Below are 72,089 nucleotides of genomic sequence, written 5' to 3'. Positions count from 1 at the left end.
AAACGGCGAATACCCAGAACAAACCATTCTGCTAGGACAAGCCATGTCACCAACAATACGAATACAGCTGAAAAGGTTGTTGTCTAACAACAAAGATATATTTGCCTGGTGCCCAGCAGACATGACTGGAGTTCCACGCGATATCGCGCAACATTGTTTAAATATCAAACCATCAGTCGATCCGGTTGTTCAGGGGAGGCGTAGCTTCAGTGAAGAAAAAGCAAAAGCGATGGACGAGCAAGTAACAGAGTTACTCAATGCGGGAATCTTGCGCAAAGTAAAATACCACACATGGGTTGCCAATCCAGTCATGGTACAAAAACAGAACGGCGGGTGGAGAATGTGTGTCGACTTCAAAGACCTCAACAAAGCATGCCCCAGAGACTGCTACGCGCTCCCAGCGATAGACAAGAAAGTCGATTCTTTAGCATCATTCAGATGGAAATGTTTTCTTGACTGTTATAAGGGTTATCACCAGGTCTAGATGAAAGAAGACGAGGAAAAAACCGCATTCCGCACAGACAAAGGCATCTACTGCTACACAAAAATGCCGTTTGGGTTACGCAACGCAGGCGCAACGTATCAACGCCTAATGGACACAATCTTTAGCGAGGATATTGGCAAAACTGTCGAAGTATACATGGATGACCTCGTCATCATGAGCCATGAGGAGGAGACAATGCTCAACAATATCCAGCGCACATTCGATTCCTTACGAAGCGTAAACTTAAAGTTGAACCCGACAAAATGCTCCTTCGGCATGGAAGAAGGAAAGTTTTTGGGTTTCATAGTTACAAAAGACGGTTTTAAGGTTAATCCAGAGAAGGTGCAGACCATTCAGCTAATGCCATCACCGGCAACAGTCAAGGAAATGCAAAGGCTCGCCGGGCGACTAGCAGCTCTGAATAGATTTTTGGCTAATCATGCGGCAAAATCTTATCCATTTATCAGTACGCTGCGAAACTGCGGAAAGAAAACTCCTTTTCAATGGACACCTGAAGCAGAAGCAACATTCAAGCAAATGAAAGAATATTTAATCCAGTTACCAACACTGACTGCGCCAAAAGAAAAAGAACCATTAATCTTATATCTGTCAGCCGCGGAGGTAGCAGTAGGCGCAGTATTAATGGTAGAGCGGGAAAATATCCAGACTCCAATCTACTACATCAGCAAAATGCTCACCGGCCCTGAAACTCGTTACTCAATGAAAGAAAAACTGGTTCTAGCGCTAGTACACGCATCCAGACGTTTGCGCAGGTATTTTTCAGGCCATGTCATCACAGTACTGACAAATTATCATTTGGGCCAAATCTTGTCAAAACCCGACATAGCGGGGAGATTAGCTAAATGGGCCATCGAGCTAGGAGGCTACAACATTTTTTACAAACCAAGACCAGCAATCAAAGGGCAAGTTCTAGCAGACTTCGCCACTGAAGTTCCCGTTGATAAAGTACAAGAATGTGAGGCAATCCAGAACCCGACGCCTGTTTTTGACGACAGAGTCTGGACCTTACACACCGATGGTGCTTCCAATGACGACGGAGCAGGAGCAGGTCTCCGATTAGTCAGCCCGGATAATCACGAACTCACATATGCTATCCGCTTAGATTTCCAAAGTACCAACAATGAAGCAGAATACGAAGCATTTTTAGCAGGTCTTCGTCTAGCACTCAAGATGGGGGCAAAAAACCTTGAAGCTAACGTCGACTCAAAACTAGTAGCTGAACAAGTTAACGGTCGTTATGACGCAAAGGGCGAAGCTATGGCGTTGTACCTTGAACAAGCATGGATGTTAATCAATCAATTTCAGACATTCAAAGTCAATCACATAAACAGAAGCGAGAACAAACATGCTGACGCGCTAAGAAAGTTAGCTGCTACTAGCTTTAAACACTTAGCAAAGGAAGTGCGCATAGAGGTACTATCCAATCCTTCCATTCACCTGAAACAAGTAAGTGTCATAGAGATGGGAAATCCGTCCTGGATATCTCCAATTATTTTGTACCTTCAACACGGAAAACTCCCGGAAGGAAAGGCAGAAGCCCGAAAAATACAACACAAAGCAATAAACTACGAGATGGCGGATGGCATCCTTTATCGGAAATCATTCATGGGTCCATTACTACGTTGTGTTGATAAAACAGACGCTCAGTATCTGGTCATAGAAATCCACGAGGGATTATGCGGGATACACGCAGGACCGCGCATGGTCGTGGCAAAAATAATGAGCGCCGGATACTACTGGCCAGGAATGCACATGGACGCAGTTGATCTATTACGAAGATGCGAGGCATGTCAACGCCATGCACCAAAGACACTTCGACCCAAAAATCCGCTAATTCCCGTTACTTCTGCCTGGCCATTCCAACAGTGGGGCATCGATCTTGTTGGCCCATTTCCCGATGCGCCAGGTGCAGTAAAATTCATCATCGTTGCGGTGGATTACTTCACAAAATGGGTGGAAGCTAAAGCTTTGGCCTCAACAACAGCAATGGTAATCCGCAAATTTATATGGGAACATATCATTTGCAGATTCGGGTTACCATTGCGCATTATTTCTGACAATGGTACAAACTTTGCCGCGGAAGACCTTCAAAAATGGTTCAAAGAAATGAACATTGAGCACAGCTTCGCCTCCGTCGCGCATCCTCAAGCGAATGGCCAGGTAGAAAGCATAAACAAACAAATCGTTGACGGTATAAAAGCGCGACTTGGGACAGCGCGCAGAGGGTGGGTTGACGAACTTCCCAGCATCCTCTGGGCGCATCGAACAATGCCAAAGACTAGCACCGGAGAAACTCCGTTCAGTCTAGTCTATGGGTCAGAGGCCATCATTCCAGCTGAAATAGGCCTACCTTCACCGCGCATGTTGGCTATGGAGAAACAGAACAATGAACAAGAACGAAGGCTGGATTTGGATCTTCTGGAAGAAAGGCGCGAGAACGCGGCCATAGCAGAAGCAAGGTACAAATCCAAGCTAGAGAAATATTACAACGCGCGTGTGCGTATTTGCACCTTTGTCCCCGGAGATTTTGTCTTGACCGACAACGAGGCTTCAAACGCCGAAAAACCCGGCAAATTAGCGCCAAGGTGGTAAGGACCGTACGTCATTAACGAAGTCTTAGGCAAGGGGGCATATACCCTAAAAAGGGTCGATGGGTCTCTAGTTCCCCGCACCTGGAAAGCGCAACAGTTGCGCAGGTGTTACATGTGAACCAAGCCTACAAAGCGAAAAGAACATACAGGCAATGTATTTCCTTATCTTATCTTGTATCACGAGCCTTGCGCTCTTATCAATACAAATATCACTTTTGCTTACATCACTGTTTATTACAAATTGCATGAATTTTCTTCGGTTCGCGCGAAAACGATATGGTCAAACATTGTGCACCTCATGAACAGTCTAAAAACAGACAAGCTGTTGACAAACGTTCACACATGAGCACAATACCATCCCTCATTCGCCTTACCTATTCAAAAGTAATTATACACATGCAACATATTGTAATCCACATATATACGAATCATAGCAATGATCTTCAAAAAAGTATATCATAATATACATTATCAAAAAAGTGTAACATGAACACTTAACAAGATCATAACAATGATCTTCAAAAATCCTGTCCAGTACCCAAAGCTTACAACAAAAAAGCATTAACAAAGGACAGAGACAGGCCCTAGGCTTGAATATCTAATCAGCACCAGAACCATCATCAACAGTGGACACCTGCCTACTCCGACGAATCCTCCGACGTCGATACACCAACCGACATCCCCCTCTCTAAAGCATCGGAAACCGGGTCGTCAACCCATCAACATCCAATACAATATCAGCACCAGCAGTGACGTTAGTGTGATGAGGGACCTTGCAGTCAGAATCAGCAATTGCAGGGGAAGCAGGCTCGATCAGTTTCTTCACTGGTGCAATGATGAGAGGTGGTGAACGAGAAAGAAGAACGAGACCTTCGGCAGCATCGTACACTCTAAGAGCATCTAGCAGGAGACGAGTGTGGTACGAACGTTTCATCTTCTTTGACAAAAATCAACTAAGAAGATCAAGTGTCTCAAACATACATATATATAAAGAGAACTCAAAACTTCGAGAAAGGAGAAATCCATCATTAACTGTCAGAATTGTGTCACATCCAAACGGCGCTACAGGAACTTGGGTCACTTCTTCATTAATGAAGCCTGACAAAGCGCCATTACAAATCTCAAGACCAATGAGGAAAATACCCACCCTTACTGACAGGTGACGTCATTACATGACAGAGCATGATTACAAGTCACATTTTTTCCCTTTTTATAAAAAAAAAATCATTACAAAATTCAATCTTCTCACAGCAGATTTCTCATTTTTTCGCGCCCAAAAAAGGCATTTCCCTCTCCTAAGTCCAGTGCTCCACTTATTCACATAAGTACAACACTAGACTGGGGGGACTTGGAGGGGTAAGGTCCCAAAAACCTCATAAAAAGGATATGAGACCATACCACCAACTGGCCTTTCAACCTGTTAACCTTGCGCGGCCGCGCATTGGTCTTACAAAGGGAAGGAAGAGATCAGCAAGCGATAGTCGCGCGCCTAAAGGAAAGCATAAAATCCTCGCGCCACCTTCCATTGGCAAAGGGTTAAAAACCCTAAGAACAATACTTCCGCCCAAATATCCAAACTTGGATACCATTTTACCCAGACTTGGGATTTATTCAGCTGTGTGCACACTGTAAGGTGTCACACCAGATTACAGCAGTAACCTTCTAGAAGGAATATGATCGTGCACCACCCAGACGGTTATAACCGTCTGGACACGTGTCATTACCACATACGTCCTGAAATCACAACGATAGCATGTAATTGGAGAATGATCTCCACTTGAACCACTTTCCACGTGGCAATTCCCTAGCCATAGATCAAGTCATGATCCGTGTGCATTCACGTCAGGATCAAAGTAACTTAACGAAGATTAAAAGAACTTAACGGAAGGGAATGTAACCGCTACGGCGTTAGCATCTTCCGTTATCTTTTTAATAGCAGATTTTCCCTCCCAAACTCCCGGTTATAAATAGGAGAACTCTTCAGGTATAAACGCAGATCACATTCACTACTCAAATACTTTATCTTCTCCATTACAAATACTTATTCTCACACCGGAGTCGGGTCAAGGAGAGAACCCTCTTCTCCCCTTGACGAGGCTAACAGTGCTCTGTTTTGCAGAATCACCGGAGAAGGAACTCGGCTGCAACTGAATCAATTGAGAGAGAACTAACCTTTTATGCGGATTCAAACCCCCTAGATATCTCGGTTCCGACCATTTATCTAGTGTTTCTTCAGGTGGCTACCGTAATTTACGGTAGCCACTGAATGTTGATTCTTCCCACCGTAAAGCAGGGGGTTTATGGCGTAAAGACTTATAGGCTACCGTAACTTACGGTGGCCTCTGCAGGATTTTCCAAGTTTGCCGTTTTCTAAAACGGAAACCTTCATAACTTTTAATCCGCTTGTCCGTTTAACCTACCGTTTCTTCCTACGTGTTTGTAATTTGATTCTCCATCATATGGAGTTAAAATCCGACATCCGGCTTAATAAATTTTTAGACTTTTATGCTTTCGGCTTATAACCTTTTTACAAAATTTCGACCCGTTAAGGGTATTTAAGCACTTAAAAGCTTGAAATCATTTTCATTCATTTCTAGCATCTTATTCCTACATTTCTTATCAATTATTCTCCCACCACAACTATATATGCATTGGATTAAATGTGGATATCTATATATTCCGAGTTTTACCCCTCGGATTATCATTTTGCGGCAAAAACTCATATAAAGTCATTTGACCCAAAATTTACATCTTTCACTATCTATACTTATTCTAAGCATTTATTTAATCCTAAAACTCGTTTCCGAACCATCTTTAAGGGTCGTTCGTTCGAATTAGCTTACAAGGGTGATTTGGTCAATTTTTTTATCCCTCTTTACTACAAAGGACCTTTAAATACTTGTTTGACCCAAAAATCCGACCTTTTTAACTATAATCTTGTTTATAAACCCATGTGCTTCTAAAACACTATAATCATAACTCAATTTATTTGGTTTACCTAAAAGATAACCGAATATCTATATTTTAACCTTGTCTGACTCTTATAGAACTCCAAATTCTACATGATGAGTTGTGTGATTATACATACCTGGCTCGGATCAATATATTGACCCGTTTCAATACCTTACCTTAGTGGCTGCCAAGTGATAGCGCGGTAAACATCCATGTGCTATTTATTTCCCTAAAATCATATAACTCGACAACCCATTAGTCGATATTGTCAAAGGATGATAATTTCACCTTTTGACCTGTTTGGTCTAAATAACCAATTTTATATTAGCGAGGTGACATTTATTACCACCTCGTAAGTATGACTCGCTCCGATTTACACCGTGTGGTCACTTTACTTATAATTCCGTTCCTTAACACATTTTGGCCTATTATGGGTTACATCATAATTGTCTGTCAAAACTAACGGTTATGGTCACCGTGTGACCAAATTACCATTTTGCCCTTATTGGTTATTACGATTTACCTTATATGGTAACCTTTAAAAGTTCATGTTTCATTCGTCATAACATGATCGAATTACCGATTTAACTCATTTTTAACCATCAATACGGTTTCTTATCCTATTTGGTTATCTCGTTTTGTACACTACACGCCGGAACACCTTATCTCAATTAGGCATTTGTCTTATTCGTAATCAACATGACAAAAGAACATTCTAAAATATATGACTAGTGTAAGCTATACTTACCTCGTATCCGAGCTACGCTTTTCTTTTGCTTCTTGATTCGTTTGACCCGCTTCCTTCCCCAAGCTTTCACCTAGCTTGCCAAGCGTCAAACTATCATTTATAATTCATAAGATGGTTAGATCAATCATCGTCTAACACGATTATCCCACCTTACGTATTTTCTATCACTTTACAAATTCAAGTGATTATCAATATCGAGTTAATTTAACTTTCGATTATCAAAGCTAATTATTCGTTCGTTAAGCAAGAACTAAAGGTTTCCATCTATATGTAAACCCGCCTCCTCATAACATTAGACATTCATCCGATCACCTAATATAATCAAGTTCTACATATCAACTAGTAGACATCATGATTTGAAACATCTATTTACTTGAATCAAAATCACCAATTCCATTATAATATACAAAACCCAATTCAAGTCATGTATGAACATATACTCAAACTCATAAATTGTTCAAGTATCTTCCTAATACTACCATTCGTGATGGTTTTAAACATAGTTATATCATATTATCAAAACCCACTTAATAATCTACTTGTAAATCACTTAGATGTAACCTTACACCAAGTACTTCATAATTTCTTCATAACTAACGAAATTAAGCATACATAAACACCTAATTTCATCTTTGGATCATAATCCATCAATTTATTTGCAAGTAACCTACTTGTCTCGAATTTCAACTTCAACCAATCTAGGTTTTGTGACATACCTTGTGATCCCCATGACTTGGTGATCGTTTATGCGCATCCATGCATCGATTTGGGTCTTGGATTGACCTTCAATTTGGTAGTTTTGATGAAACTAGGGTTTTGCTCCATGGGAGCTCCCTGATGTCGATCAACAGAACACACACTTAGTGTGTGTTTTGTTACAATTTTCTTTTTATAATTTAACTTTCATATTATCCAACTTTGGCCCCTCATGTTAGGCCACAACCTACTTATTTCTAACAATATTCCTTTTAATTAACTAGGTTAAACATTCCTAGTTAACTTAGTGAGTTCTAGGGATTTATAACCCGTTTTATTTTGAGTCCCATTAACTCGGGCTTTCTATATACTTTGTTTTCCTCAAAAGGATTTGCTCAACTTTTATTTAATATTAGGTTTATTTATTTAGATCCTAATATTTACCGGGTTAATAATTTTTTTTTCTACTAACGGTACTTTACCCGTCCTTTAGTATTAACGGGGTTTGATTACCAAACCTGTTTTTGGGGTGTTACACGTTAAAATAAAGTCAATACATAAAATGTAAAGGTGAACATACAAGTTTGATAATAGCAAATAGAGTTCGAAATAGTTTACGCATAACCAGCACGTACACAGAGGAAAACGAAGCATGTTAATTATCGACATGGATCTATCGATACCAATAACTGCGGGTTGACTGCCCGTGGCAGTTTGCAATACATGATTACCACCGTAATCCATGCAAGTAATTGTCCTTAACAACCCCCGTGTGAACGGGTGCTGAGTCTAAACTATAGGACTATCGTCGTTAAGGCAGGTAGAGAGCGTTCCATGTGTAAACATAACAACAGGCATTCATTTAGTCACGTAATACATGCGGTAACGGTTAGCGTTTAAAGTAATTGCGTAGTGTGTTCGATTGTGATTTAGAATAAGTAACGTATGTAACACCCAAAAGTGCTAAAGCAAAAAGGGTTCGAGTATACTCACAGCGGTTGATGGATTGAAGGGAACGCTTGAGAGTAGGGTTAGCCTGAATAGTTTGATAGCATAATGATAAGCAACGCGTAAAATGGAAACAAGTGTTGGAGGGTCGGACAACTGGTCGATCGGACGGCTGACCGTTCGGTTGACTGTCCGCTCGGACAGCTGTCCGGTCGGCTGGTAGGTCGATCAGATGGCTGTTCGAGTGGATTGTTTCTTCCTCTAAGTAGGATGTGTTTGTGTATGATGGTTTGACCTTTTGAGGTTTTTGTTGCAGTATTTGAAAACATGGAAGTATCTTTACTTTTCAGGTCGATCGCTCGAACGGTCGTTCGATCGGTCGGCTACCCGATCGGTTAGGTACTTCAGCAAATAAGTTCTTAGCAGGGTGTCACCTGATCGGACGGCTGTTCGATCGGGTGGCACTCCAAAACGCGTCAGACATGTTGAAAATCGATTAAGTGTTGAAGCATAGTATCTCATGATCCGAAGAGTAATCCAATCGGACGGTAGTCCGATCGAACAACAGTTTGTTCCATACTCCACTTCATTAAATTGTTCAAGTGTGGGGCCATGTGCTAGCCGATCGGCTGGCTGGTCAATCGGCTGACTGTCCGATCGGCTGGCTGTCCGTTCGGACAGCAGTCCGATCAGTCAGTATCCTGACCTGGTCGGCCTGTTCGTCTAACACCTGGCTGTTCTGATTTGTTTATCGTTATATTGAGGTATTTTGACAACAAGTCGAACCATAGACCCCTCGTTCTTACTTGTTCCTCCTGGTCGGACAGGAATCACCCAAATCCGGCCGGTGAACTGTTCGGAACGGAGTTTAACGTTTAACCCAAAATCGGTGATCCTCGTGGATAGAACCCGAATCTTGAACCGCACAACTACTAGAATGATTAGTAAGTCGGCACAAGCTCCATTTCTATCGGTTTTGAAGACATTGAGTGTAAAAGAGTTGAAAGAAAGTTGGAAATCCATCTTTCACTCCTTTTCACCGTGTATATATTTAGATCTATAACAGATCTTTGTTTGTTTATGTGGAAATCGGCTAGGCCCAAGTTATTCTAGGTGGATTGAGGCCAAAGCATGAAGTTCTTCAAGAACACCATGATGACATCATCCTAGAACACTTGAATCTTGATGATTTCATGGTTACAAGTATAGATTTGAAAGATAGAAAGGTGTAGGAGTGCGTGTAGATCAAGAAAGTACAAGATTTAGGATGAAATCTTACCGGAATCGAGAGAAATATGAGAAAAAGGATGAGAGCACGAGCTGGTCGGTCAGAGGTTTCCAAAAGTGGTTAGGGTGACAATGACAGGGGTATTTATAAGATGCCAAATGAGGAAAGGGCTGGCCGATCGGCCAGGCAGCTTGATCGGACAGCCTATCCGATCGGACAGCAGTCCGATCGGCTGGCTGTTCGATCAGCTGGGAGCCTGATCGTTCAGCTGCCTGATTCGAGTATTCGGTGCGACGATTTTTGATATTTCGATTTCGATTGAGGACGATGCGAGTACGATAGAGTTTCCTATTCAAATTACTTTTAATCCTAACTACTATATCTAACATACAAGCATCTATATCTCGCACTATCTCTTCTCCACCAATTATCATGATTCAGTTTCGATTGAGTCGATTGAGTTTCGAGCTTCGATTCGATTGATTACCACACATAACATAAAGTAGACACGCACAAGTAACACATAAGGCACACACACACGTATTATAACACCAAAGTTGCATAATTCGAGTTTCGAGTTCGATGGTGATTAGATTAGCTCGATTACTGATTAATTGACTTTATCGCATTGTTACTTCCTATTATTCACAGTCGTAAAGCGTTTCGCAGCGATAAACATTCGATTACTTCGATTTTATTAAGTACTCCACATAATACAACCAACGAAAACATAAAATAGACTAACTACAGTCAAAGAAGTCAAAACAGTAGTTGAACAAGGAGTGACAGATCGCAATTAGCGATCTTTTCCTCCTTTGACTTCAATCTTGACTTTGACTTTGAAAAACACGGGGTGTTACACGTGTGCCAACTACCCTCTCTCCTAGAAGCACCAACGGTCGTGGCAGAGGGGACAAAACGGATATTCCTTGTTGTCGACTACAGGCCCAAGGCCCATCAGCCCATCTCCTTCCCTAACCACTCCGGCTATAAATAGTGAGTTTCACCTCTAGGTTTAAGGATCGCTCTCCTGCTCTTTCACTTTAATCCAATGTTGCATAAGCGCCTAGGCGCTAGTCGGTGGGTTACTGCCTAAATTTAAGCTAGTCGGTCAAAAAAATCGGTTATGGTCAAAATCGGTCAAAGTCGGTAAAAGTCGGACAAAATCGGTTAAAATCGGTAAAAATCGGTCAAAGTCGGACTAATCGGGCCCATGTTTTTTGACCCAGAAAACTCAATTTTTGAAACCTGGCCCATGGTTTAAAGCCCAAATTTTAGTTATAAACCTATTTTAACATTTAAGTTTAGGTATCTTAACATTTAACCCCCTCTATCTTTCACTAGTTTACATATGGTTACTAAACTTTTAAATTTATTAATAAAAAGTATAAAGTTATATCCTAAACTTGTAAATTTATTAATATAAAGTATAAAGTTATCTCCTAAACTTGTAAATTTCTTAAGGGTTATTGGATTATATCACCCCCAACTATCGGCCTTTGGCCGTTGCCACCCGCAACTAACACTTTGTAACCCGGCACCCCCAACTTGACTTTTTGTTTGCAATGGCACCACTCAGTTAAATCTCCACTAACTGGGTTTGTTTTTTAGGTTGACATGGCATATTTTGATGACGTGTCTGATGAGGTGTCATTATAAGGTATGAGGTGGCCACTTATATATATATAACAATATGTATAGGTAATCTCCCAAATCAAAAACCCTGCTCAATATAAAAAATCAAATCATCATCATTATCTTCATCGTTCTTCATCTTCACCCCAAAATCAAATCATCATCATCTTCATCTTCAACGGTTCATCATCATCTTCAACGGTTCACCATACAAAATCGAATCATCATCATCTTCATCAGTTTATCATTATATACAACCACCGATTTACAGCCACCACCCTCGAATCATCATCATCTTCATCGGTTCACCAACAACCACCTCCTACCACCACCCTCCAAACCCACAACCACCGATTTACAGCCTCACAAATAAAACCTAAATTAACCTCCGATTCAAGCCTTCAAATAGATCTGCAAATCGGAAAAAAACCCACTAGTCGTTTCCGTTTCGAAGAACCCAAAACTGAATATAATGGTGGTCGGAGATAATGGTTTTAGGGTTTCATGTTCTGTTTCTGTTTCTATATTGGCGTATTTGTGATTTAGGGTTTCGTGTTTTGTTGTTGTTCGCCGGAGATGATGGTGGTTAATGGGTCTATTTCGATGGCGGAAGGTGGGGCAGTGGTAGTTGGTGGAGTGGTTTTTGATGGTTGACGGTGGTGGTGTAGAGGGGTAGAGAGAGATGTAGAGAAAGGGGCGGTGGTGGTTGGTGGAGACAATGGTGGTTCTTGATGGTTGAAGGTGTCGGTTCTTGGTGGTGGTGGTGGAGAGGGGTTTAGAGAGAGATGTAGAAAGGGGGTTGTGGTGGTGGCGGCTGGTTGTATATGAAGGTGTCTGTACATATACATACACATATTGTTATATATATTATATTAATTATAGTAATTAAAGTATACACACAAGCCCCCTATAGTAATTAAAATTTACACATAAGCCCCCAAATATTCACCTCATCTTGCCACATAGGAAATAAAGTGCCACGTCGGACAAAAAACAAACCTAGTTAGTGGAGATTTAACCGAGTGGTGCCATTGCAAACAAAAAGTCAAGTTGGGGGTGCCGGGTTACAAAGTGTTAGTTCCGGGTGGCAACGGCCAAAGGCCGATAGTTGGGGGTGATATAATCCAATAATTCATTTATTAATAAAAAGTATAAAGTTATATATATATATATATAATGCTAGATAAAAAACCCTAAAATTCTTAGAAAACTCTGGAAACCCAAATGGGAAGCCATTTTTACCCAACCTCCCGACATTTTTTTTTTTTGAAAAAAATTACACATGTAATATACATGTTTTAGAGTGTTTTGGGCAAAAAAAAAAACAAAAAAGCGCCGAAGGGATTTTTTTAAAAAAAATAAACAAATTTCAGCTCCTAACACGTGTTAAGCAAAAAAGACATAATTTCGCTGAAAATTGCTGAAACTTGTTTTTTTTTTTTAAATATCCCTTCGGCGCTTTTTTGATTTTTTTGGCCCAAAAGTCTTAAAAACATGTATATTACATGTGTTATTTTTTTCAAAAAAAAAAAATGTCGGGAGCTTGGGTTTTCTCGGGTTTTTTATATATATAGGGTTTTCTATCTAGCCCTACCCTATATATATATATATATATATATATATATATATATAAATAAATTTGTAAAATTATACTTAAAAAGTCCAATCCGATTAACCCCGATTAATCCCTAGGCGGTACCTCACCGCCCGACTAGCGCCTTCTACAACATTGCTTTAATCACACACTTTTATCCTCAAACGGATACTTATTCTCACGCCGGAGGGTGGTTACGAGGAGAACCTCCTATTCCCCTCCTCGTAACGAGCTTAACGGTGTGTTTAGTGTTTTGCAGGATCATCATCACCACAGCTTGGACGAGACAAAGAAGATTAACCTTATTTGACGAGGCACATACCACGAACTAATCACCAGATTAGTCAGATCCTGAAAGTGATTTTGTTGAACGGTTGTGTTTTAGAGGTTGTTTATTTGAGATGTAGGAAAGTGAATGTGAAGATGTGAGAATCTGGATTTTGTTGCAGGTTTGAATTCGAAGGTAATGGAGTGATAAGGAGGTTTGTGTGGATCTGGGAAAGTATTGAGCTAGCTTTTAAATGTGTAAAATAATTTTTAAAAAGTGTTTTTTTATATAACTAACTATAGTAAATAGGTAAAAAGACTAAGATACCTTTGTGTGACCAGACTCAACAAGAAAAATTAACTGAGTTAGGCTCAAAGGACGTACCGGATACAGTGTAAGATTTTGAAACATTAAATACAAAACTCGTAAAGTTTTGCGCTAAAGAAAATCACCTGAAATTTGATACAACATAAAAGATAAAACTTGTAATTTACTCTCTAAAATATATTTGATTCTAAGGCTACTGGGTATGGGGACCGTCCCCCATGCCGTCGAGGACCGGCCCCGCCAACACACCATCCCCCCCCCCCTATCCCCGTCCTCTCCGTTTGGCTCTTGACGTTTGAGGCGATCCTCCAGTGGTGGGGCCCCCTTGAATTGTTACCGTTAAATAAAAAAATTTAATTTACCAAATTTAATTCAAAATGCAATGGTCATTTCCCCCAAATATATAAATTTCAAACCTTTTTTCACCTCCATTCACCATTTTAACCCCTTTTCCTCATCTCTCTCCCTTTATTTTTTATAAAACATATTCCACTTTTATAAATTTATATTCTACCATGGATCCCTTCAACAACCCGAACAATCCCAACAACCCGACCCAACCGAATGTTTTCTCGGTTCCAGGATATTATCCGACGATCGAACCGAACCAATTCTCTCAATATTCGTCAAACGCCTTTGCCACATTCCAACACTCACCGAACCAATTCTCTCAAAATCAAGCCCTTCAACAATTGATGATGCGGGGTGCTTTTAATCTCCAACCGAACCCGACGCAACCCGTTCAACCCCAACCAATCCCGATGCAACCCGTTCAACAATCCAAACCCGACGAGGATGTGGAAGTTGTTCCCGAAACCCAACCGCAAAAAGAAAAAGGCAAATGAAGAAAAGGCAAGCAAGTGGTGGGTGAGCAACCGTCCAAACCAAAGGCGAAACCGTGGACGCCAATCGAAGAAGAAGCCTTAGCTAAGGCTTACATAGGCACGTCTACACACCCGACAAAAGGTTGGTAAAACTAACTTTTTTTTTTAAGTTTATATTTTTTAGAATTAGTTTTTTATTTTTTGTAACATATTTTTTTGTAACATATTTTTTGTAATATATTTTATAGGTAATAATCAAACGGGTGACGGGTTTTGGAAAGCGGTTTTGGCGAAGTTCCTTGACCTAATGGACCAAGGCCCGTATCGAGATATCGACTCGGTGTCATCAAAGTGGCGAAAAATGAACGGGTTCGTCAATAAGTTTTGCGATGAATATAATAAAATATATTCAAGTGGTCGTCGTAACGGCAAGAGCGACGAAGATGTGTTTAAAAAGGCGTTGGAGATGTACAAGGCGAACAATGGTAATACCAACTTCGCACACGTTCGCGCGAGGGAAGTTTTGCGAACGCACAAAAAATGGGCGTCGATTCCCAACGAGGTGGAGATGGCGAAGCAGGAAAGGACATCGGAATCAGGTAGTTTTAGCGCCGGTGGATCGGACGCAAGGTGTCACATAAACTTAAACGATGACTCCGAGTTCGACGAAGAAGAATACGCCGCACATGAAGCGGAGCGTCCACCGGGCCGAGACAAATCAAAGAAGGAACGGACGAAGGGGAAAGAAAAGGAAAAGGTGGACCTGAAGATGGACGAGTTTATGGAACAATTTAAAACGTACACGGACGTCTCGGCCCAAAAGGCGAAGGCGAAGGAGCGGGCCATCAAAGAAAAGTCTCGTGTGGCGGAAGAAAAGTTACGCGAAAAGGTCCGATTGTCCAATGAAAAAATCCGATTCTCCGATAAATAGATTCGGCTCAAGGAATGAGAAATAATAACGATGGATGTCGATAATTATCCCGAGCCTAAACGTTCGATGTTGAAAAAACTACAAACCGACATCATGAAGAAGCATCAAATTATTTAAGTCCATGTTTTTTTTAGTTTATGTTTTTTTTTAAGTTTATGTAATGGTTTTTAATATTAATGAAAATATTTTGTTAATTTATTTGTTAAATGTTAAAAAAAAGTAGAAGATTAAAAAAATAAAAACATAAAAGTGGTGGGGTAGGATCATTTAGGACCATCCTCCCATTTTCACTAGTTTTGTGGGATGGACCATCCTTGAGAGAACTATGATGTGGCGCCTACGTGGCGGATCATCCTCCAAGGGAGGATAGACACCATACCCTCTAACGTAAAGAGAAAGTGGTCGCCTGGTCTTTAATAAATAGTTTTCATGGACGTTGACTTTACTTAACTTCTATGAGTAATTCACTCCCTAAAATACATTGGATTCTGTTGAACAACGTGAACTAGGGAGTATGTTGGGTCTGTTGGGTTCGACGGCTTTGACAGCGGGCCATGATGGTTGGGTTTGGGCCTTAACGGATGATGGCCTTTTCAATGTTAGGAGCATCAAGGAGTTATTTAGCTCTCATAATCAAACGCAACCGATCTTTAACTTCGTCTGGAATAAATGGGTTCCAAGAAAGGTTTGTATTTTCGCTTGGCGAGCGGAGCGGAACAAGTTACCTACGAAGGTGGAGTTGGCTCGAAGGAACATCGTTTTAAATTCGGTGGACTGTGTTTTTTGCGGAGACCATCCAGAATCAGCCGAACACATTTTCGTTTCATGCAATTTTGCCCAAGCGGTGTGGCAATTAGTATCTCAGTGGTGCAAGATCCAACCCATCTACGCCTTTAGCATACGAGATCTCCTTCGTTTCCATGAGTTCTGCCCAGGTTCAGAAAAGAAAAGGAAAGCCATTTATGCAATTAGCCTGATTGTTATGTGGTATATTTGGAAGGCACGAAACGAAAGCATCTTCAATGCAAAAGAAGTGAATCTAGCAAATGTGGTGGAAGGTGCCAAGAGTATGGGTTTCCTTTGGGTGAAACATCGGGCAAAGGAGAGGAACATGACTTGGAATCAATGGCGAAGTTTTAATGTTTTCATGTAATTTTGTTATGTACTTGGTGTAAAATCTGGAGGGTATACCACAATGGTGCCTTCTAACAACTTGTTAGTTGTTTTATATAAATAAAAGTTTTTGTTGGCCGTTCAAAAAAAATATATATATTCGATTCTAAAGAGAAAGTGGTCGCCTCGTCTTTAATAAATAGTTTTCATGGACGTTGACTTTAGTTAACTTCTATGAATGCAGGCCCTGAGAAACAACACATTTGATCAGAGTACGTTGAAATTAACACCGATAATCACAGGTATTTTCAAATTCATTTAACAGCTCGTTAGATGCTCTTGTGAATGGATTTGACATTCATTCCAGCCAAAAAGATGAACAACCACCCAAGTACAGGCTCTGGTCCAGTCATTCCCTTACACCAGCAGCATAACCATACGATCGTTCAGATTCCTCAGCAGCCAGTGCTACCACCACTAAACCTGCCTTGTTCGGATCTATTTCGAGGTACTCTCTTGATTAATCTTGATTAAGTCATAGCCGGGTCATCGAAACCCGGGTTTAGCATGAATGGGTCAGAAGGTTGTTGAAGAATTGGTCTTGGTTGACCGCAAAAGAAGGGGTTGAACGTGGGAATATGAACGTTAGTGGTGGCTGATTTTATGGGATTTAATTAGTAGTTGTTTTTTATTATAAATAGGGGATAGTATTAGTTTATTTAATGTTACTCTCGATTTTTCTAATGGGTTTCTTTTGATAGATTATCATTATTTTTTACAAATCATACAATGCTTTCACTAATTCTCATTATTTTTTTTCCAAACTGAGTGTTCCTAGGAACCACAAAATGTGCCTAAATCCGCCACTGGTTACGGGTCGGCATAAAATCAATATAGTGACATGTTATTTATGGATTCGTTTGAGTCAAAGTAGGTAGTGGATTAGTGTTTGCTTATTTTTACAAGTTATATACGTTACATAGGTTAGTGCCTACTGGTTATATATGTACTCAAGTTTGAATGAAAAGTGCGTGAGAGTTTTAAAGCAGTAAACATTACTATACGTCTATACGTGTGTGTGCGCGCGCATGTGTGTGTTTGTGTGATTGAGGCCTGAAACCAACAGTTAGTTGCTTAAGGTAACCCGGGGCGGTTACGTTATAAAATAACGGAAATTTCCATCACGCGTTATATTATCATTTTACCACCCCGCCAACACAAGTTCCACGCGTTATAATTTCAACGCAATCCATTTTCGTGATATTTTCAACGCGTGATAGTTTTGTTTTGTGAGTGTAATTGTTGGTTGGGGGGAAATTATTGGGTGTGGTGGTGAGTGATGACCACCCCTACTAAAAAAGGTTGTGAGTGATGGAAAAATGGTTGATGACATGGCATGATTTGATTGGATAGTGGGAGTGATAGAAACTATCACTAGTGAACCACCCCTCCTCCCCTAATAGTGATACTAAATATGTGATGAGTTGCAAGTGAAGTACAAAATCGTTTTTACATCCTCTCTCAATAGATTAGTTTAGGATAGTATAGTTTAGAAATGAAACTATAATCTATTAACCTGGTTATTGTTTGACGAAATTGTTTAAATTGAAGGAAATAGAGGAGACTACATCGATGTTGGTGTTCCACTTTATGAAGCAGCAATCAAAGGGGATTGGAAAGCTGTGAAACCGATTCTTGACAAACAACTAGATCTGATCCGTTTTGCTATCACCGAAAATTATGATACACTGCTTCATGTTGCAGCATCAGCAGAAAGCACCAAGGCTGTGGAGGAATTTGTGATGAATGTAGTAAACTTGATGGAGGAAAAGGACTTGGAGCTACAAAATAGAAATTACGATACCGCCTTCAGTTTAGCAGCTGCAGCGGGAAATAAAGAAATAGCAATGACAATGGTGAAAAAGAATCCAAAACTGATTGTAATCCCTGGTAGAAATACAATGATGCCACTCTATATGGCTGCTTTGTTTGCAAGACCTGTTATGGTGAGGTATCTGTATGGTATCTCAAATAATATGACCGGCGAACATTGGGAAGATGATAATCGTGGTCAGGTCTTACAAAAATGTGTTGAAGCTGGCATCTTTGGTAAGTAGTTCTTAGTTCTTACTTGGTTTATTTTTTCCATATGTTTATCTTGGGCATTTTCACAAGTTTCTTTTCCATTTATGCATCAACCAACGCAACTTCTCTCATAAAGTGACCATAAATTCTTTTGTAGATGTTGCTCTAAAAATAGTGAATGATCACCCCAAACTTATTCTCAAGAAGGAATTAGTTGCTGATATTCTATTAGCTTTGGCTAAGCAGACTGATGCATTTAAAGGGAGACAACCACATGTTGTCTTGAGAATCATTAAGTCAAGTAAGTATACCTTTGTTAATCTTTTTTCTTTGCTTTATTCTACCTTGGACACATAAACACTTAATGAGCTAGTTATTTGTAGTTTTGAAATATGTAATCTCAAAGATTTTTTATCCTTGATGTCATTATGCTTGAATTTATTAAGAATGATTATTGTGTAGTTTAAACTCATTCCACCTAACAATTCTAAATTCTAACATCCTAATAGCTCAGTAGTCGGTCCAAAATCTATTAACAACACAAATGATTGTGAATATATCACGCGCGCGCACAGATACATATATAAAATTTGATTCTGGCCCATGGTAAGAACCGCCACTACACTACAAGAAAAACATTCTATAGGGACGACATTTTTTTGGCCTGTAGGGAGGACATGTCCTCTCTATAAGGCTTTTTCACCTGTATTGTCTCTACAGCCTCGTCCCTATAGGTCACCCAAGTCGTTTCTATAAGTGTCGTTGCTATAGATGAGTTTGTAGAGGCGACATGTCGTCTCTATAAGTCTTTGCTGAAAAATATTAAAAAATAAATTAATATTTACCAAATAAAAAAAAAAACTTTTCTTAAAATATTTTTAAGTCCTTTAGAGACGACATGTCCTTTCTATAGGTTAGTTTATTTATTTTTTTAAAATTTTTATTTCAAACGTTTTAGAGACGATATGTCCTTTCTATATGTTAGTTTATTTTTTTTTTTAATTTTTATTTCAAACGTTTTAGAGACGATATGTCATTTCTATATGTTAGTTTATTTATTTTTTAAAGTTTTTATTTCAAACATTTTAGAGACGACATGACGTCTCTATATGTTTAAATACATATTTTTTTAGTTAAAAAACAAGAATAAATTAATAAACTTAATTGGGTTTATAGGGACCACATATCGTCTCTATATGCGAATAACATTTTTTTTATTTTTAATTATTTATTAACCAAAACTAAAAAACAAAACAAATTTATGTTTCCCTATAGAGACGATATGTCCTTTCTATAGGTTAGTTTATTTATTTTTTAAAATTTTTATTTCAAACGTTTTAGAGACGATATGTCTTTTCTGTAGGTTAGTTTATTTATTTTTATTTCAAATTTTTTTTTGACTAGTCAAACGTTTTAGAGATGACATGTCGTCTCTATAAGTTAAACTTTATTTTTTAGTTTTATTTTAATTTTCATACCAATTGATTATTAATAAAATTAAATTGAAAGAAAAATATTTAAAGTTATAGAGACAACATGTCGTTTCTACAAGTTAAAACGTTTTAAGTTTCCAATTCAACAAACTAGAAAATAAAAAAAAAATTATTTTCACCTTATAAAGAGGATATTTTGTCCCTATGTTAAAAGGCACGAAAACCCTATAGAAACGACATGTCGTCTCTATAGGGTGATCTATAGAGAGGACATGTGTTGTCCCTATAGGGGTTTTTCCTTGTAGTGACATGTACTGTGTATGGATGAGTATTCAACTATTCATATGCCAATTTTTACTTTTTTTTTTTTGATATGGTCTTCTTGGTTGTTTTCCTTTTCAGCTTTTGCAGTGTTTCATGTGAAGAAGGTAAAGCCCAGTGAAATAGATAGTGAAGCTCTGCAATTATTAAGAATTATTTGGAAGAAAATTGCTAGAATGCCTAAGGACGAGATTGATGACATACTTACAGGGCCACCTGAACAGGTGGGAGAAAGAATTAATGCCTACCCTTTTCGGGTACTTTTTTTTGCTACTAAAAAGGGCAATACACGTTTTATAATTGAGCTCATTCGATTATATCCTGATCTAATATGGAAACAAGATGACCATAAAAGAACAATATTTCACAAAGCCGTCAATCGTCGTCAAATAGAGATCTACAAGCTGTTATATGAGATTGGGGCAATGAAAGATCTAATAACTCCTATTACAGACGAAAAAGGCAACAACATGTTGCATATGGTTGCAAAGAGCGCAAAGCAGAAACGATATCAAAACGTGTCCGGAGTTGCTTTCCAAATGCAATCAGAGTTATTATGGTTCAAGGTACTTGTTGATGTTCAAGCTTATGCATCATACTGATCTGATCTGTATGTCAAACATATAATAAAACTCGTCAAAAAGCAGAATTTAACCTCAAAATAAATGGTAAAATTGTCAATCGGGTTAATCATGTCTAAAGTTGGCAACTGTATGTACAATGCATATAACGTTTTCATAAATTTGGTGAATATTGTAATATGACAGTTTTCGTGATCATACTTAATCGATCTTATATATGTTTATGTACTTTTCAATGGAAGAAAAGTTTTTTTAATCGTTAAAATGACTTGATATATGTTGTAGGAGATAGAGCAAATGATCCCACCTCAATATAGAGAACAAAAAAACAAAGATCAAGAAACACCACAAGATGTGTTCACAAAGAAACATGCATACCTAGTAACCAAAGGCGAGGAATGGATGAAAGATACAGCATCTCATTGTCTAGTGGCAGCAACCCTCATAGCCACCATTGCATTTGCAGCAGCTTTTACACTTCCTGGAGGATACAACCAAAACATCGGTATCCCTTTCTTTCGCAAAGAACCATCCCTAATTATTTTTGTTATCTCAGATGCAATTTCTTTAATATCCTCATCAACTTCAGTCCTCATTTTCTTATCTATTCTCACTTCGCGTTATGCGGAACGCGATTTCTTGGAGTCCTTACCCAAAAAACTAGTAAATGGTCTTGGAACACTCTTCCTCTCTATTGTAACCATGATGGTTGCATTTAGTGCGAGTTTCTTTCTACTTTACAACAAAAAGCTCGAATGGGTGCCAATCACCATCACCGTTTTGGCTGGCATTCCGGTCATTCTATATGTTTTACTACAATATCGTCTTTTCAAAGACGTTTTCAAGTCTGCGTATCAATCTAGATCTCTCTTTAAGCGCAAAAAACGTGTTCTTTACTATTAAAAGCATTGTAACTTTGTTTTCTTCCAAGCTTCATATACTATACCACTAGTTTTGTATTATTCTTTGTCTATCAGTTTCGTTTGTAGTTTGTTGTGCTCATGTAACCGGTCAACCTTCAATTGTTATTTCATTAAGCTATTGTGAATAGAGTTTCTTCTACCTTTTGAGTAAATTTTCCTTTCACTTTTAATGATAATTAATAATTCTGTACCCGCCCCAATCTGGTTAGGGCTAACTTTTCACATATACAAAAATAACAAACCAAACGTCATTCCATTGATTATGCCTCCATGTATTCCCCAATTGTCCTGGTAAACAAAAACCAAAAATACAAAAGCACGTGTGAGATATTTCTATGTTATGTAAGTTACAAGGTTATATGCTTACGAAATACCAGTTTATGTGTTTACAAGCCGTTATAAGGATGCCTAATACCGAGGTGGAGATGATCCATACATATACATTACGTAATTTACGTTGCATACCTAGATCCATACCTTAGCTAGTGGGTTTCCGTTGGTCATTCTTGCAACCCAACCTTCCAGCGACCAATATTGCCGCCGAACCCAACCTATTAGTTAGGGATCGATTTTGCAAACGGTTACGATGGTCTTTTTTGTGACGCAACCTTTCCGCTCTGTTCCCGAGTTAAGTTAATGAGGGATAAGAAAAGAAAGCAAAAGTGAGAAAAGAAAGGACTAGAAAGAAAAAAAAAAGATGTCTTTCTCACCGTTTCCTCCCAAATCGGAAGGAAATAAAAATTAAAGAATTTAGTCTAGTTTTCCTGTCATTTCCTTTCTTTTCCTTCCTTAAATGAAACTCGGGAACACGACATGTGTTATTTTCCTTTCTTTTCCTTCCTTAAATGAAACTCTGGAACACAAAATATTTTTACTTTCTTTTTGTTTCCTTTCCTTCGGTTAGTAAACTCTGGAACACAGTGTTCATGATAGATTTTGCAAAGAGTAAATTACAAGTTTCTTTATGTTTGTACCAAATTTTAGGCGGTGTCCTCTAGTGCAAAACTTGATGAGTTTTGTACTTAGGGTGTGTTCCCGAGTTAAAAATCCCTCCCCATCCCTCCCCTCCCCTCCATGTCTTTCCAAATTGGAAAGACTATTATCAGGCAAAAAAACCCCATTTTCCCTCCCCTCCCCTTGCCTCCCCCTGTTAAGTAGATCTCTGGAACACAGCATTAATGTTTTAAAATCTTGAACGGTATGTCCTTTGAGCCTAACACAGTTAATTTTTCTTGTTGAGTCTGGTCACACAAGGGTATCTTAGTCCTTTTCCCTATTTATTATAGTTAGTGATACAAAAAACACTTTTTAAAAATTATTTTACAAGAAAAGTGCCCGGATAGTCCCTGTGGTTTGCCCATTTTTCACCTTTAGTCCCTACCTTTCTAAAATTATAGCTATAGTCCTCAACTTTTGTAATTTCGTTCCCGGATAATCCCTGGCGCAGATGGGAGTTAGTTTTTGGTGTTAAGTGAATGTGAAATGACCAGAATACCCCTACTGTTAAACTAATACCTAAAAGTTAAAAAGAAATATAATTAATATTAAATAATTGATGCGGGACACACAACCTACCTCCACTCGCTTCATCTTCCCCACTTTTCACCACCATCTCCACCTTCTCGAACGACCACATGTCCTCGTAAAAATCAAGCATCCTTTGCAACATACCTTTTTTTTCTTCTCGGCCAGAAACGTCCATATTGAATTATTGATATGAAGATAAGCCATGAATTAAAAAAAATAAAACAAAAAATAAAAAAAAAGCCACCGCCTCCCAGTTCCCAGTATCACTCGTTAACCCTAATCATCATGAAACTCATTCTCATCTTCTCCATCTTCATAATCACTAAATCCATATCATCCACCCCTGCAACCACAATAATATTCACCACTTTAGGCCGATCAAGATATGCCTTCGATATATTCTAACTCCCACTCAACACCACCGGCCATGAACTTTAACTCACCGACGGCACCTCCGTCAACTTTAACAGCCACCAGTGTTGTATTTGAATCTATTTTTATTGAAATTTTGCTTCTAGTCGGGAAGTTTATTCAGGATTTCGGAAAACGCTAAGTGAAACGTTTTGCGTTACGTCAGAGATCGGAATTCCGTCAACTCCGGTGAGTCTGTAATCGACAGAATTAGCTTCATTTAGATATAGTTTGTGTGGTGTATTTTGTGATGATTTATGGTAGAGGTGGTGAAAGGTGGAGGTGGTGGTGGTGGTGAAAGGTGGATGGTGGTGGTAGTGAAAAGTGGAGATGGTGGTGGTAAAGGGTGGGGAAGATGAAGTAGTGGGGTGGGTGGTGGGTCCCACATAAATCTTTAAATATTAATTATATTTATTTTAGTTTTTAGTTATAATTTAATAGTAAGGGCATGTTAGTAATTTCACACCCACTTACAACAAAAATTAACTCACATCCACGTTAGGGACTATCCGGGAATGAAATTGGAAAAGTTGGGGACTATAGGTGTAAGTTTTACACATTTAAAAGCTAGCTCAATACTTCCCTAGATCCACACAAAACTCCTTATCACTCCATTACCTTCGCATTCAAACCTGCAACATCCAGATTCTCACATCTTCACCTTCACTTTCCTACATCTCACCTAAACAAGCCTAAAACACAATCGTTCAACAAAATCACTTTCAGGATCTCAAAAGTCTAAGCTAATTCACTGTACCCACCATTGAAAGAAATCCCCCAAATCTCTAAAGTCTGACCTAATCTGCAGATTAGAAGAAACCCTAACAAAAACAAAATCTCTTACGTAATCGCCACCCATCACTGTTATTCTTCTTCACAACATCATCTCCGTCACCGCGTCGGAAGACATCAACACCCATCAACGTGGCGAAACGCTATCTTCGTAGTCGATAGGCATCAACTCAATGAAGCATTTGATTTATACAATCAGGATAAGAACTGTAATATCTGACCATCTTTCTCGTTTCAAAGCCTGCAACTGACATGAAATCCGATCAGATCTAACCATATGCGGCGGCAAGTTGAAAATGTGGTTAGGGTTTTGCTGGCGTTTCATTGGCGGTGGACGGTGATGGTGATGGTGATGGTTTGGTTGTTACAGGTTGTTGCAATAGTGGGTGTGGTGGTGGGAGGTGTTGGGTTGGCTGGCTGAGAGTGAGAGAGTGTGACATATAAATGTGTTATAATATAATTAACCTTTTAAATATAAATGTATTATAATGTAATTAACTTTTTAAATTTGGTTTTCTTTTATTTATTATAATACTTTAACTAAATGAGAAAAAGACTAAGATACCATTGTGTGACAAGACTTAACAAGAAAAATTATTTGAGTTAGGCTCAAAGGACATGTTATGCAAGATTTTGAAACATTAAGTACAAACCTCGTCAAGTTTTACGTTAAAGGACACCGCCTGAAATTTGGTACAAACATAAAGGACAAAAATTGTATTTTACTCTAATTTAGGGGTGTTTGGGAATTGCTTATAAAACAACCTATTAACTTGTAACTTTTTGGAAAGAAGTTTCTTAGAAAATGATGTTTGGGTAATAGGCTGGAAAGGATGTTTTAAGGCTTTGAAAAGGATAAATGGAAAAGTTAAGAGGGAGTGACTTTTTGAAAAATGAGATAAGGGGGTGGAAAAGTCATAGTTGTTTTTCATAACAAAAATGCCAAAATCTTCTAGGTTTGGTCACTTTTGTCACTTAAGTGAAAAGTCCAAGGCTTGAGTGTTATGTGTCCCGATTGTTTGAGTGTTATGTGTCTTAGGTCCAAGGCTTGATACAAAACTACAATCGAGCCGAGGGTCTCACTGGAAGCAGTCTCTCTATTCCTACGGGGTAGAGGTAAGGCTGTCTACATCTACCCTCCTCAGACCCTACCTTAGCTTTGCTATTGGTGGGATTTACTGATGATGATGATGATGATGATGATGATGTCACTTAAGTGAAACTTATTGTACGTGTATCTTGAAGTTTCAATTTTGTTGTCATTTCAACCTAAATCACTAACTTAGTTAAAATGTATCGTTAACTCCAATGAACGATTTTGGAAATTCTCAAACTTCAGGGACGACGATTTTGGCACTTTCCCATTTATTCTTTTGTTTTTATAATTTTATAAATTTTATTTTTCTATAAATAAAAAAACAATAAAAATAATTATATATACATATATAGAGGCAGGTTAACGAACAATGGCTCTTATCGTACCAAATGTACGCGATCATCCCATCCGTACGATCTGGTGCGAATTCATTCTTGAACATGCGATTTTGCTGAAAAAACCAACATGCAAAATTGCTTTATATACCAACATGCGATTTCATCATATTTACCAACATGCGAAATTACTAAAAAAAAGATTAATTAAACCTGATTTAACTTTGCACACCCCGGTAGGTATGGCTATTGTTGTTGTTGTTGTAATTTTTACTTTTTTTATTTCACCTCTTATGTGTTATGTGATGGGCATGTGAGGTGAATTAATAGACGCCAGTTTCAATTTTAGAGACGAAAAATGTTAAATATTGAAACCACGTAAGAGTCTTAAAAAGATGAATTAAACCTGATTTAACTTCAATTTACCTTTTCTTAACCACATCTTAAGAGTGTTAGGTGGTGTTTTTTTCTAAAAAAGATCCGCGTAGACTTTTCTGTCTGCATCGCGCAAACCACGCAGAGACATTGCCATCTGCAAACTATTTGTTTTTTTCCGAAGACGTTTCACTAAAAAACATATACGCGAGCTCTTATTAGTACAAACTTGACCCAATCACTTTTAATCTTCCAAGGTCTGCAGAGTGTTAAACACCACCACCCACCACCACCTCCACCACCGTTGTCACACCCCAACCGATGGCGGAATCATCGGGGCGCGGCACTAGGCGACTCAGATTGCTCAAGAGAATCCATAACAACTATAAAGCGACAATATTGATTACATTTGTTATCCCATACTAACAAACAATACAATCACATAAGTTATCACAGATTTCTTGTCCTCTCGAACAATACAAATCCGACAACCTAGATTTTAGGTGAGTATCTAGACTTCCTAGCTTGATTTGATGTAGACTGCGACTAAACCTGCAACATACGTTAAAACAACGTCAATACAAAAGTATTGGCGAGTATACAAGTTTTGATAGTGAAGCGTAAATAGGTAAAAGTGTTGTGAATTACCAAATACATAAACGAGATACCTCAACATATATGCATATAAGACAGATACTACCAGCTAAGTCACTCAAGCTGCGATTGTGATTGCTATTCATCCTAACTAGACCCCGTCGGGTGCTAGAGTACTATACTAGTTAAGGCGGGACCTCGCGAGTATAAGTCCTAACACATATGTAACTAGCATCACGTATAAATATGCATAACAGTTATTCGCAAGGGATAACAGTTTGATTGAATAATTCGTTTTGATCATTTCGATTTAATAGGAACATATGTTACACCCAAAATGCGATAAAAAGGGGTTCGAGTATACTCACAGTCGGTGTTCGGCAAGCAACCACAACTTGGTTGGATTGAAAGGAGCGCGTCTGAGATTACCCTGATTACAGATCGATAGCGTGAGCGTTGAATTGTGCGTTAAACAGACCAAGGTGTCAAGGGATCGGATAGTACTCCAAATTGTTGAAATTAAAGTCGGGTGTGGGACCCAAGGTGAATTCTATTCGGATGGGAGCCTGTCCGTTCGGATTGCAGCCTGTCCGTTCGGATAGGAGCCTGTCCGTTCGGATAGCAGCCTGTCCGTTCGGATGCATGTCCGATCGGACGTCCAAACAACCTAGTCGTCCCTGGTACTTAACTAACTTGAAGGTTTTTGGCAGTTTTGGTCGATACGGCGACGTGCTAAACAAGAGAAACCCCATTTCGAACCAAGGGACCCGATCAGACAGGAATCACCCAATCTGACCGGTTTACTGGTTCGTGATGGTCGTTCTTGGTTAACCCGAAGTCGGTCGTCTCTTCGTTAGAAATCAGATCTTGAACCAACACGACACTAAGAAAGAGTAGAGGGTCGGTATAAGCTCCGACTCTATCAGTTTTGGGTACACTGAGTGTAAGAGAGTTGAAGGAAAGTTGGAAAACCATCTTTCAATCCTTTTATTCAAGATTTTGTGTAGAGCTGTGTGAAAATGTTGTTTATTCTTGTGGAAATCCTTCGGATCTGAGTTCTTCTTGGTGGAATAAGGCCAACACTTGAAGTTCATAAGAACTTTGCGATGACATCACCCTAGAACACCTCAAAACCATTGATTTCACGGTCAAAAGTTAAGATTTAGGAGAGAAAATGATGAAGAAGTGCGTGTAGATCGTAGAAGCACAAGATTTGAGTTGGAAACTTACAAGAATCGCGAGAAATCGAGAGAAAATGTCCCCAAGGCGTGCTGGTCGAGTGATAGCTCCACATCAGGGAAAATGATGTGAGGATGGGGGGTATTTATAGGGAGGAGAGGAGAGAAGAGGAGGTGGTGCAGCCTGTCCCTTCGGGTGGCTGTCCGTGCGGATGGGTTATCCGATTGGAGGGGCTGTGTTTTGTCGTTCCGTTTTAATCGTTAAGCGTTGCGATAGTTTGGTTACACATTTTCATCCTTATTTTCGTACATTTACTATAATTAGTGTCGTATACATATCCATATTTCAAAGTTGCAATACAATAACCGGGTTTCGTTTCGAATATGCGTTACTTTGCGAAACTTCGCGGTCATCGAGGAGGGTAGAATAGGTCCTCTCTCAATGTCATCGTGAACGTTAATATGTGATGCAATGTGCGTTTTGAGTAATGAGTTGCACTGCGACACATCACGGCTATCAAGGAGGGTAGAACTGGTCCTCACTCGACATCTTCGTGGTTGCCAGCAAGTACAATATGATGTGATAGCGATAAAATATGCGAAATTATGCGAAAACACTGCGATATAGCGATATATGCGATATAGATACATTATGATCCGAATCTCGGGTGCTAGGCGTAACGAGTATAAAGAGTAGTAACAACGCACGAACGTGCGGGTTGTTACAACCGTCCACCACCCACCACTGTCTACCACCACCGTCCACCACCACCACCGTCTACCACCACCATCTACTACCACCCTCTACCACCACCACCATCCACTATCACCATCTACAACCACCACTACCACCCACCGTCCACCACCCATCGTCCACATCCACCACTCACCACCACCACCGTGCGTACACCACCACCAGTTTATTTACCTCTTAAACTTAAAAATATGAATTAAATTTGATTTAAGTGCAATTTACCTTTTGAGTAAACTTTCGTTTTGCTCTCTGTGGTTTGGTCGTTTTAATGGTTTTGCCCAAACCTTTAAAAATAGCCATTTTGCTCCAATAGTTTACCATGTTTTTTTTTCCATTTTACTCTATGACCTTAACTCAGTTAAAACATACAATTAAAGGTAGGGGTATTTCAAGAATTTTATATATAAGTACTTAATTACTTATAAATTCCTTAAATATGTTTTATCTTTTTATTTATTGATATTAAATTATATATATAAAATCTATCTCTCTCTACTTCTCTCCCTACATAATTAAAACTTATTTCTCTCTCTACAACCCTCTCTCTCTACTTCTCTCAACCAGACCATCATAAGCCACCATCACCTGCCGTGCACTGCCACCCCACCATCCAGCGACCACCACCGGCCCGCCATCACCATTCTCCGCCATCATCCCTGGATTTCAGATCTGGAAACTCATTAACCGCCACATTATTCAAGCAATCATTCTCGAACATCTGCACAGAATGATTTCCGACCAAATCTCCGCTAGAATTCACAGAAAACGCCTCTGGACAGGACAACTTGAGCGTCTAAGCTGACAGGGCAGCACCTTGAGCGTCTAAGCTGACCGGAGTCGTGTTTCCCGATGCAAGCCGATTTGACATTTTTGAAGAGGTTGTTGGGGAGATCTAAGGGGCATCCTGAGTCTTCTGACTGTTCGGGAAAGGTATGGATGATGGTGGCTGGTGGTGTGGGGTTTGGGGTGGAAAGACTGTACGGGGTCTGTGTTGGGCAATGCGGGCAGGAGGGGCAGGAGGGTGAATAAAGGTGGGGTGATTTTGAGAGACGGTGGTGGGATTCAACGGTGGTGGATTTTTTGGGGAAGATGGTGGTGGATGTGGTACAATGGTGGTGGTTGGTGTTGATGGCAGGTTGTGGTGGTTGATTAGGTGGTGTTGGTTGTCGGTGTTAGTGGTGGTGACATGTTGTTGTTGGTGGCTGGTTGTGGTGGTTATCAGTGTAGGTAGAAGGTGGTGGTGGCTGTTAGGGTTGGTGGTTGTTGGTGAAGGAGAAGAGAGAAGGTGTAGAAAGAGGGTAGAGAGAGAAGAAAGAGGGTAAAGAGAAGAGATGATCAGATCTTTATGGTTGTTGGTGAAGGAGAAGAGAGAGGGTTTAGGTCCGGACCGAAAATAACCGAGAACTGAACCGAAAATATACCCAACCCGAACCCAAGTATCTAGGTATTTAGATCGGTTCCAATTTTTCATATAAAATCGGATCGGGTCGGGTCGGTTCTCGGTTCTTTTCATGCTAAAACCCGACTTTGACCTATGGACCGGAACCGACCCTATATTTAGGGTAGTGAATCGGTTCTGTATTTTTTGTTTGATCGGTTCTCGGGTTGGGTCTGGTAATGGTCGGGTAGGGTCGGGTTTTTCCTTTTGCTCACGCTTATATATAATATAATATAATATAATCTTTATTTATAGTTTTACTAAAATACTCTTAGTTTTAAACTTAAAGTTACCAAAATACCCTATCAGTTAACAAATAATTTGGATGAAGTTAGAGGTGAGGAGTAAAATGAAAAAAACATGGTAAACTATTAAAGCAAAATGACTATTTTTAAAGGTTTGAAACAAAAGTGTGTTAACTTTTCTTTAAACACATCTTCAATCAAAGCAAGCTGAGTGTTTTTTCCATGTTTTAAAACAAAAACTTCTTTACATTTTTTCCCAGGGTCTAATATTGCAAAGAGGAGCAACCCTAATTTGCAGTGCTAAACCCCTCTCCGGCGAACACAGAGCCCTCTCATTGTCATGCTTCATCGGAACACCACCACCAACACTCCCTCCTTTGGATCTCTGCTTGCATTCAAGCCTCGTCAAGTTCTCCTTGCTCAGCATAATAATCCACCAACACCCACAACTTCGATGGACCAAACGGAACTGAAAGGCAATCTTCACGAACTCATACTTGATTACCTTCATCGCAACGGCTTCTCTAAAACCCTTAAACGGTTTCAGTCAGAAGCTCAAATTCAGGTCTCTGTTTCTGTGTGCACATCTTTACATGTATATTATACATCAGTTAATCAAATGATATTCAAATATGAGTTTTTTATCTTCCTTTTTTCAAGAGCTTTTAACTGATTACCTTGACTTAATTTGAACGATCATATACCCTCCACCTAGGGATGGCCCGTTAATATGAAACGACTGGGACTGGTATTCATGGGCTTGTGACTAGTTTTTAAATATTTCACATGTATAGGACGGGTATGGCACTAGGCAATACCCGACCCAATTACTAAAACATACGTACCCGTTTACCCGAACTGTATATGTAAGTAGGGGTGTGCAAAAAACCAAATTAACCGAACCATAACCAAATTAACCGACAAAACCAAACCGAAAAAACTGAACCAAATAAAAAACCAGTGGGTCGGTTAATGGTTTTTTTGAAAACCGAATGTAGCGGGTCGGTTATGGTTATCATTTTTTCCATACCCACCATAACCGAACCGAACCGACATGTAATAAATCTTTGTAGGATTTAGGACTTTTCATCATATTTTTAATATTTGATGTTTTTGACTGAAGATTTTTAGTACTTATTGGTTTTTCATATTATTTTGTGGTTTTGGTTGAATGTTTATTTGAATTTATGGAATGTATCATATCACTTTTTTTGAATATTCGATAATAATTGGTATGAATATTATAGATTATATGTATTTTTTAATACTATGTAATATACTAATATATACAAATATGCAATAACAATTTATTCCATGATAAAAAAATTAAGCTATTTTTTAGCTAAGCTAAATACCAGTTAACCACCCATAACCGACCCGGTATAACCATCAAAACCGAATAACCATAACCGATCGGTTATGGCTATGGTTTTTTGTCAAAACTGACCCAAACCGACCCATGCACACCCCTACCTGTAAGCCTTTTTTTTAGTTTTAAATTTTGTTTGTTCTTGGGTAGTGGGGTCTACTTATCTACAAATTTTTAGTTTTTATGTTTCCAATTTTTTGGGTAATAAAATACATACAACAACCATACCCAGTAAATCCCACAAATAGCAGAGATACTTATAGGGTCTGGGGAGGGTGGGATGTAGACAGGCCTTGCCTCTATCCCTAGGGATAGAGAGGCTGCTTCCAGAGAGACCCTCGGCTTGAATAATAAATTACATAAAAGTTAAAATAGTAAGAAATGTATTTGAAATCCTATCAGGTATATAACCGCCCCGACAGATAATTGCTTGTCGGGTATATAACCAGGTATGGATGGTTTTCCAATCAAGTATGAGCTGGGATTGCCAATACCCGTCCCATTGCCATCCCTACTTTAAAGGTGACAATTTTGACCTGTTTACTTATGAATGGGTCGTCTAGGTTATGTTTTATCACTAACGGGTCAAACAAGTAAAATGAAAAAAGTAGCTTTAAAACGGGTTTAACAAGTCAAATTAAAAACAGTAGCTTTAGAGGAATAATGGAACATGTCAGCCGTAAAATGTTTCTGACAGAGTGACAATATCGCTGACGAAAGTTTGCCTTCAAATTTCGGTTTATCAATGCTCAATATAGGTACTTTTGGTAAGGGATGAAACATTCAGATTGACCCGAAACACTTTCACCCATGAACTTTTATAACCACATAGTGTTGTCTTATTAAAAAGATTATTTTTATTTTGGTGGGTGGGATTGAAATCTTATGTTGTAAACTTGTAATGACTAATCCAGTAATCCCGAAGTGCCTGTACTAAGTTTCGACAAGATGACAAACAAAATTTGAAGGCAGACTTTGTCACCCGTACAGTTAGAAACATTTGATGGTTGACCTTTTCCGTTAAAGCTAACTTTTTCTTCTTTGTTTGTTTGACCCGTTAAAGATAAAAAATAACCCATAACCCATAACTGACCCATTCATAAGTACTTGTGTTGAAACGGCCACCTCTAATGAAAACTCATGCTGTAATGATTTTTCTGGACCTAATGGTAGGAAGCTAGATTCGAGGAGACAATTCTTAAAACGTCTAGTTTTATGTTGAGCGGTCATAAACTAAGAGTATTTGCAGGTTTACTATTGTAAAGTTGACTTTTTTTTTTATATTTGATCTAAAAGTTTTATAAATTATCAACTCTCAGCACTTTTTTATGCTTTTTACGGTTTGGTATATATCATGTTCTGCAATTTAATCAAAATAAATAACGAAACTTATAATGATCTTGCTTTCTTGTCTGTAGACTGATGCCTGGAAGGCTTCTTCACTTCATTTGGAGGACATGTTTTGCAAACATAATGCCTGGTAAGATACAAGTGCCAGATATAACACCCTGCAGTTATTATCATCATAGTTGTAAATAGCGCTGGTAGCGCCTGCTATAGCGAATAACGTAGCGTATAGGTGAAGGGTCGCTACATACCCTTTAGCGCTAAACAACGGATTTTTTTTATTTATTTAGATGATTAGTGATAGCATTTTTAGCCATTTTAGCGTATTTTTAGCACTTTTATACATAACTAGTGTGTTTTAGATTGTTTTTATTTTTTTAAATTTTTTTTACCCCTTTATCGCTAAACATGAAATAGCAGGCACTATTTCGTCGCTATCGCTACGTAGCATATAGGTAGCCCGTCGCTATGGTCCACTATTCGCTATTGGCAACTATGATTATCATGCATTAATCTTAAAAAGGTAAAACACTTTAACCTTTGTCTTGAGTTGGGAAAAATAGACGGGTCAGTAGGGTCGTAATGTGTCATGATTTTCATTCTTTGCTGCAGGTAGAAACGGGTCGGGTTGACAGGATACACTCTTTATTTACCAAGTTATTTTTAATTTCTAATAAATAATTTGGGTTTTTTATTAGGATTACAAAAAAAAATATTATAACCATAAAGTGACCATTAAGATAATAAGAACAAACTTACGAGTTACGAGTTTTAACATACTTGAACATTTTAACATATAGGGGTGTCATAGTTTGTGGACGGGGCAGTTTGGGTAATGGTTAAAACAGACAAATTCAGGGCATGTCAAAACGGGTTGGGTCAGGGTGGTTGACTGATTGATTCGTCACCACTTTGTCACATTTTGTATATAATTACATACTAGATATGATTACAAAAATTATCATTAAATTAATGGTCCAAACATTTTGAAACAAACATTAAACAGTTAGCTAAGTTTTTTAGTTTTATCTGTCAGACCCATTTTCATATCTAACTTGCTGTTTTGTATGATATGCAGCAATGCTGACACTAATAAGAACACTAGCGAGAAACCAGGTAATCTAGTCAAACTCGAGTTAATATATTGTCTGTTAAAAAGGCTATTTCGACCCGTTTTCTTATGTATAGGTCGTAACGGGTTTTGTACCTTTGTTTAATTTTCACCAAAATCTCAAATGTGTTTTAAGTTAAAGTTTTAATTGAAAGGGGGAATGGGTCAAATAGGTTGAAAGCTATTTTAACTTATAGTTTGAGTAAAGCACACGGATGGTACCAGTGCTTTACCAAATTTTTCAATTTGGTCCCTAGCTTTCCAAAAGTACACGGGTGGTCCCTGTAGTTTGGACTTTGTAACACATTTAGGCCCCAGCTTTTCCCAAAAGTACATGTATGGTCCCTGTGGTTTGCAACTTGTAACACATTTAGTTCCTAACTTGGACCTGCCGAAACCTTTAGATTTGTTGGGTGGGGACTAAATGCGTTACAAAATGCAAACCACAAGGACCATCCGTGTACTTTTTAAAAGCTAAGGACCAAATCCAAAAATTTGGTAAACCCTAGGGACCATCCGTGTACTTTACTCTTATATTTTAATCCATTGCTCCTAAGTCATTTATTCAACGTTTTAGTGTTAGGAAATGATGAAGTTACGTCCAAGAAAAAGAAGAAAAAAGCTATTGTCGAGAATGACGATTATGCTATTAAAGATCAATCAGAAGTCACTGGTAAAAAGATAAAGGAATCTAGTAAGAATGTCGGTCAAATATCAAAAGATATTACAGTCAACGAACCAGAAACACAACCAAAAAAGAAGAAAACCAAGCATGATTTGGTTTCTTCAACCGGCGGATCGAAAACAGTTGATTTAACCAAGAAAAATAAGGACAAGATGAAAAAGGATATTGAAAAAGTTAACTTAGAGCCGTCTACTACTAACGAAGATGAGTTAGTAACTGCACAAAAAGAGAAAAAGAAATCAAGCACCGATGAAAAGGAGAAAAAGAGTTCCAAGAAAAGAAAACGATCATCTTCTGATGAAAACAAAAATGAAAATGTATCTGCTGAGATAACAATTAGTGAAGAACTCAAGCGCCAAAAGACTGAAACGTCAAAAGAAAAAAATAGCCGAAAGGAAGAAATCAACGCTTTAGAAACATCTAATGAACAGTTTGATGGAGAGACGAATGGGAAACTCGAAAAAGATGGAGTAAAATCCAAGAAAAAACAACGTAATGTTACAGCAGAGGTAGATGCATTATTTTCTCATCTTAATCTTTAGAGTAAAGCACACAGATGGTCCCTGTGGTTAACCAAATTTTTTTATTTGGTCCCTAGCTTTTCATAAGTACACGAATGGTCCATATGGTTTGCACTTTTTAACGCATTTAGTCACCAACTAACGAATCTTAAGGTTTCAGCATGTCCAAGTTTGGGACTAAATGTGTTACAAAGTGCAAACCACAGGGACCATCCATGTAAGTTTAGCAAAAGTTGAGGACTACATGCGTTAAAAAGTGTAAACCACAAGGACAATGAGACCATCCGTGTACTTTTGGAAAGCTAGGGACCAAATCCAAAATTTTGGTCAACCACTGGGACCATCTGTGTACTTTACTCTAATCTTTAGTCAATTATTACAATATCTTTTTTAACAATAGTAGTGTTACTTTGTTTTGTCATGGGGAAACAATATCTTTTTTTTTTTATTTATATAAATTATTAGTGTGTAAAAGTATCTACAGAAATTGTATTAGTTTAACAGTAGTATAAGCTCTCTGATAAAATTCTTTATGAAGCTTTATGAATTAAAAGTACATTTTTGGTGACTTTTGACCCATTTGACCTGACCCTTAGAGATTAAACCTAATTCGATTAGACCCAATTAGAACGTTAATCAAAATCGCCGCTTTCTAATTTTTTTTTTCTTTAATCACTTAATATGCAATAAAAAGCAATGTGTTATAGAGATTGGTGTTCTTGCAGCCAAAGACGGTCAATGCATTTCAAAGGGTGAAAATCGATGAAGTTGAATTCGCTCACGATAAATTGCAAGATAATTCGTATTGGGCAAAGGTAATATGTTCCCATGTTATATATAAACTTCTATCAATTGATATATTCTTAGAAAAAAATTAAGATTTTTGTAGACCACCAACAATCTTAATTTTGCACATTGCAGGGTGGCGCAGAGATAGGTTACGGTGCTAAAGCACAGGAAGTTCTGGGTCAAGTGCGAGGGAGGTATGCGTAATTCTGGAAAGCTCTAGTTCGTATCTCAAAATGTTAAAAAATTGGACAGGCTGTTGACCTGGAAAATTTATGTGTCGTTTGGTCAACCATGGTCAGGCCTAGGGGTCCAAACGAGCTGAGCCGAGCCCGAGCTTGATTAACTTATGAGAGCTCGAGCTCGAGCTCGGCTCGTTGGTAGTTTCTCAAGCTCGAGCTCTGCTCGGGCTCGACTTGTTTATTATCGATAAATTAATATACTAAATAAAAATAATATAAATAAGAGACTCATTTAGGCTCGCGAGCTCCATAAGTGAAGCTCGGGCTCGGACTCGGACTCGTTTACTAAACAAGCTTATTTTTAGGTTTGCGCTCGGCTTGTAAACAAGTTTAAATAAGCTCGGCTCGGCTCGTTTACCAGACAACTTTAAATAAGGGGTAAACGTTATTAAATATTAATTAAAACTAATATCAAACTAAGTCTCAATGAGCTTGATGAGCTTCACATGCCAGGCTCGGGCTCGATAAATAAACAAGCTTTATTTTAGGCTCAAGGTCGGCTCGGGGTCAATAAGGCTCAACTCGTTTCGAGCTTTTTCTTGAGCCGATCTCGAGCAGCTCGCGGGCCGCTCGGCTCGTTTGCACCCCTAGTCAGACATAGTGATCCCTAAACATGTTAGTAAGAGGTGATAATTTCAACCCATTTGCCTAAAATGGGTCGATTTGGATTGCATAACTGGTCAAAAAGGCAAACTTTAAAACATATGTAAAATGGAAACAGGTCAACAGGGGCGAAAATCACCCAACGTGTGTTCAAATGCTATAAATCACTTATCTCCTTTTATTAATAAACTTAGCTTCTATTTCAACAGTATGATTATAATCTCAATTAGTACAATGATTATCAATGGAATGCTACACCGCCCCTTTGGAGCATGGATCATGGTTCACGTGGATGGAACCACGTTTACCACGGGCCACCTTTTCTTTTTTTCCAATGTTTCTTTTTCCCTTTTCCTTTAGACAAAAATATATTAAAATAAATAAGGGGATAGTGGTTTGAGTCATGACCACACCCTTAAGGTAGTGATTTTGGATGATGGCACTTATGTGGCGGGTCATGGTGGTCATGAGGGTCATGGTGGTCATGAGGGTCATGGTGGTCATGAGGGTCATGGTGGTCATGAGGGTCATGGCCACACCTTTTAGCCTAATAAAACATTCCAAAGAATGCCTTGTGGCATTATCTCCTCCACTCTCAAGAATAATAAATATATATTAAATGATTGTATTTAATGTATATTTTTTAAAATAATCTTATATTCATGATTATATCTCTTCGATATTCTTAATTCGTAATAATTAATATTAGCTATCTACTTAGCTTTGCTATTGGTGGGATTTACTGAGTATGATGATGATAATATTAGTTATCTACTTACTTATGCTCTAATAAATAAAAACAAACTTATTGAAGTAAGATGGGGTAACCAGAAATTTATACACCCATCACTATTTGACGTAACCAAAAATTTAAAACCTCATCATGTTTATAATTTGTTATTATCGTTTTCACAAAAGGTAAACATATAAACAGTATATGTATGTTTAATATATATATGCTTTTAGATCCTGAACTAATTCCATTATATGTCCTCTTTTGATAACACTTTTTAAAATAAGAAAATATTAATTTGAAAAAAGTATACTAATTCTTCTGTATTCAAAAGCAAAATTCTTTCTTCGTAAACGCATCAGTTAAAATGAGTAATGTTATATTTTCTTTATTTTTTATGTATAGTTCATATTAGGGTTATATGTATTCATATCAAAATTTATATTTATTATGTGTGATACAAGAAATAATATGAAATATAAAAAATAATTCAAAATTTATTTAGCCGTTTTGTCCTTCAAACGCAACCAACCTCAACAATAACATATTTATTTAAAAAAAAATCTTTCAAGTTTATATAAATGGAAAGCTCATTTTTTTTCCAAAAAACTCGATCAACTCCATGATTATCTAAAAGCCTTTCATCAACTAATTTCATTCTATCTCCTACTTTGATAGCACTTTTTAAAATAAGAAAATATTAATTTGAAATAAAATATAGTAATTCTTTTGTATTCAAAAACAAAATTCTCTCTTCGTAAACACATCATTTAAAATGTGTAATGTTACTGTTTCTTTAATTTTGTATGTTATAGTTCATATTAGGGTTATATGTATTCATATCAAAATTTATATTTATTATGTGTGATACAAGAAATAATATGAAATATAAAAAATAATTCAAAACTTATAACCGTTCTGTCCTTCAAACGCAACCAACCTCAACATGGAAGAACATATACATAATTTCTAAACTATATGGAATGAGATATGCAGACTGTTAAATCCCCTCTTTTGGACCCAACCTACGCGAAGCGACTCGAATCAACTTTTTTCCTCTCTAAATAATAATTGTTGTGTTAAATTGATTACGAAATTTTGTTATTTCATAATTGGGTTAAATTGATTATAAGGTTGAAGGGACTTCTTTCGTGTAAAAATAAGAAAGTATATTGGTTTTTATGTATTAACCCCTTTAAATTATATAATTTTATGAAAGCGGTTCAGGAGGTTTTCTTTGTTAGAAATGCAAGTTTTGACCTTTTTACTTTATCTTTCTATACCCATTTGCCTCATTGGAAATAAGAGATGACCCATATCTAAGCGTTTATAAGTAAATGGGTCGACATTGCCACCTCTAATCTGAACCGTCCAATGATTTTGTCACAGATCTTAAATGGATTCTTTCAGCCCAGATGTTGGTTTTCTGACTGGAGAATAAACGAATTGGGTCGGGTTTTTAACACTTATTGTTTGATTTGCAGGGATTTTCGGCACGAGAAGACAAAGAAGAAGCGGGGAAGCTATAGGGGAGGGCTAATCGATCAACAATCGCACTCCATAAAGTTTAATTATTCTGATGAAGAGTGATTTTTTGCAAGGCATTTATTTAAATTAAATGCTACAATTTTTACATTTGCAATATCACAAGATTTTCAGTTTTATAATTTCCTTTGCCTTCATTTATGCTCTAGCCTTTCTAGCTTACAATACGACTAGGAGTGTAAACGAGCCAAGTTGGGCCTGACTTGAGCTTGTTTAAGCTTGCGATCTCGTGCTCGGCCTGTCTAACATATGAGAGTTCGGGGTCGGCTCGTTGCAAGCTCTGATTCTAAAGCTTGAGAGCCCAGCTTGGGTTTGACTCGTTTATTATTTATAGTTAGTTGTAAGTTGTGATCTCGTACTCGATGTGTCTAACATATGATAGTTCGGGATTGGCTCTTTGCAAGCTCTGATTCTAAAGCTTGAGCTCAATTTTGGTTTGACTCGTTTATTATTTATTTATCAGTTGTAATTATTTGGTTATTTTTATCATATATTTTCTTGTATAATAAAATATTGTATTAAAATATATATTTTATATATTTAACAAATATATAAATATAGGGTTGTTTAGGCACATGATCGCCAGTGGCGGACCCAGGATTTTTGGACAATGGGGTCCCAAAAAAAAAAATCGGAGAAACAGGTATCGAACCCATGACCTTTTTGTGTGCAAACAAGGGGTTTTACCACTGCACTAGGCTAACTTTCATTGTTATGGGGTCCAACTAAATTATTTTATGGGGTCCATAGACAATTTTATATACCGTTTCTACTACTTTTTAAAAAAAGATTGGGGTCCGGGGACCCCGTTCCTCGTAACGTAGGTCCGCCCCTGATGATCGCTCGATAAGGAAAGCTTAAGCTCGTTTAAGCTTGGCTCTATTAGAGCTTTTAGTGAGTCGATTTTCAAGAAGCTCTTTTACGACTTATTTTCCTATGATTGGGTTGATGCGGGATATGCCCATCTCTCGTAATAGATAAAATTATCAAAACGGTTATAAGTTAACCAAACCAAGCCCGGTTTGACATGCAACCAAAATTACCCGTTTATTTTGTTGACCCACTAATTATCCACTTTAAGTACAAAAATCGATTGGATTTGACGTTCGAGCCTGAGTAATATCTTTCAAGGAAATGTGAGCATATCAAAGGAAAGGAGAAATGTTTTAAAAGGTTTACAGAATTTTTTTTTTTTTAAAAAAAGGATAATATGAATTATCAACAACCTCTACGTGACGAGTTTTTGCATTTTATTCAGAATATTCTTTATACCATTGACCAAGAAAATATGAACCTAAATGAACACAATTTCAATGATATAATATTGTGCAAGGAATAAATAAGTAGGCATTACTTCAAAGGCTAGATTCTGTGTACAAAGGCCACCTTGCTAAATGTTGATATTAGCTCCAATGAAAACAACTCTTTGAGGCATGGAAAGCCTTAAATGTAACGAGTTTATTTGGGTAAAAGAAATCTGCACATGGTTGCCCGCAAGTTATATTATATGCCAAAATGGGCCATTCTTATAGAATTTGATAATTTAAAACCAGTCGAAATTGGCCCGCCACCACCTACGACCATTATTTGTCCCCGCTATCTACTCGTTGCTAACACCATCATCACAACTAATGGCAATATTTTGAATACATTAAGTTGCCTTGAAACGTGTTGCTAAATGAAAAGTTCCCAAATTGTGCCAATTTGACGTTGTCAGGTATTTAGAATGAATCTCCTGTTCATGTTACGAGAAACCGGTAGGTTGTCTGGAAATGATGATTACCTTACGGAAAATTACTTTGGATCCAAGTGAGTTTTATGCATTGTGTGCTAAATGTGACGGTTGCCTATTCGGCTATTTGTGGTTCACATGAGACATTTGGTCTTTAATGTGCTTTTTGGTGTCTAACATGTTTACAACGATGCAAATGTGTGTTCGTATCTGTAGTGAGTTTTGATTACACATTGTGTGTTTACCTCTATTTTACGTGGTGTAGCTATGTGTGTCATAACTTACGTATTTAGATGAAAACAAATACCATTCGCCCCTAAATAGCATCTCTCTCTCTCACACACACATATGTATGTATGGAGAGATCACATCGAAAGCTTTATTTCTGTAGAAACTGTAAAGAGGATTTTTTGTATTGATCTTAAGTGGTGACAAGTTGCAATTAACAATTGGCTAGAAGGACAAAAAGTAGGCACCATTGTTGTCTTTGTTCGGGGTTAAATCTGTATTCACTATTAAAAAAATCGAATGACTTTTGTATGCGTTGTTATTTTTTTAGTAATATTTACCGTAAGGTTGAGAATTTTGTTATCTTTAATCCAAGTAACATTTTTATAGTTTTATTTATTATTTTTCAAGATGGTAGGTAACTATATACATAATATATGATTATATTGCGTGTTTTTGAACATTTATATTGGTGTGACGTGATATTTCCAACATATACAAACACAAAAGTTGTTTGTGTTTGTATATGTCGGCGGGAATAGAGAAAGCAAATGGTTGGTTAAAATGGTGGCCAGCTTTATTTATTTATTTTTTTCTTTGCATAAAATATTTATTTATAAGTCATGTCAAATTACGATTTTATTCCCTTTTTAAAATTACGATATTGCCCCCAGTTCAAAATTAAATTTAGTGGCAGGGAATAGTATCACCCTGCCATTGGTTTAAATGGGCGGCCGCCTCTCTCTCATTGGACCAACCAGTTTATTATTTTATACACACTTTAAAATAACGTTTTTGCCCTGCAATAGTGTTTCTCTCCCATTGGTTCAAATGGGCGACGAGCAGTACCTATTAGACCACCCAGTTTATTATTTTACATCTACTTTAAAACTACATTTTTGCCCCCAATTAAAAAATACAACTTTGTCTCAACTTCAAAATGCATTTACCCTTTTGCCCCGAGCTAAAAAATACGATTTCGCCCTCGGTAAAAAAATTACGCTTTTACCCTCAGCCAAAATTACGTTTCGCCCCAGTTCAAAATAAAATTTTGTTTTTCCCCCCGGCTTAAAATTACGAATTTACACCAGTTTATTATTTTTTACCTACTTTAACATTACGGTTTTTCCCACAGTTTAAAATTACGTATTTGCCCCCAGTTCAAAATAAATTTATGCTTTTGCCCCCAGCTAAAATTTACGAATTTCCCCTCGATTTAAAATTACGATATCACCCTCAAATCAAAATTACGCTTTTGCCCCCAGTGCAAAATAAAATTATGGTTTTCCCCTAGTTAAAAATTAGGATTTTACCATCGGGAAAAAATTGATTTTTCCCCTAGTAGAAATAAAAATCTGACTTTGCCCCCAGCTAAAAATCGTGTCAAAGAGCTGCCTAACACTCTTTTTACTTTTTTATTTCTACCAAAACTATAGTACTGTTTTTTAATTGGCTGAGAATTATTCGGCCGTCACCCCACAACGCGGGCGGGGCATCACCTAGTGTAATTAATAAAGACATGGTATATGAATATAGAGTAAACTTCCGTTTTGCTCCCTGTGGTTTGGTCACTTTAACGGTTTTGCCCCAAACCTTTAAAAACAGACATTTTACTCCCTGATCTATGAAGCTTATCTCTATTTCACTCCCCGCCTCAAACGGCATCCATTTGTAATGTTAAATTATTGTCATGTGCCCCTCATATGTATATATTTACATTTAACAAAAGATAAACATTCACTTCCATGTTTCATCTGCATCTCTCTTTCACACACCTCGATCCTGTCCACCAGCCCTCACAATCACCTACCATCATCTACCGCCACCTACCGCTCCACCACCACGCGACCACCACCGCCACCACGCAACCGCCACCTGCCTAGAGACCACCTTTTCATCAGAATATTTCACTTTTCAAAACAAACCCTAGAATCAAACCCTAACTTGTATGATCAAAACCCCCAAATTTCAAATTCATGTTTCTAAGTTCAGACATTGACAGAATGAATTAGAGAGAACATAAACAAAATGTGTATACAGAGAGAGAGAGAGAGAGAGAGAGAGAGAGAGAGAGAGAGAGAGAGAGAGAGAGAGAGAGAGAGAGAGAGAGAGAGAGAGAGAGAGGAGGATTGTTTGAGAGAGAAATAGGATAGACGGAGAGAGGAAAGCGTACCTAAGTTCAGTCAGTGACGGGCGCCAAGGTTTTCGAGCCAAGAACTTTAGCTCCGACGCATTTACAGACTCAGATGATGATGGTGACGCTGGAGTTCGTTGAAATCTGGCTTTAGATATGCTTTTAAAAGATTTTCGAGCAGTTAGGGAGGCCGTCGGAGTGTGTGGGGGCGGTGCAAGATAGTGGCGGTCAGGTGGAGGTGGTGGTGGTAGTCTGGTGGGGCTGTTGGCGGTGGTAGTTGTCAGGTGGAGATGGTGGTAGGGGGTGGTGGTTGTTCGGTTGGTTGTGGATGGTGTCTGATGGTGGGGGTGGTAGTTGTTACAGAGTATAGATAGATGCAGAGATGAAATGAAACAGGAAAGTGAATGTTTATCTTTTGTTAAATGTAAATACATACATATTTATTATTAATAATAATAAGGGAGGATGGGGAAAGACTAAAATGTCCCTCATGTGAGAGGCATGTGATCAGGATTTAACAGTTGAATTGGATGGCGTTAGAGGCGGGGAGTGAAATAGAGATAAACTTCATAGATCAAGGAGTAAAATGTCCGTTTTTAAAAGTTTTGAACAAAACCGTTAAAGTGACCAAACCACAAAGAGCAAAACGGAAGTTCACTCATGAATATATATGGACTTGTGTGCCCTCGTCTAAAATGCACGTATGCTTTAATGGTTATCTACTACGCCGAAGCAAAAAACATGTAAAAATGGAAAAAAAAGTTTACCTATAATAATAATAATAATAATAATAATAATAATAATAATAATAATAATAATAATAATAATAATAATAATAATAATAATAATAATAATAAAGTATAAGGGTTTTAAAATTTAAACTAAAGCATAAGAGTTATATTATTTTTTACTAATACTTTAAGGGGAAAAGAAGTAAAAAGCTATAAATAGTTTAAGGGAAAAAAATGAAAAGTTACAAAGTCGAACTAAAAGAAAACTAAAGGATGTGATACAGCTCAAAAAACTTAAGTGTTCAACTCAAATAAACATAAATAGAATTGAATGGTAAAGATGTGAGATAACCATATGTCCACGTTTTGATAATGTATATATACGTACACTCTGACACCCTCATATTCCATATGCGGGGTTTTACCCCGAGGCGTGTGACTGATCAGGATCCAGCCACTAATCATGTTGAACCAAATATTAAAGTTATAAAATCATCACAATCAACACGTTTAGTGATCAAAGTTTAAAAGTCCAAAACAAAGTTTAAGTTAACAGCGGAAGCAAAGTTTAAAAATCCAGACACAAGTCAAAACCACAAGTTCATAACATAGATAAAATGTAAAATTTCATAACCCACGACATTCCCCCAATTGCAAGCCTCCGTGCAGCTGTACCTAACGACCTGCAAAGCATGCAATAGTGTGTCAACATAAAGTTGGTGGATTCACAATTTTAGTTAAGCGTAAAGCGTAAGTGTAAGTTCACATGCAAAGCGTTATAAGTATGACTCGGATAGCTAACCCTCATCAAGATAACTAAACTATGTATACCGAATGCTGACGTTATAGTTTTTGTGCCCTCATCAATGTCTATCCGCATTGATGCAATGAAAAGGTCAATAGTTCACGCCCGGCTCCCAGCACGGTGTGAGGTTTGTCGAACCTAATAGCGCTATCAACTAATACCCCGCTTGCCAACTTGGCATGCTAATCGGTAAAATGTGTAGGGACTTACAGATAGAGTTTGCGTTTAGTTATGTGTACTATTCCACCTCCAGTGGATAGTATGTATGTGGTTCCAAACTAGGAACGCGCGCGTAGTCCCAAACAGGGCTACCATACGTGTTTCCCTAACCAGGGAATAAGTGTGTTGTCCCCAACTTGGGACACATACTTTAGTAAAGAGTTGTGAACTCACCTTAGTTTGCTCGTCTAGAATTTTAAGTGTATGGTAGTAGCAGTGGTCAATCACGTCCTGACATGGTTATCGTTTTAGTTAAATTGTGCACACTTAAATTCTACACATAACTACCACACAATATGCAACACACTGACACTTAGTTAACCATTTGTGTGGTCACGAGTAGGTCTACATCTCTTGTCATGTATCATGTTTACATAGGTTTCAAATCATGCATTGACACTTCATACCAACTATCACAAGCAATCACAAACACAAACACAAACATCATGTTTCAGCTTACATAGTTGCATATTAGTTTTTGGGCAGTTTTTTGAAATTTATTTAAAATAGTAAACATACTACAAAAATTCCAAATGAATTATGAGACATGTTAATAAGTTCAGTAGACTTTGTCTAATTTTCTCAAAGCCTAATTGCTCACAGAAAATTAACTAAAAATCATTTAGTACACATAGGTCTGATTCGTCACATTTAGTCGATAGTTTGCGACATAACTTATTTAAAAATTCTCGTTAACTCTTTTAACGAAATTCTAGTTGGGAGAATGTCATGACCTCATAAGACTACCTATTGTAAAATTTTCAAGTATTAACTCCAATCCTAGACCAAGTTATAACATTTTTGTAATAGGCTGCAAATTCTGCTGGAAAACGCAGCTTGAACCGTTAATACTATAAAATTCTTTTAACGGACTTAGAGTCGTTGAAAAATTACAAAATTAGTGAGGTTTGAAGCATATTTCAAAACACTACGTTTTAGACTCAAGAACCAAACGTTTTCATGAAGTTATGACTTCGTTATAAACGTTGTAAGATGGCTGTAGAATCTCGGACAAAATGTACTTTATACCCAAACCTTCACCAAAACGCAAATATAATCATGGTTATCATGTTTTTCGACCCCGTACATTGTTTACAAACACATATCCATCATATTAGCCTTCATCAAATTGCCAAATCATCAAAACATATTAAACTCTATCGTTCACGCATCTATACAGACATGTAAACGAATAAACTTTACGACAATCATTAACAAATTAACCGCTATAACCTAGCATATAAAAATCATGTTCCACGTAAATCACATAGATAAAACGCAGATTAGCATCATGTAGATGTGCACAAAGATTATGAACGAGATCGTGGTACGTTTCCGAGTGCGATAGAGATCAAGAACCTAAAGAGATTGTGTTGTGCTCCTTGTTCGTCGACAAAGAGAGAGGCGGCGGAGATTTGTGTTAATATTATGATTAGGGTTTAGGTTATACGACTGCATGTGTTTATATAACATATAATTAGTCGGTGGGTTTAAAACCCGTAACAACTGGGCTGCAAAAAGGGCGAAGAAGGGAAAACATTACACGAAAGTGGCTGTTAGGATACGAAGGCTTAGCCTTCGTGTGGGAGGGGGGTTTCGCGTGTGGGGGAGGTCATGGGGCAAAGGCGGGAGTGTTGGTGGGGTGTTTCGTGTGGAGCAAGGGTAACACGAAGGCATGCTTTCGGTGTGGTGCTATGTGATGTGCATAGCATGTACGGTTAGTTTGTTATGATTTGTTCAGTTATGTTTCCAGTTCCAGTACCTCAAGTTTCATGCAACTATCTTGGGTAACAAGTTATCCTAGATAACTTCATGTTGTTACGAGTTTAGTTCCTCGTATGTCCAAACTATCCAGTTTGCGTAGAAAGTTAACCGTGTTAACTTTAATGTTTGTACGAAACCATATCGTATGTTAATAGTTATATGCTCAAATAAATACAAGTATGAATACTTACAATTCATAAAGTATAAAAGTACGTAAAAGTGTTCGGTGTTAACCTGAAAATGCGAGTTGTCACACACACACGCTAGGAGTTGGCTACAAAGTCAAAAATTCCTAAAAAGTGTAACATGTCATAAATGTTAACCATAAAACACACAAAAAAACCCCACAAATAATATAATGAAGATTACTAAAACACCAAATATGTGGGTTTTGTTTTGTGTTTTGGATGATAAGGCTTTGATTATCAAATGACTAATATTATTGTGTTTTATGTTGATTATCATGTTGTGTTTTATATTCATCGATGTACGATAGTGTTTTTGAAGTTTTTACGGACTGTTAGGATTAGAATATGGTGTTTTAGTAATCTTCACTATGTTATTTGTGGGGTTTGGATGTGTTTTATGACTAAAATTGTGATGTTTTATGACTTTGTACACTTTTAAGAAATTTTCGACTTTGTAGGCAAACCTCACCACACACACACAAACACACATATAGGGGTAAGATCAAATAAAAAGTTTATTTTGCCTAAGTAGGATGAGAAGGAATCTTAACCATTCATTTCAAATCAATGGTTAAGATAAAATGTAGGAAAAAAAAGGAGTGTAATGGTATCTTGGGAAAATCCTATTTTTTTACATTTTTTCTCAACATGCAAGGCCCATGCATATTCCACCCTCATTTCTTAAACATTCATAACTTTTTTATACGACATTATTTTTTCATAAAAATTTCACTATAAAATCGAGCGTTTTTTTATCTTTAATTTGAGTAGCATATTGCTATATAAAATATGACGACTAAAAAACCTACAAAAATATGTTGTATTTCTATGTTGTATAACATTTTTTGTGCTGGATTTTTGTACTACATTTTTGTGTTGATTTTTTTGTCTTAAATTTCTTTTCTGATTTTTTTGTGCTGTATTTTTTGTACTGGATTTTTATGCTAGATTATTTTACTGGATTTTTTGTGCTATATTTTTTGTACTGTTTTTTTTTTGTTATATTTTTTAGAAGACAAAAGAGTGGCACATGTCATTTTCACACTCCTACTTATAAGGATCCAAAATGTTTTAATACTAAAATATCTTTCCTTCGTATTTATATAAGAAATGTCACATGTTATTATCATAATTCTTTTTATGATATTTAGACAAAATCTATTTTTAATGGATGATTAATCTCTATATTAAATCCATAAACTTAACATGCTATAATCGACAACACATCTATAGAAAAGTCAACTTCAACCCTCACAACTATGAGACAAAATGTGTCACATAGTACACATTTAAAATATAATATAGGAATATAATAACAAATTAATAAAAATATTTCGAATTTGTTATGACATATTTAACATTATGGTTAACAGTATCTAAGGTATAAAAAATTGACAACTTACAGTTATTTAATATCCAAACAGAAGTTGTGATAATATAGTTTAGAATATATTTTGGGATACAAAAAGGTCACCAAATATGTACAAAAATCTTGAAATTGACCACATAAATATGAAAAGGAGTATAACATAATTAAATCATCTTATTACTTGTAAACAGTTTGGGCGCTCCCTAGTTGGTTGCGTGGGGAGTTGGAAATACTCAGATTACTCGGGGAGTACTTGGGGAGTACTCGAAGAGTACAGTAATGAATATTTTATATGTGTCAAAATAAGCGTAATTCATGTCAAGACTATCATTATTCATTTCAAAATTAGCATAACTCATATCAAAATTAGCATAATCCCGAGTAGTCGCAGAGTAGACCGAGTAATCCGCAGGGGCGGACCTAGGTTAAGTCGTGGGTGGGCGGACGCACCCCTTGAAAAAAAAAATTTAGTGTAACTTTTAAACAAAAATCCCGATTGCACCCCTTGAAAATTTAAAATCGCACCCCTTGAACTTGACTCTAATGAAGAAGATGTGAAGTCAAAGAAAAAAAAGGTAAAAAAAATTGTTAATCTGAAGTTGCAGGTGGAGTTGTGAAAGAAATGAACATCAAAATGAAGAAGATGAAGTGTTTTAAATCTATAACTCTCATCTTCAATTAATATATAATATTTTATTTCTTTTTCCAAAGCTAAAAGCTAGTACATTGTTGATTGGTGTACAGACATATATTATTTAATTTTCAAATAAATAAATATGATAAACTCATGAGCTAGATTTTTATTAGTCTATTTGATTTGTTTTGTGTACATATATCGATTTAGTGAATATCTCTTTAAATTAAAAAAAAAACTATTCTTTATTTTTTTATTGTTCACGCAAAAGATAACACTTTTCTGATTACTTTAAAAATGCAAGCAACCTAAATTAGGCTATCTCAATTTAGTTTATTTTTTGTTTTGCTAATTAAATAGTGTATTAAATTTATTGTATATAAAATTTGGTTTAAAAGCATCTGTAAAAGAAATACTGAAAAAAATATTAAACGGATAACAACAAACAGTGTAAGTACAAGTAATTAATTTGATTTTTGAAGATGGTTTGAATTTCAAAGATACCCAGACCCGACCCGGCCCGAATCAGACCGACTTTTTTATAATACTTAGTGGCAGACAATCGACTGCTACGAAATTCCGCACCCCATGAAAAAAAATAACTGGGTCCGCCATTGGTAATCCGAGTAGTCGTTGAGTATTCCAAGGTTCCTAACAAGTATTTGATCGAGTATTCCGAGTAGTTGGCCGAGTATTCCGAGTAGTCAACTATGCAATTAAAAAAGGAACAAATAACACAAACATATGAATTCATTTATTAAAAAACTATGTTAGAACCCCGTGTTTTACACGGGTTGAATAAATGTAATTTTATATATTAAATAATAAAAAGTTATATCTTTTATGAAACTCGCATATTTTACGGGTTAAATAAATATAATTTTATATATCAAATAGTAAAAAAAAAGTTATATCTTTAAAAACCATGTGTATTACACATATTAAATAAATGTAATTTTGTATACTAAATATTAAAATCGTCGTATCTTTAAAAAACCCGTGTATAATCGGGTTGAATAAATCTACCTGATAAAAAAATTACATCGTAAAAAACCCCGTAGATTACACGTGTTGAATAGATTTAGAAAATAGTTATATCTTTAAAAACCATGTGTATTACACAGATTACATAAATGTAATAAATACTAAAAACGTCATATCTTTGAAAAACCCGTGTATAGTCGGGTTGAAAAATCTACCAAATAATAAAAAAGTTATATCCTTAAAAGTACTGTGTATTACACGTGTTGAATAAATCTAATTTTACATAGCAAATGATAAAAAAAGTTATATCTTTAAAAACTTCGTGTATTACACGGGTTATATAAATTTAACTTTGTATTGTAAATAATAAAAGTTACATTTTTAAAAACCACACGTTTTACACGAGTTGAATAAATATAATTTTGTATACCAAATAATAAAAAAAGTTATATTTTTAATAAATTAGGATAACATTTAATATTAATTTATTATTTATATATTTAATATAAGATAAATAGGAAAGAGAGATATTTTTGTTTTAAAAATATATTAAATTAACAATTTAGATTCGAGGATAATATTTTATTAAAGTATGATAAGATTTAATATTAATTTATTATTTATTATTTATTTATTTATTTATTTAGTTAATATAAGATAATTATATATTTGATGATGCCTTCAATGAATGACACGTGTTCAAAACTTGGTTTCTTTTATTATAGTAGATAGATAATATTTCTTAGTCTTGTGTGAATATAATTATCCCTTATTAAGGGCCTGCTGAACGACATGAACGTACAAAGAAATGGAAAATAAAATTATTTTGAATTAAGAGAGATGGAGTAGATAATTATGCAATTTAAGAAAACTAACAAAATTAAAAGTGTAACTGAAATTCAATGATTAAAATAAAGATTTAAAACTAATTTATTGTATAATTACAATCCTACCCTTAACAACTAAAAAGGAAATCAATGATCTTGATTCATTCACACAGCTCACTATATAGATGTTGTCCACAAATGAACCTAATCATATATATATTGCTAAGTGTATGCATGTAATAATTAATCAAATTTATCATTTTAAACTTTTGATATAACTAATGATTTGAAAAAATGGTTCAAACTGTCAAACAGAACTCTTAAACTATCAAACCATCTAACCCGACTGGTTTGGTTTGTCGTCCCTTGATGACGAAGTTAACGGTTCGGTCCAAAATCTCATCAAAAATAGTTAAACCACATACTTAACACGCTATGTTGTCCTTTTAGTTTCATATTAGGGATGAGTAAATGGTACCTACCGGGTACTGGTACCTAGTTTTCCGAACTGAAACATTTTTGGTACCCATTCGATACCGACTTTTGACGCTTTTGGTATCGGCCGGTATGGTGTCACACCCTGGCTTTGCGGAAGCGTGGTTAATTTGGTGTGACTTCTTAATACCATAGCTTAATCATAACAAAGCTATATGAATTAAAAACATGCAAGATCATCCATTAAGTTTTGAAAACCAAATACAATACCATTGTTTTAACGGGAATACACCCTAACAACCATAATCTTGTTCAACAAACAAACAAAACATAAACACAGTTTAAGGACTGTGACTTGTCCAGGAAATGAGTCACATTCCTTAAACCTCGGATGACCTTGGAAACTAGTGCAGCGGGAAAACGTGCCATATCGTGCCAGATCCTTTAATTCCCTGAAATACATGTAAGTAGAAAAATCAACAATAATGTTGAGCGAGTTCATGTGTTTAGTATGTGCGCGCGAATAAACCTTTATAACCATTGTAAGTATGAATATTTGTAAACTCTGGTATGAAAGCAAATAAGGAAACATATCAGTTAATGTGTAACCACATGGTCCAACCTGCGGGCGCATGAGAGGGGATAGGACAAGGTCACCACATGGTCCAACTTGCGGGCGCATGGGTGGTGTTACGACAAGGTCACCACATGGTCCAACCTGCGGGCGCATGGGTGGTGTTAAGACAAGATCACCACATGGTCCAACCTACGGGCGCATGGGTGGTGTTAAGACATGGTCACCACATGGTCCAACCTTAGGGCTCATGGGTGGGGTTTGTTATGCTCAAATAGGCCTATCACTTGTATCCCTCGATCGTACTACGAGGACTAATGTTCTTAAGGTTTCACCTACCCGAATCACATAACCTAACAGTTCCTTCCTTAGCTGACCATACCATGTAAGAAATATTCGTAATCATAGTAACATGTATTTCACCCCCGCAGTTTAGAAAACTGAAAACAGTTAAGAGAAAAGGGGGACATGAACTCACAGTCGGTGCGTCTCTACCAAGTACTCCAAATCAGGCAGCTGTGCAACGACCTACATGTGCTAATTCTATTAGACGGACGGCCGTGCCTTAGCTTTATGGTTTAGGTTTTTGGGAAATAGTTAGACAACTATTCCGTGTTTACTTTTCGTATATACTTGGTAGTTAATCTCCTTCCCAATGATGGGGGATTTAATACATGTGCGTTCAAATTATATCATTAAGTCTCACTTAATATATACTCATTTCTAATTCCAAAATATAAATATTTTTCTCAAAAATATTATATTTTACTTCACATAATATTCTCCAAAAATAATACGTTTGACAAAATACGCGTTCATGAATATTTCCGTATAATGCGTAAGTTACGTTTTAACGTTCGAGTGGTAATAGTAATTACCGGTGTAACTCATATAGTTATCGTAGAGGCGTTCGTATTATTTTGGGTCTGTTAACGTTCGTAAATATTATTTTTACTCTAAAAATAATATTTATGTGTTTTTCACAAAATAATCATAAACAGTGTGGTGAAAATATATTTACTAAACATATATTTTTCACGTTTAGTTTTGTGAGAATCCCACCTCCGATATTTTGTAAATAAAGTCATGGCGAAATTTATATTTCGAAAACATGTCAAAAATAATTCTAACACTTGTAGTGTAAATAATTTTAAGTGTTAGGTTTTTAGGAAAATTCCGCCAGAGTTTCCTCTGTAACTGGAGGTGGCCACGCTTTCAAGCGTATCATTTTCTTTTACAAAATCAATTTCAACAACTTCTTTATTCAACCAAACAATTTCCGACACAACAAACTAGTCGACAAGTATGTAAATCGCATAATTACATGAACTTGTAGTTTTTCCGAAACTATAGTGTAAATCCCATTATATTTTGTGGATCTTTATATAAAGTAATTTGATCTCGTAAGAACCTCGTTTTTAGAGTAAATCCATCTTTACAACTTCTCGTCTTCTTTTACAAAGATTGTTATTTTGTCGAAACTTTTCATTTCACAAGTGTTTACACACTTGTAGTTTATAAAAATCATACTTGTAAGTGTAAGATCTATTTTTTTTTAGAAAACATGATTTTTCTTGACACTCGGTCCTTTGAAAATACCACTTGCAGATACGTAGATCTGCTAGTTTTAAACACTGTTCCACAATTGAAACATTTTTACACAAGTTCATGATTCGCGTGTGGTAGAGTTTCACCCTTTAACCCTTGTTTCATTTAAAACAACCTTATGTCAAGATCCATGACCTTAACCAAACCGGGTTAAATGATGATCCGAGCTACCACAACATAGATCGGGTCTAAATAACGACACAAAATCAATACTACAACTTTTACACAACTAGTAAGCTTTTAACCATCATTATTTAACATTTTAGTAGACTTTTAATTTTGATCTTTAGTGTTCATAATTTTCAACCGACAAAATTCTTATTAACCACTTTAGTATGGATCAAGAAGGCGTTTAGAGTCACTTACTACTAGCTCAAGGCTAGGGAAGAATCTAGCCGAAAAATAGGTGGATAATAGCGGCGTAGAGAGGTCCTTGTGATTCCACAAGCGCCGGGTCTCCTCGTATGTTACCCTTTACACTTGTATATAAGTTGAATGCCTTGAATGAATTTGAAAATTGGATGGATGGAAGTGAATGCTTTCCGCAGTAGGCCAAAAGAAAGAAAGAAGGAATGCAATTTCTTTTGAGTGGTGATTATGGAATGAAGTATTAATTCACATGTTTACTTATAATCCTTTTTTTCCATTAATAACCATTGGACATAATGTCTTCTAGATATTTAGCAATCTTAATATAATAATCAACCAAGGACAAAGTGTGTCACCAATTGTGGTGACCGATCGGACAAGGGGGTGGGAGGGTTTGGTTGAATTTGAACTAAATGGTTATGGTATAATTATGTTAAAATTAGGAGGTTAACTAGTTATTAGTGTGTTATTTATTATAACGGGTGTTAGGGTGTTCAGGGACCCTAACTGGCTCAGAAAAAGCAAAATAATGTCATGTCAATATTTTTATGTCCCGGGTTAAGTCCAGTTGTACGGTTGGATATTGATCCGTTAAAGCGTTTAGTAAGCATTTAAAGTGTCGTTAATATTATTTTTAGTGACCCATTAATTCACCAACATTTTGGAAGGTGTCTAGTAATATTTTTCCAACTTTTTGCACTTTACTAGTTTAGATAAATGCTGAATTTTATTTAAAGTGCAGAATTTTTGTACTCAAAGTACGTTTTAGGCACATCCGGTCACTGTAACTTATTCCTAGTGACACAGTTCTACAACCCTTATACCCCTACACTCACTATGGGTGTAGTAAAATATTTCTGGCTCATACAGGCCTTAGAGGCAGTGCCTGCCTGATGCTGGCTTTATCAGCATGTTCAATAGGTTATCCGTTCATAGTGCTACTGTGCTTTTGTGCATCATGTTTGTCACTAGAGTTCAGCATGTAAATAATGTAGTGACGGAAATCAAAGTATGATGCAGGTATGTACAAGTATCATCAGTCAAGTAGCAGTTCATCAGTAATTTCAAGTAAGCACAGTAATTAAGCAGCAATTAATTATTAATTAAACCGTACGGATACCTGGTTTAGTGAGGGTTGTCACATTCTCCCCCCGTTAGAAAAATTTCGTCCCGAAATTTTAAGTTCTGCTTGTAGAAGCAGGATTCTTAGGAAATAAGTGGAGGTATTTCTCTTTCATCCGGTCCTCACGCTCCCAGGTGAATTCAGGACCATGTCTAGCATTCCAACGAACTTTGACGAACTTGACACTGCTCCGGCGGGTCTTGTTCACTTTCCAATCCATGACCTCAACAGGTTCTTCAACGAAGTGGAGCGTGTCGTCAACATGAATTTCGTCGGTAGGAATGGCAACGGTGTCTTGCGTTGGACTTCTCTTCAGATTGGATACATGAAATGTATCGTGAACACCATTTAGTTCAGCAGGTAAGTCCAGCTTGTATGCTACGGTCCCAATTCTTTCCAAAATCCTGAACGGACCAATATATCGCGGATTCAACTTTCCACGCTTCCCAAAGCGTGCCACACCCTTCCAGGGTGATACCTTCAACAAAACCATGTCACCAACCTCGAACTCTAGAGGTTTCCTGCTACGATCCGCGTAGGCTTTCTGCCGGTCACGAGCCGCACTGATGCGATCTCGTATATGTGCAATCTTAACGGTGGTTTCCTGGACTACATCAGGACCAACCAACTGTCTATCACCGGCGTCAGACTAACAGAGCGGTGATCTGCACTTGCGCCCATATAAAGCCTCGAATGGCGCGGCACCAATACTGGTGTGGTAGCTGTTGTTGTATGAAAATTCAACCAGGGGTAAATGCTTATCCCAGCTACCGCCCAAGTCCATCACACATGCTCTCAGCATGTCTTCTAACGTCTGAATCGTCCGCTCGCTTTGACCGTCGGTCTGCGGGTGAAAAGCAGTGCTCAGATTCAACTTTGAGCCAAAAGCTTCCTGGAAGGATTGCCATATCCTCGATATGAACCTTCCGTCTCTATCAGAGATGATCGAGAGAGGTACTCCATGGCGCGTAACAATCTCTCTCATGTAAATCTCGGCCAATTTACTCGTATGATCCTTCTCGCGGATAGGCAAGAAGTGTGCTGACTTCGTCAATCGATCCACTATCACCCAGATAGTGTCATGGCCTCTTGGCGTTCTTGGCAATTTTGTAACAAAATCCATGGAGATTTGTTCCCACTTCCACTTGGGAATCTCTGGTTGTTGCAGAAGTCCTGAAGGCTTCTGGTATTCCGCCTTAACCTTGGCGCATGTCAAACATTTGCTCACGTAAACTGCAACATCGCCTTTCATCCTAGGCCACCAATAATAATCTTTAAGATCCTGGTACATCTTATCCGCTCCAGGGTGGATAGAGTACCGTGACTTGTGAGCTTCATCGAAAATAACCTTCCTTAAACCACCAAACAAAGGAACCCAAATCCTTTTCTCAAAACACAATGTTCCTTCTCTATTTGGTACCAATAACTTCTCCATCCCACGGAGATACTCTTCTTCAAGGTTTCTTTCCTTGAGAGCTTCTTTCTGCGCGGCATGAATGCGCAGAGGAAAGTCGGTTCGAATAACCATCTCCAAAGCCCTAACCCTTATGGGCTTGATCCTCTCTTTTCGACTTAGGGCATCGGTGACCACATACGCCTTCCCTGGATGATACTTAATCTCGCAGTCGTAATCGTTCAACAGTTCTACCCATCGTCTTTGCCTCATGTTCAACTCCTTCTGGTTGAATATATGTTGGAGGCTCTTGTGATCTGTGAAGATTGTGCACTTCGTACCATAAAGGTAGTGTCTCCAGATCTTTGAAGCAAAAACTACTGCGCCTAACTCAAAATCGTGGGTGGTATAGTTCTTTTCGTGTACCTTCAGTTGGCGTGACGCGTAGGCAATAACCTTCTGGCGTTGCATCAACACACAACCCAATCCTTGACGCGATGCGTCGCAGTATACCACAAAATCATCTGTACCTTCCGGTAGAGCTAAGATTGGCGCGTTGCAAAGCTTATCCTTCAATATCTGAAATGCTTCCTCCTGTTTGATCCCCCAATCAAACTTCTTGTCCTTCTGCGTGAGGAGCGTCAATGGTTGAGCGATCTTTGAAAAATTCTCAACGAACCTTCGGTAATATCCAGCCAAACCCAAGAACTGCCGAATCTCGGTTGGCGTCTTTGGCGTTTCCCAATCCTTGATCGCCTCGATCTTGGTGGGATCCACGTGGATTCCATCTCCATTTACCACGTGCCCAAGGAATTGGACTTCGTGTAGCCAAAACTCGCACTTAGAGGATTTGGCATACAGCTGCTCTTTCTTTAGCAGTTCCAAAATAGCTCTTAGATGCTGTTCGTGCTCAGCCTTTGTTCTTGAATAAATCAAGATGTCGTTGATAACACAATCATGAACTTGTCCGAGTACGACTTGCAAACTCTATTTATCAAGTCCATAAACACTGCAGGTGCGTTGTCAAACCAAACGGCGTAACAAGGAACTCGTAGTGTCCATAACGAGTTCTGAAGGCTGTCTTCGGGATACTTTCCTCTTGTATCCTTAACTGATGGTATCCAGATCGCAAGTCGATCTTTGAGTAAAAGCTTGAACCTTGCAGTTGATCAAACAGATCATCAATTCTTGGCAGAGGGTATCTATTCTTGATCGCCTGCTTGTTCAGCTCCCGGTAGATGATGTTTATCTGAAAACTATCATCCCTCTTTTTGACGAGTGGTAATGGGGTTACCCCAAAAGGAAATTTTGGTCTGTTATCTTCCTTCTCTACCCATTGCTAAAACTTCTCTGTCATTCCTTGCATCTCCGAAAATGTAAGTTGCTACGATGCATTGACTACGGGTGCAGTGCCTGGAATTTATTGTGGAGGAGACGATTCCGGCAAGTCTTCGAGGAAGACTTCGGGGTATTCTCCAACCACAGGGATGTCTTCGGGTTTTGGTTCTTCGGCTTCTTTTTCCACGACATGAGCCAAGAATGCAACACATCCTTTGTGCGAAAATTTTTCTGTCTTCTCTGCCTGATGATCCGTAGGAGCGTATCCTGCTCCATGAATCACAATCATTTCTCCGTTCGTCGTCGGGGTGCGGATGACAATCTCCGCCGGGTTGTTCGACAACCAGTCCATCCCAATTATCACGTCGAAGCTTCCGTTAGGCTTGTTCTATCGAGAACTGGGTATCTAGGTTAATTCCTACTAAAACAACTATATTTTCTGAAGCTAAAATTTGACAATACTGTCAAATAGAGCGTAACATTGACTATTATGAGACGTACCGATATCCACGCTTGGATTCTATCCCCGCTGTTGAGCTTTCATCCACGTGCCTGAGTGTTCTTAGGGCAATACTTCCTGAAATGTCCCACATCACCGCAATTAAAACATGCTTGGCCACAGCCTTGATCGTCACCATCCCTGCCTTGATAGTTGTCGTCGTCGTTATTTCCTCCGCGATTTCCGTTACCATCTTGACCTCTATTTCCATGTTTAGTACCTTGCCGACACGTTTCCTTGACATGTCCCACCTTGCCACAGTTACCACATTTTCCATATCTACACCGCCCGTTATGGTGACGTCGACAGTTGTCGCACTTTGGTAGGATACCCGTGTACTCTTTTCTCTTTTTGGCCTTGTCGTCGCTACTCGACTGGGTACCCTGTTTGAAATTCGCCAACTTCCTCTTGTTGTTCCCAGATGACTCTACATGAGTCTCCTTCTTCTCCTCAGAGGTTGAAAATTTGTTCAACCTGATTGCCTCTTCCGTCAGGGCTACACTTAGATTGATGGCCTCAGTGATTGTTGCAGGCTTTGATGCCGTTACCATGCTCATGATTTGGGGTGCCAATCCCCAAATGAAACGCTCAATCCTCTTAAACTCCGAATCCACCATGTAAGGAACGATACGCGATAGAGCTTGGAACTTCTCCACATACTCAGCTATTTTTGGACCTTCCATCTTCAAGTTCCAGAACTCAGTTTCTACCTTCTGGCTTTCTGTTCTCGAACAGTACTTTTTATGCATTAGCTCTTTCAGCTCGTCCCATGATAGAGCATATGCAGCAGCCTCGCCCATTGTCTGAACCTGAAGTTTCCACCATGACAGAGCCCCATCTCGGAACAGCCCGGAAATGTACGTGACCTGATCTCTTGGGGCGCATTTGCTCGCACGCAAAACAGTGTCCGTCTTTTCAATCCAGCGTACGAAGGCTACGGCACCCCCAGTGCCGTCGAAATGTAGGGGCTGGCAGCCTAAGAACTGCTTGTATGTGCAGCCGTTGGGTGGCTTATTACCTGAGGTACCTCCGTTGCGCTCGGAGTGATGGGCCTCGTATTGTGCGATGACTGCAGCAATGATTCCCTGAAGTTCCGCCTCATTGGTGGGTATGCGTACATCCCGTCTTGGAGGCATCTTCCTATGATGATCGTACGGGTCAGGTCATAGTAAGTAAAATGTGCGTAAGTATACAACAATATCAACACATAACATCTCATGTTATAAATAAATCAATCGCATAACATCTCATGTTATAGACATAAACAATAGATCACTTCGATTGCATTGCTACAAATTGAGACCAGAATGTAAGGTTTACAGGTACCCAACTGTATCATACAACATCAATGACTTAGTAGGTGACGACCCTAGGCAAGTCGTGCGATCGCTGGTCATGTTCAGGAATCTCTGATTCGTCCATTTTCAAATTCCAGGACTCCATCTCAAGCTTCTGTTATTCCAGTCTTAGAACCCTATTTCTCCTTAATCATTTCCTTGAGCTCGTCCCAGCTCAGTGCATAAGCAGCATCTGTACCAAGGGTCTGAATCCGAAGATCTTATCATGAGAGTGTGCCATCTAGAAATGACCCCGAGATATAGGTAACACTCTGTTGGGGTGAACAGTTAGTCATTCTTAGAATGGAGTCAATCTTTTTGGACCAATGACAAATGCAATGGCGCTACCTGTTTCGACGAAGTTCAAAGGCTTTGCAGTTCAGGAACTGCTTATAGGTGCAGTCAATTGGAGGGTTATTTCCATTAGTGCCATCATTGTGCTTAAAGCGGAGGGCTTCATGTCGTGCAATTGCCTGTGAGTTGCGTTTTTGCAGCTCGGCTTCTATCCTTGGCAACGTACTGGTGTTTGTGTCATGCCTGGGTGGCATTCTCTTCTGCCGAAATGGCATGAAGCGGGTTAGACAACATTCCAATTGTCTATGAGATGCATAGCACCATAAGCCATTATGTAATCACCCAATCTTACACGTAAATATACTCAATGTATGGGCGGGGAAATAAATTTCTGAGCCTTCACATAGGCTTGCCAATTTGGCTTGTTGCTTGTAATAGAATGAACTCGAGGCTACATCACCTTGGTCATTCGTGTTTTAGTTATCTCCTGCTACATTGGTTTTCATTAGCTTGGCCCGCAGAGTCCACCAGGATTTCTGTGCACTACAAGTCGTTATTACGTGGGCCCCCGTAATAATAAATTGTCTTGCACAGTTACCCCAAATTTTCTCTCATCCAAGCAGATGATCAATCAAGGAGCAACAGCAGGTGCATCGGCATGAACAGGGTCATGCTCCAATGCGGTGTTAGGAGCAACGCCTGGCTCAGGGGCCACGGCTGGCTCCGGATCAACCAACTCCATCTCAAAATCAGCTGGATCAACCATCACAGGGGGTTACAGGATCCTCCAAGGGCTGGCCTAAGCGTATGAACTCAAGGTCATGGTCTGGATCAAAACCAGATGGAAGAACAGGATTACCCTCAATACTGTGATCAAACTCAAAGCTATGTGCGGGAATCGGTGCAGCCGATGATGCCGTATCAGGGTCGGCGTCGAGTGAATGGTGCTGCATTCCCAGCAGAAATAGGGCCTTGCCCTCGAATGGGTCCTCCTCTAGTAGATCGTTATCGTCGACCGAGACCACGTCGGGGGCATATCAAAAATGGGATAAGCGGCAAGGAGCACAGGAACAGGGATCACCGCGAATGGCAAATTCCCAACAAGATGGCCATCAGTAGGTTCTGCTACGACATCAGGCATCGCAAAAGGGGCTGAAAGTCGTCATCGTCTGTGCCGGTAGTATCGGAAATGTACACCTCGTGCTCCGATGGAACTATGTCGTCTGATACTATGGCCATGGGATTCGTAGTGTCCATCTTTCTAGTACGTGATGAAAGCATGACGTTTGTAACACAAACACATATACGTATAATAATCAATCATATATTCATTAAGTCAACAATAAACAATCAAATAATTCTCCTAGTCCCACTAGCCTCCCAGTCTCTAAGACTGCTCTATCATCCACCTCGACCTCCTAGATCGAGCCTCGGCCTCCAAGACCGAGCCTACTCTCCCTAGTCTCACTAGCTATCTACCTCGATCTCTTAGATCGAGCCTCGGCCTCCAAGACCGAGCCTCAGCCTCCAAGACTGAGCCTACTCTTCCTAGTCCAACTAGCCATCTACCTCGATCTCCTAGATCGAGCCTCGGCCTCCAAGACCGAGCCTCAGCCTCCAAGACTGAGCCTAAAAATAATAAACATCTACCTCGATCTCTAAGATCGAGCCTCGGCCTCCAAGACCGAGCCTCAGTCTTCAGGACTGAGCCTAATAATGAATAAATGAAATGTGCTCAACATTTGTTTGTAAAAACGTTTTGGATCTGGACTTAAGTGGTATGCAGTAACAATGTTTTCGTGAGAGCCCTAGTGATCATAGTCTAGACTCGAGAAGGAATCCTAGTTCGCTATGATCAGAGCTCTGATACCAAGCTATCACACCCTGGCTTTGCGGAAGCGTGGTTAATTTGGTGTGACTTCTTAATACCATAGCTTAATCATAACAAAGCTATGTGAATTAAAAACATGCAAGATCATCCATTAAGTTTTGAAAACCAAATACAATACCATTGTTTTAACGGGAATACACCCTAACAACCATAATCTTGTTCAACAAACAAACAAAACATAAACACAATTTAAGGACTGTGACTTGTCCAGGAAATGAGTCACATTCCTTAAACCTCGGATGACCTTGGAAACTAGTGCAGCGGGAAAACGTGCCATACCGTGCCAGATCCTTTAATTCCCTGAAATACATGTAAGTTGAAAAATCAACAATAATGTTGAGCGAGTTCATGTGTTTAGTATGTGCGCGCGAATAAACCTTTATAACCATTGTAAGTATGAATATTTGTAAACTCTGGTATGAAAGCAAATAAGGAAACATATCAGTTAATGTGTAACCACATGGTCCAACCTGCGGGCGCATGGGAGGGGATAGGACAAGGTCACCACATGGTCCAACCTGCGGGCGCATGGGTGGTGTTACGACAAGGTCACCACATGGTCCAACCTGCGGGCGCATGGGTGGTGTTAAGACAAGATCACCACATGGTCCAACCTACGGGCGCATGGGTGGTGTTAAGACATGGTCACCACATGGTCCAACCTTAGGGCTCATGGGTGGGGTTTGTTATGCTCAAATAGGCCTATCACTTGTATCCCTCGATCGTACTACGAGGACTAATGTTCTTAAGGTTTCACCTACCCGAATCACATAACCTAACAGTTCCTTCCTTAGCTGACCATACCATGTAAGAAATATTCGTAATCATAGTAACATGTATTTCACCCCCGCAGTTTAGAAAACTGAAAACAGTTAAGAGAAAAGGGGGACATGAACTCACAGTCAGTGCGTCTCTACCAAGTACTCCAAATCAGGCAGCTGTGCAACGACCTACATGTGCTAATTCTATTAGACGGACGGCCGTGCCTTAGCTTTATGGTTTAAGTTTTTGGGAAATAGTTAGACAACTATTCCGTGTTTACTTTTCGTATATACTTGGTAGTTAATCTCCTTCCCAATGATGGGGGATTTAATACATGTGCGTTCAAATTATATCATTAAGTCTCACTTAATATATACTCATTTCTAATTCCAAAATATAAATATTTTTCTCAAAAATATTATATTTTACTTCACATAATATTCTCCAAAAATAATACGTTTGACAAAATACGCGTTCATGAATATTTCCGTATAATGCGTAAGTTACGTTTTAACGTTCGAGTGGTAATAGTAATTACCGGTGTAACTCATATAGTTATCGTAGAGGCGTTCGTATTATTTTGGGTCTGTTAACGTTCGTAAATATTATTTTTACTCTAAAAATAATATTTATGTGTTTTTCACAAAATAATCATAAACAGTGTGGTGAAAATATATTTACTAAACATATATTTTTCACGTTTAGTTTTGTGAGAATCCCACCTCCGATATTTTGTAAATAAAGTCATGGCGAAATTTATATTTCGAAAACATGTCAAAAATAATTCTAACACTTGTAGTGTAAATAATTTTAAGTGTTAGGTTTTTAGGAAAATTCCGCCAGAGTTTCCTCTGTAACTGGAGGTGGCCACGCTTTCAAGCGTATCATTTTCTTTTACAAAATCAATTTCAACAACTTCTTTATTCAACCAAACAATTTCCGACTGTAACACCTCGAATTTTTGTGTCCAATGATGTGTTAACACGTGTCATTTGTTTACACGTGGCATTGATAATAAATAAAGGACTAATTTTGACAAACCTTGAAAATATATAAATTCGAGGGTTATAAATGTCAACAAGGGTAAATATACTGTATAGTAACCCTAAAAAACGCTTGTACCTTCAAACGAATAAATCATAAATCGTACGGAAGCGAAACGCGGAAGAAAGTGAGAGATTACGAGCTACAGGGGTTAACTGTGTCAACATGTTTAATTATACCTCTGAGTGACCCTTTAACGTTCCCAAGGCTTCGTAACAGTATTATACGCTCACTAGAATATACTGTATAAATCCCGCGAAGTTCCGCCTTAAAACGAGAGAGTTATACTCAAATTCGTATGAGAAGGGTGAAAAGCGTCAATAATGAAAGTTAAGGCTTTCAGAATAAATTAATAAACTAACCAGGGACTTAATAATGCGGGTAATAACACGAGGCCCCTATCGGTAAATAACCGAGGGCCAAACCGCAAAGTTACCCCTTCAAACCCGAAAGGTCAGGTAAATCATTACGAAAGATTTCGTTATTAATTACCGGATTCTGATAATCATTACAAAAGATTTAAAATTTCTGGAAATCTGGCCTCTCGCGACCCGCGTTAAGTAATAGCCTAAGTGTAGGCGGGTCGCGAGCCTCCTAAAATACGCGCCTGATATTTGAATATCAGGCGACCCGCGTTAAAGTGCATGGGAATATCCATGCGGGTCGCGTGAGACGCCCAGATGCAGAAAGTTGGTGTTTTCTTGACTTTTGAGCATTATGAACGATCAATCTCCAATAAATGAGGCATGGGCGCCCCCTACTCGACCCATAGCCCTCTGGGACACCTACCCATCATCTCTGGACTGTTGTAGGTGTTTGTAATGATCATAGATGCTTGGCATTGGCTATAAATAGCCACATTATGCACATAACATTCACAACACCAAAAACACACATCTCTGGTCATTGCAAGAGCCCTCAAGTCCTCTTCTCTGCTCTATAATCAGCTCTCAACTTCTGTAAGTTGCCTAGATCATTTATAATTCAGTTTATGCTTAGTAAATAGCTAGAAAACAAACCGTCGTAAATACGGTTTGACTTTAAATTAAATCCATGATGGTTCAGTCTTATGACGAATAAAAAGTGGTTATGAGTTGGTATTTATGTGGGTAATAAACCTCTAAAAAGGTTCCCCCTGATCACCACTCTAACTATGTCAAATATCGAGTCAAACGTGCGGTTAAAAAGTCAAGAGAAAGCTATTTTAGCAATTTATGCATAATCTGTAATGTATATGCTATGAAATCTCTTTTGACACTCATAAAATATGATATTAAGTATATAAACTTGTTTGCGCTCGTTTGAATCGATCATTTGCTATATTGAACCGGTTCGGAGCCGAATGTCGCAAAAGTTTGACTTTTGCATTGACTTCAGTTCTGACCCGTTTTAGTGAGGTATAGATATGCCTTAGGACTCTCTTAGGACCAGGTCACATGTTGGTATAAACCTCTGTGATCGGTTCATGAGTTATCCTAGTCTTTTGCGCATTTCCGTCACTCGCCTAAAAGTTGACCGTAACGGCCTTTTGAAATTAAAACGAGTATTTCGGACACGTGAACGGACCAGAACCTTGATTATTAAATTATAAGCATGTCCTTAAAGTTTCACGTCAATCCGAGGTCTAGAATGAGAGTTATGCTAAATGGCGCATTTAAAGTAAACTTTAGTAATTAACGGCGCAATTAGCATAACACCTATCTAAACCAAGATTTCGTCACCAAAACTTTTACCCACTGTATTAAAATAATATTTTGGGAATTTTAAAGATTTTTAATAATTTTTTTACCTCGCTCATAACCTGCGGTTATGGCTACGGTTCGGTAAATACCGAATATGCCCTTTTCGGCCAAAACATGAGTTCTACAAGGTCTTTTGACCCGATTCCAGTTGCTACTGATTTTAAATAATAAATAAAGTATTTTAAGCTTTATAAGCTGTTCGGGAAACTCAGATTTCCTATAGAACTCGAAAAGCTCTTTAAAAGTCTTTAAAATGACCGAAAAGCCCCTACGGGGCATAATATTAACTTAAACTCGTTACGGGCATCACGGAAGGTATCCTACTGATACCACAACCTCTTTAAGGCATATTGACTTAGGAAATAAGCGTAGGACTCTCATGGTTAACCGTTTCGCCTATTGCGCGCACGGCTCGGCTTATGAAACTAGTTTTCATAAATTAGCCGATACGGGTCAAATTATATTATTTGGACCCCAAAATCCAGAGTGTGAACCATAAACCCATATAAAACAAGTCTCTGAACTTGTTGGGTCAGAATCACACTCCATTCTCGGTTTTCGCCTTTTCGCGCGATTAAACCATATCTATATATATCGGAACCAACCGGTCTAGGCTACGGCCATTTTAACGACCCGTTAGGATTCTAAGAGGTTAATTAAAACCTTCGTTCCAGATTAGGAGCCCCAGTAAAAGCTATCGGTGATTTAATCCAAATTAAGGAAATATACTTGCAAAGGTAAATACTTTAACTTATTTCCCCTATATGGGCTTGGGTTACGGTATATTAATACCGCTTGATTGAGCATTATATTCATCCATCGCTTAGGTGGTTAATTAAATAATATGATCGGCTCATTTAAACAGTTTTGTTGCTTAAAAGCCTTTGGGGGGTTTAATGACCGTTGTCCCGGATATCCTTGGCATCATTTTACGAAATGGCCACGACCATCGACATCCTGGTGTAGGCGTACACCCGGTATATAGTGTCGACATTAAATTAAAAGACGTAGCCGTTGGTTTTTATACCACGGTTTTACGCAATGTGGTGTGTCTATAAATCTTTAACCCGACACGACCCGGGCTACTGAACGCATAAAAGAACATGTAAAACGTTCACAAGATTTTATTATAATTTTCCCAAGTTATAAAAGAGTTTGTGCCTTGTGCATTCAAATCAATTTTTAATAAACATTTTCAAATGTGTCAGTTGAATGTATTTACCAGTGTAAACTGACGTATTTTCCCCAAAAAGATTAAATGCAGGTACTATACGTAATGGGCTGGTATAGGCGTCCTAAGCATCGTACATAGTCTCGCAAACTCGATGCTGCATCTGAATGAACAATATTTATTACTTTTTGATCCGCTGTGGATATATTCAACTTCTGTAATACATTTGATATTACAACCAGAGGTTGAAGTTTATATATTTATCTTAAGCTTCCGCTGTGCATTATATAATTGTGTGGTTTGACTATATTGTTGCCAACATCGTCACGGTAATCCCCCACCGGGCCCACCGGTGAGACACGTGGAAATCGGGGTGTGACAGGTTGGTATCAGAGCCAACATTGAGTGAATTAAACACTATCCTAATGTGTTTAATCTCAATGACACAATTGCACATACTTGAGTCTAGACAATAACTTAGGACAAATTCGGATTGATACTCCTTTTTGTCTTTATTTCCAATTCGATTTTTAATAAGTTTTAAGCAGGAAAATGCCACCTGTTATATTCCGAGGAAGAGGAAGAGGAAGAAGAGGCAGAGGAGAAGTCGTGACACATCACGATAACGAAGCTGGACCATCTGGTACAAGACATCCTTCGATGACACGGAGCGAAGAGCCACAACGACGAAGGGATCTTTACGAACCCGCGAGGCATTCCACTTCGCACAGCTCGACGCCATCCTACCGGCACTCCTTTGGGCCAAACTCAGAAAATGATCCCAACAACCCACAACCTTCCTTCATACCTCTACAACGTTCGGTATCGCACCGAAATTACGACGACCCTACTCCATACTACATAGGTCAGTTTAATCCAGCTGACTACATACAGGAACCTTCAGGCTTTGTTCCATTAGGGCCGCAAGATCATTTCTCCGAGGACCATATGGATGAAGATACTGATCCAACTGAACCTGCGCGTGGTACGCCCACGCATCCGATAGAAGTCTCTGATGGGTCATCCTTCCATGGCACGCCCTATCAAGGACCTGACAGTTTCCAAGCGATGTTTGACTGACATGAGTGGTACTACACGCCACCTCAACAGACATCTCAACAACCGCGACATCCACAGGATCCCTCTGAGGATTCACGCTTTGAGGCAGTTACGCCACCACCTCCGCCACCGGCGCAACCAGTAATACCTGATCCGCCAAGGCGTAGGAGGACAAATGCTCGTATGTCTACACGAGGAGGGGGTATCCACTTCAGCACTCCTCGACATTCTAGTAGTAGCCACTATCCGCCACTACGAGAAGAAGGACCTTCAAGTCCTATACAGGAGGCGAACTCCGCACCAGCTGCACAAAATTCGCCACCATTTGGGTATGACCAACCCATACCTGCTTACACGGGTCCAACGGCTTACAACCCGTTCGAACCATCACAAGCACAATACAACTACGGCTATGAGCGCGACCCATATGTGGTGTCGGCAAGATATAATGCGCGCTACCCTGACGGAGCACACGGAAACATGGGACCACCGGACTACTCAACTCATGGGTATCCAATACCTCCCAGACCTCCAGTTCCGCATCAAGCGCCACAGCCACGTTTCTCTCCTCCTGAACAGGAAGAAATACTCCATCGACTAGATCGTGTGGAGAGAGAGTTCGAGGAAGAGAAGAAAAGCCACCGAGGATTTCTCAAAGGCTTGGCGAACCTACTAAAGGGCAAAAAGAAGAAACGTGACCACTAGCCCTTAATAGTTGTACTAATGTAATTTCTACTTTGAAATAAGTCCCTGCGTGGACACTTATCGTATTTCAGTCCCTACGTGGACTTATCTTTTAGTCCTTACATGGACACCTATCTTGTATTAGTCCCTGCGTGGACTTGTCACTTATTTTAAAACCTCTATGGAGGTATGTACTATTTGAAAGACCCGTTTAGGGCAATATGTAATTGTATTTGAGATTATGGAATGTATGTTATGAGTTTTGTTTTAATATGAAAAAAAAAAATAAATCAAAACCATTCCTTTTATATTGATCTGCCTAGATAAAGAATCTTAAAAGGTGAAACCTAGCTTGGTGTCTTTTAAGATCCAGTCAAGATGGTATGACCTAATTGAAAAGATTCCGATTCCCTGTTAACCTCTGTACGCATGTTAACAATCATGGCAGATGTGATTCGTTAAAATCACGCACGTCATTCTTATACAATAATCCTTTAAGGATTTCAAAACCCCACTAAATGATTTATGAATCGTGGGTTAAATCACCAATGAAGGTGATCAGTATTATTAAAACATCCATTAGTGATGTAGTGCCTACGGGCCAACCTTATTAAAACATCCATTAGAGATGTAGTGCCTACGGGCCAACCTTATAAAAACATCCATTAGTGATGTAGTGCCTACGGGCCAACCTCATTAAAACATCCATTAGAGATGTATTGCCTACGGGCCAACCTTATTAAAACATCCATTAGAGATATAGTGCCTTCGGGCCAACCATATTAAAACATCCACTAGAGATGTAGTGCCTACGGGCCAACCATATTAAAAACATCCATTAGAGGTGTAGTGCCTATGGGCCGTAATAATTGTCTTATAAAGACAAAAGGCAGTGGTAGTCTATGACTCTCTGTCAGAAAGAGATAAAATAACTACGGTTCAAATCTCTATGACCGTTGATTCTCTGAAATCTCGGCTAAAATTATAAAACATCCTCGTGATTAGGCTTTATGCCGCCAATACTATTTATATAGCTGAAATAGGATATATTCAAATCCTAATATGTAATGAAATAATAAGTTAACCAAATATGGTCTCTGTACCATGGTTGACAAATTGTCATAAAAGACAATTATATAATAATCTCCTGAATAAAATTTTGTTATCTTCTGTAACAGATTCAAGTTACAATGGCGGATCCCAACGGAGAGAATAGCCATACTAATGAAGATGACTACGACAATACGCCAGTGCAATTGACAGGCGCACAACTGAAGGCTCTGATTGACAATGCTGTTCAGGCAGCTCTTGATCGTCAATATACTGAGTCCCAAGGCAGAACCGTGTCAAAACCACCCTCTAAACCAAAGACACACTCCAAACCACCCTCTCAACCCAAGAAAGATGACGACAAACACTCGTCCACTGAGAACAGCGTTCATCGCGATAGAGAATATACTGATGCATCAAATGCTAAGGGTTGCACCTACAAATACTTTGTATCGTGTAAGCCCCGAGAATTTACAGGGGAGAAAGGTGCTGTGGATTGTATCACCTGGCTAGATGAGATGGACACTATTGTGGACATCAGCGGGTGTGCAGCGAGGGATGTGGTGAAATATGTGTCCCAGTCATTTAAGGGCGAGGCCCTGGCATGGTGGAGAGCGTTGGTGCAGGCATCTGGTAAGTCTGCTTTGTACAAAATGACATGGGAGGAATTTATTGCTCTCATTAAGGAAAACTACTGCCCTCAGCATGAGGTTGAGAAGATCGAGGCTGACTTTGTGTCACTGGTGATGACGAACCTGGACTGCCAGGCATATTTGACGAGCTTCAATACAATGTCTCGTCTGGTCCCATACCTTGTGACACCCGAACCTCGAAGAATCGCCCGTTTTATTGGGGGCTTGGAGCCCGCAATAAAGGCGAGTGTAAAGGCCTCCCGGCCGACGACCTTCAGGTCAGTTACTGACCTCTCCTTGTCTCTCACCTTAGACGCTGTCCGCCTGAGGACACTAAGGAACAAGGAGGCTGAGAAGAGAAAACGTGAGGATGATACCTCACGAAGATCAGGGAAAAGCACCGTGGAAACGGTGAAGGCAAAAGAGGGTCGGAGGCAAAGAAGGATGGGCAAGCTGGTGAAAGGCCCAACTGCAAGATCTGCAAGAAACCCCACTCTGGGAAATGCAGATTTGCATCAAACTCACAGTCGCAATCAAAGACTCCTTCCTGTGGACTATGCATGTCCAAGGATCATAAGACTGTGGAGTGCAAGAAAATCAAGGATGCAACCTGCTATGGTTGTAATGAAAAAGGGCACATCAAGAGTAACTGCCCTAAGTATGCCAAGAAGGCGGAAGAAACAAAGAAGTCAAATGCGAGAGTTTTTCGCATGGATGCAAAGGAAGTGGTCCAGAACGACAACGTGCTTACAGGTACTTTCCTCGTAAATAATATATTTGCAAGAGTACTATTCGATTCTGGCGCCGATAAATCCTTTGTAGACCAGAAATTTTGCCAACTACTGAATATGCCTATCAAAACCCTTGATGCGAAATACGAAGTAGAGTTAGCGGACGGCACGATAGAAACCGTCTCAACTGTTCTAGAAGGATGTGAAATGTCCATTAGGAAACATTCTTTTCCTTTATCTCTACTTCCCTTCAAATTAGCGGGTTTTGACATTGTGCTAGGCATGGACTGGTTATCCCATAACCAGGCCCAAATCATTTGCGGCAAAAGGCAGATAGTTTTAAAGACTCCGAGTGGTGAATCTCTTACCATTCGAGGGGATACGCAGTACGGATTGCCCGAAGACGTATCTATGCTGAAAGCTTCAAGGTGTTTGAACAGAGGCTGTGTAATTTACATGGCTCAGGTTATAATTGAAGAACCTAAGCCGAAGATAGAGGATCTTCCTGTCATTTCTGAATACCCCGAGGTTTTTCCCGAAGAACTACCTGGTTTGCCACCAGATAGACAAGTGGAGTTCAGAATAGACATCATTCCTGGAGCGGCTCCGATAGCAAGAGCACCTTACAGATTAGCTCCGACGGAAATGAAAGAACTGAGGACCCAGTTGGATGAACTGCTGGCGAAAGGTTTTATCAGACCTAGTTCATCTCCCTGGGGAGCTCCTATCCTGTTTGTAAAGAAGAAGGACGGATCGATGCGGTTGTGCATCGACTACCGAGAGCTAAATAAAGTTACCATAAAGAACAGATATCCTTTGCCAAGGATCGATGATCTGTTCGATCAGCTACAAGGAACGAGCTACTTCTCAAAGATCGACTTAAGGTCGGGCTATCATCAACTAAGGGTCAGAGATGAAGATGTACACAAGACTGCATTTAGGACTCGCTATGGTCATTACGAGTTCCTAGTGATGCCTTTTGGGCTCACAAATGCACCGGTTGCGTTCATGGATCTAATGAATCGCGTCTGCAAGCCGTATTTGGACAAATTCGTCATCGTCTTCATCGACGATATCCTTATATATTCCAAGAATCAAGCTGACCACGAGAAGCACCTCCGTTGCATTCTCGAATTATTACAGCGTGAGAAACTCTACGCCAATTTCTCGAAATGTGAATTCTGGCTAAGAGAGGTTCAGTTTTTAGGACACGTTGTGAGTGAGCGTGGTATCCAAGTGGATCCCGCCAAAGGTAGAGGCAGTCATGAATTGGCAAGAGCCAAAGACGCCTACCGAAATCCGTAGTTTCCTGGGGTTAGCAGGATACTACCGGAGGTTTATTGAAAAT

General features: G+C 38.5%; 3 protein-coding genes and 1 long non-coding RNA gene across 4 annotated transcripts; 2 read left to right on the top strand and 2 right to left on the bottom strand.

Annotated features, from left to right (window-relative positions):
- Positions 1-11,845: 11,845 nt before the first annotated feature.
- Positions 11,846-12,257, bottom strand: LOC110931373 (extensin-like). Its single transcript, XM_022174770.1, has 2 exons — positions 12,253-12,257; positions 11,846-12,137 (listed from the first exon to the last, which is right to left on the bottom strand). The coding sequence occupies exons 1-2, from the start codon at positions 12,255-12,257 to the stop codon at positions 11,846-11,848; spliced, it is 297 nt and encodes a 98-aa protein (XP_022030462.1).
- A 4,363-nt stretch (positions 12,258-16,620) lies between these two features.
- On the top strand, positions 16,621-21,828 carry LOC110928861. The gene is made up of 5 exons (XM_022171908.2): positions 16,621-16,868; positions 17,972-18,469; positions 18,603-18,746; positions 20,281-20,765; positions 21,066-21,828. The coding sequence occupies exons 1-5, from the start codon at positions 16,706-16,708 to the stop codon at positions 21,681-21,683; spliced, it is 1,908 nt and encodes a 635-aa protein (XP_022027600.1). The 5' UTR covers positions 16,621-16,705; the 3' UTR covers positions 21,684-21,828.
- Positions 21,829-30,666: 8,838 nt separating this feature from the next.
- On the top strand, positions 30,667-39,862 carry LOC110928860 (nucleolar and coiled-body phosphoprotein 1). Its single transcript, XM_022171907.2, has 7 exons — positions 30,667-31,013; positions 33,236-33,297; positions 34,243-34,280; positions 34,853-35,469; positions 36,207-36,296; positions 36,403-36,464; positions 39,330-39,862. Exons 1-7 carry the CDS (start codon positions 30,789-30,791, stop codon positions 39,433-39,435), a joined length of 1,200 nt encoding a protein of 399 aa, XP_022027599.1. The 5' UTR covers positions 30,667-30,788; the 3' UTR covers positions 39,436-39,862.
- A 3,106-nt stretch (positions 39,863-42,968) lies between these two features.
- On the bottom strand, positions 42,969-43,935 carry LOC110927622. The gene is made up of 2 exons (XR_002585772.2): positions 43,524-43,935; positions 42,969-43,229 (listed from the first exon to the last, which is right to left on the bottom strand). It is a non-coding gene; the product is annotated as an uncharacterized LOC110927622 (long non-coding RNA).
- Positions 43,936-72,089: the final 28,154 nt, after the last annotated feature.

The sequence above is a fragment of the Helianthus annuus genome, chromosome 3, assembly GCF_002127325.2.
Source record: "Helianthus annuus cultivar XRQ/B chromosome 3, HanXRQr2.0-SUNRISE, whole genome shotgun sequence".
NCBI classification, from domain to species: domain Eukaryota; kingdom Viridiplantae; phylum Streptophyta; class Magnoliopsida; order Asterales; family Asteraceae; genus Helianthus; species Helianthus annuus.
The sequence above is the reverse complement of the archived record's forward strand: the minus strand, read 5'-3'. Positions and strand labels throughout refer to the sequence as shown.

Excerpts from the sequence above, each read along its gene's own strand:
- LOC110928860 (XM_022171907.2), top strand. The coding sequence starts at position 30,789 with ATGCTTCATCGGAACACCACCACCAACACTCCCTCCTTTGGATCTCTG. Across the intron at positions 31,014-33,235 it reads AGTCAGAAGCTCAAATTCAG|ACTGATGCCTGGAAGGCTTC; the intron begins GTCTCTGTTTCT and ends TCTTGTCTGTAG. Across the intron at positions 36,465-39,329 it reads CTGGGTCAAGTGCGAGGGAG|GGATTTTCGGCACGAGAAGA; the intron begins GTATGCGTAATT and ends TTTGATTTGCAG.
- LOC110928861 (XM_022171908.2), top strand. The coding sequence starts at position 16,706 with ATGGATTTGACATTCATTCCAGCCAAAAAGATGAACAACCACCCAAGT. Across the intron at positions 18,747-20,280 it reads CTTGAGAATCATTAAGTCAA|CTTTTGCAGTGTTTCATGTG; the intron begins GTAAGTATACCT and ends TTTCCTTTTCAG. Across the intron at positions 20,766-21,065 it reads CAGAGTTATTATGGTTCAAG|GAGATAGAGCAAATGATCCC; the intron begins GTACTTGTTGAT and ends TATATGTTGTAG.